The 72089-nt window shown below is 37.0% G+C and overlaps 3 protein-coding genes and 1 non-coding gene across 4 annotated transcripts; 3 read left to right on the top strand and 1 right to left on the bottom strand.

The window, feature by feature from the left end:
• The first annotated feature begins 5092 nt into the window (after positions 1–5092).
• LOC104096758 (protein DGS1, mitochondrial) lies at positions 5093–18609 on the top strand. Its single transcript, XM_009603171.4, has 14 exons — positions 5093–5422; positions 5645–5759; positions 5851–6054; positions 7242–7379; positions 7502–7663; positions 9623–9817; positions 10454–10554; positions 11188–11277; positions 16009–16081; positions 16159–16187; positions 16286–16409; positions 17494–17604; positions 17890–17990; positions 18115–18609. The coding sequence occupies exons 1-14, from the start codon at positions 5190–5192 to the stop codon at positions 18233–18235; spliced, it is 1797 nt and encodes a 598-aa protein (XP_009601466.1). The 5' UTR covers positions 5093–5189; the 3' UTR covers positions 18236–18609.
• Positions 18610–20226: 1617 nt separating this feature from the next.
• On the top strand, positions 20227–20299 carry TRNAA-UGC (transfer RNA alanine (anticodon UGC)). The gene has a single exon. It is a non-coding gene; the product is annotated as a tRNA-Ala (tRNA).
• A 3395-nt stretch (positions 20300–23694) lies between these two features.
• LOC104096757 (G2/mitotic-specific cyclin S13-7-like) lies at positions 23695–27057 on the top strand. The gene is made up of 9 exons (XM_009603170.4): positions 23695–23934; positions 24808–24946; positions 25031–25079; positions 25176–25328; positions 25417–25542; positions 25617–25868; positions 25965–26129; positions 26401–26582; positions 26676–27057. Exons 1-9 carry the CDS (start codon positions 23892–23894, stop codon positions 26842–26844), a joined length of 1278 nt encoding a protein of 425 aa, XP_009601465.1. The 5' UTR covers positions 23695–23891; the 3' UTR covers positions 26845–27057.
• A 1352-nt stretch (positions 27058–28409) lies between these two features.
• LOC104096756 (molybdopterin biosynthesis protein CNX1) lies at positions 28410–42225 on the bottom strand. The gene is made up of 13 exons (XM_009603169.4): positions 41991–42225; positions 41203–41329; positions 40175–40305; positions 39228–39329; positions 39025–39108; positions 36396–36623; positions 35832–36019; positions 35628–35732; positions 34661–34969; positions 31317–31474; positions 31121–31227; positions 30215–30271; positions 28410–28775 (listed from the first exon to the last, which is right to left on the bottom strand). Exons 1-13 carry the CDS (start codon positions 42177–42179, stop codon positions 28557–28559), a joined length of 2004 nt encoding a protein of 667 aa, XP_009601464.1. The 5' UTR covers positions 42180–42225; the 3' UTR covers positions 28410–28556.
• Between the last annotated feature and the right edge of the window lie 29864 nt (positions 42226–72089).

A 72089-nucleotide genomic window follows, 5' to 3' on the forward strand; every position in this document is an offset into this window, starting at 1 on the left:
GATAACAACAATCGCACAAAATAGATTATATGAAAAAAACTAGAGAGAGAGAGAGAGTTTTATTTTATCTAAACTGAAAATGAATAAAAAAAAAAATTCACACGTGTATCTGGAATGTTCTAACCTTATATATACATACATTTAGTATCCAGAATACAAGGACTAAATGTGCAAAGAATAAAATATCACTAATCACTACATACCTTCGAGTCTTCTTTAGTAAGTGGCCTAGAGCTGCAGATGTATTTGGACCAGTGCTAATAAAGGAGAGGGCAAAAGGCTTTGAAGAAACTAAAAAGAATATGAATGAGTAAATAGAAGATAAGTTGTTTTGTCCGAATTCTGTATTCATTTTAAATTTTTTATTGATATATATAAATTATTAATTTAAAAAAAATAAAATATTAAACTCATAAGCGTCAAATCATGGCTTCGCCTAATATCGGTGTTATATCAGATTAATTTATTCTGTTTGTCGATTTGTGAATATATAAACTGATCAACGAATCAAAATTAATTCATCTTAGTTTAGTGTTTCTTTTTCCGCGCGAAGATGAGAAGTAAATAATACGACGCAAAAGGAAATCCTAATAAAGTTAAATATTTGTAAAATATAGTATTTTCCCAGTAATGTTAGTTAAAGTAATTATTTACCTCAAAATATTTATATATCTTAGTGTAGTATTTTTTGGGTTAAGATGATATATTTTAATTTCTATATTCGCCTTTCAAAAATTGAGAGAGATGGAAAATCCTTATGCGAGAAGCAATAAGCTTTCTCATGAGAGAAATTGAGCAGAAATAGATAATTGAGGCAACAAAAGAAAAAGCTTTTACCAACATTGAATTTTTGTAAAATTATTACGTAATTTTTCTGATAATTTTAGTGAAAAACTATATACCTCAAATTATTTACATATCTTGGCCATGATTTTGGAGCACTGTTTTTGAAATTAGTATGTTTTAGATAAGAAGGAAAATGATTGTGCAGGGTACGGGGGTGCATTATTCGGATTAAACCGAAAAATCAAATTGAACCAAATCAAATTTTTAGTTTGGATTTATTTTTTAGTTTGGTTTCATATTGAGAAATTAAAATTTTTAATTTTTTGGTTGGTTTCAGATTTAAGAAAATAAAAGCCGAAAATAGAAAAAATCGATATATATATATAAGTAGAGTGTTAGAGTTAGTGTTAGAGTGTTTTATTACTTTTAGCTTTGCTTACTTACTTGTCTGTTTGTTCTTGGGTGTATAACGCCTCGTTATTCATCTTTAAAATATAACTCCTTATTTCTCGTCTTTACTAAGTAGTATTTTGATTGCGAAGCTTTCATCGAAACTTTCATTGTTTCTTCTGGTTTTAATATTGCGAGCAAGAATTAATTTCATTTAAACTTGGATTCTGATTTAAATTTTATGCTAGACATGTTACTTTAAATGTTGTGTTTTAAAAGTTTTACTCGGGACTAATATTAGAAAATATATTTGTGAGATTTAATATTATTACTTCTCATTCTATATAATATTTATTTTTTTGCCATAAAATTTTAATATTCGGTTATTTTAATTATCTTAAGTGACATAATCGAACAATCGAATAACCAAGCCGAAAGAAATCGATCTAAAAAGAGAAAAGCCGTACCAAACTCAACTTATTTTGGTTCGGATTAGATCACATTTTTTCAAAACCAAAAACCGAATATTGCAAAACCGAACCGAAAAATTGAATGCACACCCCTAGTGTGGGGCTTGGTTTCCTTACATGATTTATAGTTATTTATAAAAAAAATTAATAAATTTTATTATTATAAACTTTTTAAATTATAAAATACACACATAAGTTTCCATCAAACATAATTTCGACGGTATATTCCTTCGTGTTAGTTGGCTTTATATACGAGAGTCTTATGGAAATGTCCAAAATAAGCCCAAACTTATTAATCTCTAGCCAAAATTAGTCAAGTGCATACAAAAATTAAAAACACAGATGAATAAGAATTCTTTCTCTCTAAGAATCATACGCAAAAATCTTCTTTCATATTTTTAAGCGTGATTAGCAACATTAGATGCAAAAAAGATACAAGACGAAAAGAAAATTCCATAGATATGGTAGCAAACAAGTTGATGAAACATAAATAAAAAACGAAAAATAGTCAAATATGCCCCTGAACTGTTAAAATAGAGCAATTATGCCCTCTGTTTGCATTTGGGTACAAAATTATTCTTACCGTTAATAAGTGGTTCACTTTTGACCCTCCCCACTAAGGGTGGACGTTCGGTCGGTTCGGTTCTGTTTGAAGAAATTCGGTTCGGTTATTTGGTTTTCAGTTTTATAAAAGTAGTAACCGAAACCGAACTGAAATAAGTTCAGTTTTCTAATTTCGGTTCGATTTTTGGTTTGAACATTATCATATTGGGCTCTCCCTATGTAATAATTTGACTGACGAATTTGTTGGAGGGTTTTTAAAATTTCGGTAAATTAGACTGAAACCAACCGAAAATTTGTTAGTTTGCTAATAATTCAATTTTTCGATTAACCGAACCAAATAAATTAATAACCGAAAATCGAACCGAAAAACTGAAATTTTTAAAATTTTAAACTGAAACCGACCGAAAAACCCGAATAACCGAAACCGAAATCGAAATAAAAATATTTTCGGTTCGGTCAATTTTTTTGGTTCGGACCAAAATATGCCCACCCCTACTCCCCACTAACAGACTCCACATCCAGAATAATTTTATACCCAAATACAAACGGAGGGCATGATTGCTTTATTTTTAATAGTTCCGGGCATATTTGACCCTTTTTTCGTATAAAATAATACTTTTTTGCTGAGTTGAAAATCCATGTTGGAGAAAAAGTCTTCTCTGTAAAAAAAAAAAGGGGGGGGGGGGAGATAAAGGAATGTCTTGCCATATCTTTTACGTAGTAATTACTACAATGACGAGAAATCTCACCGAAAAATCCCTCCGGCCAGTTGATCACAACCTCCTGCTTCACTTTTTTTATTTATTATTTTCTTATTGGATCAAATTCGTGTGATTCGATTTTTATATTTTTTGAACTCCTAAGTCATAACATGTAAGATAACCAAACAATACCCCCATTAGAGGGACTCGAATACGGGTCTACAATTTTTTTCATTTCGTCTTCCTATTTTTAATTTGCAACCGCATATGACCTTGAATACGTTTCGATATGCGGTTGCAAATTAAAATAGAAAGCCGAAACAAAAAAAAAGTCACCATTAATTACTTGGTACTCTAATAATAAGATTTTGCATTAAGAATTGATATTACAATGTCAAAGGTCATTTTATTACGGATATATCAATGATGAACAATGGCATTATATCCTTTTAGCAGATCCGGATTCGAGTCCCTCTAATGGGGTATTGTTTGGTTTACCTCACATGCTAGGACTTAGGAGTTCAAAAAATATAAAAATCAAATCACACGAATTTGATCTAATAAGAAAATAATAAGTAAAAAACGTGAAGCAGGAGGTTGTGATCAGCTGGCCGGAGGGATTTTTCGGTGAGATTTCTCGTCATTGTAGTAATTACTACGTAAAAGATATGGCAAGATATTCCTTTTCCTCTTTTTATTTTATTTTATTTTATTTATAGAGAAGATTTTTTCTCTAATATGGATTTTCAACTCAGCAAAAAAATATAATTTTATACAGAAAACGGTCAAATATGCCCCTGAACTATTAAAAATAGAGCAATTATGCCCTCAGTTTGTATTTGGGTACAAGATTATCCTTGATGTGAAGTGTGTTAGCGAGGAGAGGCAAAAGTGAACCACTTTATTAACGGCAAGGGCAATTTTATACCCAAATGCAAACGGAGGGCATAATTGCTCTATTTTCAATAGTCCATGAATATATTTGACATTTTTTCGAATAAAAAAATATAGAAATTTTTAAAAATCTAAGCAAAAAGGGACCTTTTTCAATGGGTATGTTTGAAATTTATTGACAACATACATATGAGTCAATATACAAAATTTGAGGAAGATTGAAAGTGATTTGATATCAAATTTTGTAGTTAAAATCGAGTTTAAAAAATTCTTCTATAACACATGTATCACACACAGGAACACGTGGATATATATGTGAAATATATTTGATACACATACGATACATATGTGATATACAATGTAATACACATATCATCTTTTTCATGTTTATATTCTACTTCGAATTTTCAATTCAGACCACCTCAAAACTTCACCAAATTATCCAAGAACCGAGTACAAAATTCTTAAAATGTACCCAACATTTTAAGCAACAACATCCACTCAAAAGAAAGCAAAAATTTGATATTTTTTTGCTACAAATAACTAAATTGGATAATATTTTGTAGTATTTGGTTAATATTAGTAATATTTTATGAATTAGCTAATTTTTATACTAATTGCTTATGGCTGACATAACTAGTAGTTTCTCTTAAAGTAACAACACGTATAATAGGTAACAACCATCCAAACAAGATGTAAGCGAAGGAAAATTATTGTATTTTTCTTTCAACTTTTGTAATTTTATCATTTTTTCATGTTTCAATTACAGACTTTACTCTAATTATTATAATAAATATTCTATACTTTATTTAATTAAATAATTGAGATTTATTCAAAAATCTTATGCTATTTTTGCTTAAATAAAAACCTTATATTGTATATTTCGGAAAAAATCTTACAACTTACTATGAGTTAAAGCATAAATTAATTTTTATAATTGCTTTAATTCTGAATTACTCCATTCCTTCCACTTTATATGATATGATTTAGAGTAGGATGCTCAAAATATGCGAGTTCAAATATAGAATCTTTAAAAAAATTTTAAAATAAAACTTATATATTAAGAAATTATAAAAATATTATAAATTATAATAATTAATAATTTAAAATATTTAAAATAAAAGGTCACGGTACAAAAACGTTTTTTGACTTTTCAAATAGTAAATTTCACATAAAATAAGACAAAGGGAGTAAAAGTTTTGCAACAATATCTACTTTTCTAAAATGAAAAGGTGCTATTTTTCCAATTTCTATCCAAACACTGTTTAAAATTCAGCAACATTTAAAAAGTGTTTTCAGGTATTTTAAATCCAGCTAACTCGACACAAGCTCTCCGTACTCATTTTCCCGATCACCGGCGTTGGTCAACTCAGTGAACTCAGCAATGGATTCTCCGCCGCCGGAAAACGCCGGAATGGGCGTAAAACCTACTACTATCTCCGTCTACACTGACTACCTTTTGAATCGAATTTCCAACTACTTTCCGGCGACTAATTTCGTCAACAGAATTTCCAATTTCTACCGTGGCAGCAGATCAGGCGCCAGTAAACGACGTCGTAAGAAGATTTGTCTCCCGCTTCCTTTCCCTTCCTCCTCTCCTTCCCCTGAATCTTCTACGTAAGTCCTCTCTACTCTCTAAATTTAGCATTTCATATGTGCATTATCCAGGGATAGAATATATAAATATAAATATGCGTGTGTTTTATATGTGCATTATATATATATAAATATGTGTGTGTGTGTGTTGAATTTTTTTAAAAATATATCTTTAGTACTGAAGAATGAGAGAACAATTTGTTCATAAGAAAAGTTTCTAATCTGGGGATCACTAAGATGCAGGGTTGTATGTGAGGCATCTAAAATTGTTGGTACATTGGAGGACATTATGGAGTGCGTCTTTCTAAATTTGCATTATGTCCAGAAGAACTTAGAATATTGGCAATCTAAAGCAGAGGTTAGCTACTTTGTTTGTTTGAAACTATATTCTTATATAATCTTTTTTTCAAACAGAATTCAAGTGAATTGTTATGTATGTACAATTTCAGGGATCAAATGCTCTAAAAGCATACTTCATGATATGTGAGAGAGGACCATCTGCATTTCTCAATGGTACAGCTCAGCTGATACGCGATTGTGTTGGTGAAGGTTCTGGGGTGCAACATACATATTGTTTGGCATCTTCTTATATATCCGAGAGGATAAATTTCTTGATTAGCTTAAGATATCGTTTGGCTACATTTTTGGCACAGGTTAGTCGCTTATCAAGTGAACGATTAATCATATAACATTAATTGGTAGTTTATTCCATCAATCTTTTCTTTGATGCTGTAAGAGTGTTCCCGTTATTAAAGAAAAAGTGTTCCCTTTATTGGTTTTCTCATCCCATACTGGTTTATGTACATTTATTATTGCTATGTAGAAAGGAAATGAAAATCTGAGCCATTTGTTTTGGATACCTTAAGAGTTGCTGAGCTTCTAACCAAGAGGGTATGAACTGAAGCTTTTCAAGTTTAGGGTCCAGTTGGATACTGTAATTCGTCCACAAGATGATCCTTCAATTTTGATTTTCCTCTTTAGTTTACTTGACATTTTGCAGTGCAGTTCTCTATCAGTCCATATCCCAGCCTTCATACCACACTATTTTTTTGCTTTTATAGTTGCAATATATCTATGAGATGATTTCCATAAATTTCTCATAACATTTTCTCCGTTTGTATCTCTTCACTAGGAATTGTCCCTGTAAAAATATGTCACTTTCTGGAATAAACAATATGTTTTTAATCACTTTTATAAGCGTTCTAAGATGGCTATGATTGAGTTTTGTCTTTCTAGTTAAAAGCTCTTTGCTATGTGTACCATAGGTTGGGCACTTCATTTAGCTTAGATGGCACTTTAGTGCAGCACTAAATTGCGGAGACGCGCATCTCAGTGCCCAAGGGCTCTATCTTGAGAGGGCAATAACAAATAATATATAGCGTGTAAAACTAATTTCTGTATTAATTGTTAAGGAAACATTATGGCACATATGTTAGAAATTAAGAATAGGAAACTAGAAATTTGATATAAGAAAAGTAATCACCAGTATGAACCAGAAACTTAAAGGTATGCATCTTTATATATGCATGTTTTAAAACTTACTTCACACTTCACATGAGTTTTACTGAATAATTTTCACTTAATTTGATTGGTCGATATATAGATTACTAGAGAGCGCAGAGTTTTGGTTTTGGCATCATGTCCTATAGCATTCCATAGAGTGGTGTTCCCTTCTTTTTTTGGGTTATCAAGTTAAGATCTTGCTTCTTAGTTGGATGTTCTTGGAAGAAATAATCTCTCTAAGGAGTCGGTTAATGTTGCATAGCTTGATGATTTAAGTATATTTCAATGCTGTATGGTAATAAATCCTCAATTTATATCTTTCCTTGCATATGTATAGGTCTATATGAAGGTTGACAAAGCTGGTGAGGAATTGGTTAAGGATACTGAGAAGTCATTGACATCATTGTTGGTTGAAATGAATGATCTATTTCTTAAGTTGGAGGCATCAATTGGCCATTTCCATGCAATGCGCCAGGTGAGGGAAATTGTGTAATGATAAGGTTTCCCACCTAAAATGTTTGAAAATGACATTTGTTTTGCTAGCTACATGTTTGTCAAATATTGGTATTTGACGTTGTCCATTAATTGATTCTGCAGCAAAGCTCTTCTGTTGATGAAAGCTATTCTTTTCCCTTGATATTCGAGAAACTTCCAGAAGTAAATCAAGAAGGCTCTCGATGGACTGATTGTGAGATTAGAGATGCCACCAATCTGATCTACCAAAATATAGACAGATTGAACACGTATTTGGCTGCCATTGTAAGAGTTCCCTACTGACTTGTAATAAGATAACTTTATCTTTTTTATGTTAAAGCTCTGTTCATCTTTCAATGTTTTAGCATTCGATTTAGTTTCATCATCATCAAATTATCTGGTATGCTGTATAACATACGTGTCATTCCTTGAAATTAGTTGTCAACTAAGATCTGTATAGCTGAAGTACATATATTAGTATGTATGTGGTTGGGATACAACACAAAGTCCTGAAAATTGTAAAATTAGGGATACCATATTAATCTGGAATACATCATTTGTTTTGTGTTCTTAAATCTCCATGGCCTTATTTCTAACCAACATTTTGTACAAAAAACATTCATAAATTTCAACTATGGACAGAAAATTCGAGTACAGATATTCCTCAAACATACAGAAATCAAATTCAAAAACTGTGTATTTAGGTCACTCCATAAGGTTTTTATTTCTAAACTTTTGTTGTTACAAATCACCCCACAACTTTATTTTTCAAAATGTTGAAGTTTCTATCTGGTGCCCCCTTGAAGGATTTATGTATCCCGGTAGAGGGATGCGCATGTCACAAATAAAAAATTCAAGAAAAGTAAAATACATAGTTCGTATGAATATCAGTAGCATCTCCCAAGTATCTGATACGAGCGCACTGAGTGCGTCGCCTAAATATCGGTTTTTCAGTTCCCATACCAATATCATGCAATTGTTTTATTGAATGGCATATCTTGGATAGATAGCCTGTGTAATGATTTTATACTCTGTGAAGATACAAAGCAGATGCATAAATCTGTACAAGAACATGAATGGACGATAGTATCTTATTTTAGAAATCCAACTGATTTGTTACTCTCAAATTAAAATCTATTTTTAATTGCCAAGATTTATCTTAATTATGAGTTATCAAGTTGTAATGAAGTGGATTATATTAGGGTTGCATCTAGTATCTTATTTTAGAAATCCAACTGATTTGTTACTCTCAAATTAAAATCTATTTTTAATTGCCAAGATTTATCTTAATTATGAGTTATCAAGTTGTAATGAAGTGGATTATATTAGGATTGCATCTAGTGGAGGTTGTTTGTCTTAGAAGTTATTATTTAAGTGGATTATGCTTGGTTTGCATCTAGTGAAACTTGTTTGTTTTAGATGTCAGAATTATCTGATTAGGTTGTATTAGGTAACATTGTGGAAGAGAAGTGGCATAACTGATGTTTGCTGCAGTTATCAGGAGGCTATCTTATTGAAGGGGAAAACAAGGGATTTTGCTTCTATTCAATGCAGCTCATTGCTGTCATATGTCTGGAAATTATGATCCTAATATCTTTTTAACTTTAAACGGGTGCTTGGCAGAGTGTGATGTTTAAACTGATATTAGGGCTGTCTCTTGGCTTTCATTAGGAAAGTACTAAGAGGTTTTTGGTCAAAGTTGATAAAAGATGAGGGAAGAAAGTGAAATCAAGAGGTTGAAAATGAGGGTGATGAAGCAAAGCGAGCAACTTAAGGGGACTAGAACTTGATCAGTTATTACCAAAGCAAAAGAAACAAAAGCGAAGAAACACAAATCTGGATTTGCAAAAGAGCTTTGTTATTCTCTTTATCACAGTTTTAAATCTTAATCTGTATCTGGCCGGGTTTAATCTCTTGATGCTTCTCTTTTCTTTTTGTTTCTTTCTTTTGGCTCTTGGGTTGTAATTACACACATACAGGACTCATATTCTCGTATTGTTTTGGATGCTGGGTTTGCTGCTAACTTTAGACAGAAGGAAGTTTAGTGGTTGGCTAGATCAGGACAATTAAGCTGTGGCAATTCATAAATATAATGCTTCCTTAAAGCCTTTTGGTTCCAATAAGTCCCACACAAATGTGTAGGAAAAGCACTATGTTATCATAATATATTTGTAGTTTGACTCTTCCTTTGAGGACCTTTTTTTCAGATTTTTGAGGAATGTTTGTTTGCCATTAATTTTGAAGGTTACAATTCACCGAAAGCCCAGGAGAGTTACTCGTTACTGGATACCATATACCTGTGGGATTGTCGGCATCTCTATTTGTTCATTATGGTTTCTTCGCCATAGCAGTTTAGTAGGAAGCTCTGACATTGACAATTGGATTCGTGAGGCAAAGGACTCAACACGTAGCTTCTGGAATGACCATGTAGAGCAACCGGTAAGCTGTGTGCTTATATCAATCAAGCAACTATGCTACAATGCCAAATTTGTTGTGTTGGCTGTGTAAATCCTTTACATCTATAATGCACATAAATAGGACTAGAACACATATTTCCTGACTGCATAGATATAGGACTTTTTCAAGTTCTAATGAGAGGATAAAATTCTTGATTTATATTTAATATCATATTAATCTCTAACTTTTGGACAATATTGATTGCTTTCTTGTTGATGCCAGGTCAAGATTACTTTGATTTTTTTAATCTTCTTAGATATGTAGATTCTTACATTGTACATGAATATAACACCAGGAGAATATTCACTCCTTGATTTTCTATTTCTGTTTGTCTGATCATACTTTCTAAGAAACACTTCTTTAACTCATGTTCGTCTGTTTTTTTCCATCTTACATTTTAATTCTCATTTATTCTCTGAGAATGAGATAGCACATCTAGGATATTTTAATGATCTTTGCATTCTGATGGACTTTTGAAATGATGAAACTCTTAATCTCTTCTATTTTTTGTCTGTTTTTGCTGACATGAGTAGGTTCAGCAGGTTAGATAAGGCGAGATCTTATATTTGAGTTATGTGTTAGTGGTTTTTTGTGCTAAATATCTCTTGTTTTCACCAGCTTCTCTCTATTAGAGACGATCTTTTCTACACTTTCCGGAAGAGGCAGAAGGGTGCAATGGAACCTGAAGAGGTGCAGTTAACTGCCGACTCTCTACACAGGTTAGTTTAGTCAACTATAACTTTGTTTACATCTTGTGCTCAATATGTAAACTCAGATAGGTCACAAGATACAGTAGTATGCTTTACTAATGAGTTGCTTTTATTATACTTGTACATCCATTTTTTATATATGAAAAAAATATTGACAAGTTACTGGACGTCTATACAATGCATATACTCCTAGGTTTTGGACTGTTTTTGCTGCTCAATACTCTTAGCAATGACACAGAAGTAGTCTTACGGGGAAAAGAAGGTTCTAAGTTGGACAAGCTCTTTTATATATTTTCTTAAGAAACTCTATGTTTTTTTTGATAAGTTCTTAAGAAGCTCTATGTGGTTGTAACTCCTCTGTAATAGATGTTTCTCCAGTTTGTTTTGGCCGAAAAATGCTGTGTTTTCTATTAGCATTTTCTTTCAACATTTTTTTGTAGAATATTATACGTGGTCCTTGTTGAGAAACACCATGCTGCTTTATGGTCTATATGATGCTCTAGCAGTGCTTGTTCTCTTTCACTCTTTTAATAGTTACTGTCTTGTCTTCTTTTCTTATGTGCAGAAAACCAATTTCTCTTAAGCATTTAGTGCTTTGGGATAAACCTGTTACAATAATATTGGTTTGATATTGATTTGCAGAATGTTGCAAGCTTTCACTGAGCAGACAAAGGGTGAGAAGGCTCCACCTAATGCAACGGATCAGCAAATGCTTGAAATAGTAATGATGAGGTGTGGCTTCCTTCTGGTTTTGTTTGTTGCTTATTTAATATGTAGGGATTGAATAATACTACTCATTGTAGAGGATTGTATTTGCCTTCCGTTTTGCACGATATGGTTGCAACCTAATAGATTCATATTTCACCCTTGTTGTTTTTTAGATTTTTAAGAAAATACATGCATGTTTTATTTGATCCTTTCAGATGCTATGAAACACTTGATATGCAGGTCTTGAATTGCTTGTAATCACATGTATCTTTAGTTTCTCTATGTATTTATTTTTTTGGAATGAGGATATACAAGTAAGGAAAGAGATACAGATCAGAATGAGTAACACAATATTTGCGTAGAGAGGAGATTTTAGAGGTTGTGAGCATTTGATTCTTGATATTAGAGCTAGAAGGTTATTATATGGGACAACGAGGATGGTAGACTGTGGATGTGCACGACATGGGGACCTCAAAAATTTCTTAGATATAGCTCTGTTAGGACGGAATGTGGTGCCAATAAGGTATTAAGGCCACTCAGAAGACAGACATAAGTATGAAGCCTACTAGTAATCGCTGATGCATTGTCACGACCCAAAATCCCAAGTGCCGTGATGGTGCCTATCATGATACTAGGCAGGCCGACAACTCACACATACCAGCATCTTGAAATTTAAAATATACGGAAATAAGCTTACGTAAAAGTTTCATAAAAATGAGAGAAAACGTCACAGCTCAATACAGAATTTCCCAAAACCCGGGTGTCACTGACTACATGAGCATCTATACAATAACAAAGTCTGAAAAACACTGTCTAAGAGAGTCGAACAGTACAAATAGAACTAGATGATAAATGAGGAGAGTCAAGGACTGCAGACGCCAAAGCAGCTACCTCGAGGATCTCCGAATTGAATGATAGCTCCGAGTCAGCAACCACCGTACCTAGAAGCACCTGGATCTGCACACGAAGTGCATGGTGTAGCGTGAGTACAACCAACTCAATAAGTAACAAGTCTAACCTTTGGGCTGAAAGCAGTGACGAGCCTCACAGGTACAATCCAATTACAGGAATACAATACAGAAATGTAGGCATGCTTTCAAGTTTAACAGTTAAAGCTCAAACAGGTAAGATATGTCAAGTGTAACTGAAATAAGAAATGATACGTCTCGATATCTACATGTCAGTTATGTATGCCAACTGAAATACAAAACAGCGATGAGATCATATGCATACTCTCAGAGTATCAATCACTCAGTCCTCCCATTCACTCCATCCTCACAATCACTCATTCCTTACAGTCACTCAATCCTCCCAATCGCTCGGCACTCGCACTCGCACTCAGTAGGTACCTGCGCTCACTGTGGGTGTGCAGACTCCAGAGAGGCAGATCCAGCCCAAGCGCTATAATAAATCAATCATGGCATGAATCAATAAAGCCTGCTGCGGCGTGCAACCCGATGCGATAAATATCCCCACAATCAGGCCCTCGGCCTCACTCAGTCACCAATCTATCCAGTCTCTCGGGCTCACAATGTCATGAAAATCAGCCCAAACAATGATGATATGAAGTGTCAATAAATGGCAACAGAGACTGAGATATGATATGCGGATGATAGGTGTGACTGAGTACATAATTGCAAATTAAGCAAGTAATTTAGCAGCAATACGACCTTTGTGGGTCCCAACAGTACCAACATATAGACTAAGCATGATTTCTAACATGAATCGTAGCTTAATTTCTCTAACACATGGAGAATATACGGATAATAACAAGGTTATTCAACTATACAGTTCCACGGAATCGACCGAGTCACAATTCCTACGGTGCACGGCCACACGACTGTCATGTAGCATGTGCGTCACCTCAACATCAACCACATAACACGTAATTCAGGGTTTCATACCCTCATAACCAAGTTTAGAAGTGTTACTTACCTCAAACCGTGCAAATCTCTACTCCAACAAGCCCTTGCCTCGCGAATCGGCCTCTGAATGCCTCGAATCTAGCCACAAACAATTTGATACAATCAACTCGAGCTATAGGAATCAATTCCATATGAAAATGCTAAGTTCTTAATCAAAAGTCAAAAAAAGTCAACTCAAAAGTCAACCCCCGACCCCACGTCTCGGAATCCAATAAAAGTTACATAATCCGAAAGCACATTCAACCACGAGTCCAACCATACCAAATTTCGACACCAAATCGTCACTCAAATTCCCAAATTTAACTCTCCAATCCCTAGCCTAAGACTCCCAAAATTACACCTCAAAAACACACAAACTAGATGGGAAATTCAACGGGCAAACAATTTTATTGAATAAAAATGATCACAAATGACTTACCTCAAGAAACCCCTCGAAATCCCTCTCAAAAATCGCCTTAGTCCGAGCTTGAAATGTCCAAAATGATTAAAAATCACGAAACCCTCGAATTAATATTCTGTCCAGAGGTCTTCGCTTCTGCGTACTATTTTACCCGCACCCGAGGCCCCCGGGACCTCAACCAAACATACCAACAAGTCCTAAAACATTATACGAACTTAGTCAAGGCCTCAAATCACATCAAACAACATCAAAAACACGTATCACACCTCAATTCAAGCCTCACGAAAACTAAGAAATTCCAACTTCTACAATCGATGCCGAAACCTATCAAATCACGTCCAATTGACCTCAAATTTTGCACACAAGTCGTAAATGACACAACGGACCTATTCCAACTCCCATAACCAAAATCCGAGCTCGGTAACCACAAACTCAACTCTCAGTCAAACTTCTCAATTTTCCGAACTTCTAATTTTTTCAACTTTCGTCATTTCAAGCCAAAATCAACTACGGACCTCCAAATCACTATCCGGACACACTCCTAAGTCCTAAGTTCAAAATCACCATACAGAGCTATCGGAACTATCAAAGTTCCATTCCGAAGTCGTTTACACATAAATCAACATCCGGTCAACCTTTTCAACTTAAGCTTCCAACCTTGAGACTAAGTGTCTCAACTCATTCCGAAACATCCCCGGAACCAACCCAACTACCACGGCAAGTCACATAACGACAATTGAGCATAGAATAAGCAATAAATGGGGGAACGGGACTACTACACTCAAAACAACCGGCCGGGTCGTTACACGCATTTGGGTCAATTCGGTAGCTAATTACTCATTAATAACTATTTACTCTAGAGTATACCGACTTCTTTGTTGTATTCATCTACCTGTTTCTTATTGTTTTACCAGTGTATTTTTACATCTAATCATTGTCCTATCATCCGATCTGAGTTATTCCTTTCGTGTACTCACTTGTTTATGCATCTCTGAAGGGAAACACTATTTATATACCTTCTTCCTGTTCCATGTGATGTAATTTGGTTGAGCGTGGAGATAAAACAGTTAACCTGATCTGACTTGAGATACTTTTGATAAATAAAGCATTTTATGCATGTAAAACTGCACCAAGTAGGTGCACGTATGTACAAGCGAAAATTCAATTCCTATTACAAATGGGGGGAGCTGTGGAATTCTGAAAAACTGTGCTTGTCATACACTTTTCAGTATTTACACCGAAAAGCCAGAAAATACAAGCCCTTGTATTTAAGCTTGTGTATTGGTTCTGCCTTTCTTCAAAGCATCTGTGGTTTTGGTCCAGCAAATGCACAAGAGGATGGTAGAGTCAGTAGACCACTGGCTCTTGATGTCTTTCTCCAACGTCCTTCCAGACCATCACCATATAAGCTCCTTAACTGATTTTGGCATTACGCAAACACTCTAAATGGGTTAAGAAATATGTGCCAGATCTGTTTGGTCACTTGACAGTGCAGAAGAAGGCGATTTACATCCTCTGCTTCTTTCTCGCGCAGAGAGCACCTATTACGAATGCTGAAGCCCCTTTTCTGCCTAACTGTTGTATATAAACTGATAATCCGAGAAAGATAATATACTTCCAGTGTCTTGGAGTTCTAGAAACTGGTAACTTTGAATCCAAGGTGCTGACTTGGTTGGCTGATCAATAATCACCCAAATGGTTTCATGTTGCCTCGCAGTCTTCGGCAATCCAGAGAGAAAGTTCATAAGCCAAGGTTTTAGTAGGAAGTAAAGGCAGATAATCTAGATTCTCATTGAGATACTTGAGGCAGATAATCTAGATTCTCATTGAGATACTTGAGGCAGATAATCTAGATTCTCATTGAGATACTTATGTGCATTTCTTTTCCTTATCAAAAAATGCAAATAAGTATTTTTCCCTTATATAAAAAAATACTTATGTGCAACTTTTTATAAAAGTTTTTTATAAAGTACTTTATGGCTTCTTATGTTTCAAGAATTTGTTGTGCTGCTTGCCTGCTCAGCCAATTACAGGTTGTATCGTGCAGATTTAAGAGGTTTTTCAATATGTGGAAACTGCAGGACAAGTTTTTGAATGATTTGAACCTTTTGGTGTGATGGCAGAATGGACCAGCTATTTGCTCATTCTTGTTAACAGACTAGGGTTTCTGATGTAACAGCAGAATCTTTAACTTTCAATAATAATAATCGTAACTGCATCAGTTACAGTTGCAAAATAATTTTGTATACTTTCCTGGTATATGTTGAACGTTTATCAATGCAATAATACAAGTCTATTGCATAGTTTGGATATATGTTAACAGATTACGTTTGAAGCAGATTATTTTTTCTCACATTACTAGCAGTTGGGTCCACAGTACAACAAGGTGTGTGCTTTTATGTCTCTCTGCTAACTGATTTTTCATTTTAGGTACGAAAAGGAACTGATGCATCCAATTCAAAATCTTTTTTCTGGGGAGCTTTCTCGTGCTCTTCTTATCCAGGTAATATACTCCATACTCTTGTAATCAATTCTTTCTGGTTTTGGCATATTTCTAACAATATCTTTTCTGCATTACAGGTTCAGAAGCTGAAGCTTGACATTGAAGAGTGAGTGAGAGCAACTGATATGCTAGTTCTGAAATTCTGAAATTCTGAGAGTTTAAGGCTTTTCTTGTTTTCTTCTCTGATTTTCATACGTTAAACAGGGCTATGCTGGAGCTGGATCAAATTCTTAGGGCCAATGAAATCAACTTTGCTATTTTAGCTGCTTTGCCTGCTTTCTTCCTCTCCCTAGTTGTGATCATGTTGGTGCGTGCTTGGTTTAAACAGGTAAACTGATTTCACTGTGTGATTGTTTTTAGTGCATAGCTAAAGAATTCTCCTAAATACTTGTGATCCTGGTTTTTTCGTTTATGTTTGATTTCTATTCAAGAATTGAGCTCACAATACCGTGATGAATTTTTTATCATACTTAGAAGACCCCCCCAACCAACCAAGAACGTTTATAGGAATACAGAAAATTGACCCTAAGGCAGATCAGTGCAACATCAAAAGTATGAAGCCATTGTCACTTGAGAAACATACAAGGCATATTAATTGTTAGAAGCCCAAAATAATACAGAAGTTGAATTTTTGCAACATAATATTAGTCCATTAAAAATAACTGTAAGAGGGATTAGGATTTTTGTCGCATGAGAGACAAAGAGGAGGAACTGTAGGGAGAGGGGAAGCAGGGAGAGTATTCCAGCACTGCTTAACTGTGCCACTTTTGTATAAGACCTTCTCTTCTACCCACATCCCGTTCACACAGTTCTTGAAGCCTCTGCTTTTGATGATTATCAAGCTATGTCAGTTGGTTCAGCTACTACTCTTTCTTCTGTTGTCCTGTTTGTTGTAAGATTACTGAAGGAAAGGATGGTCATAAATTCAGAGAGTTCTCTACACAGAGTATTGGAGTATAGGAGAGAAATAAGGGAACCTATTTCCAATCTCATCAAAGAAAAAGATAGAGAGGAGTCTTCCAGAGAAAAAGATGGAGTGAAGCAGTTTTCTGATGAGGAAGGCTTGTTATGCAGTTCACAGAAATAGTTTCTATTATATTATAAAAAAATGAATTCTTCGTATTTGTAAGCAATTGTTAGATCCTACTGGATCGGGCACTTCCAATTCCATCTTAAACCTAAAAAATGGACTCTACTGTAATTCAGGATAGCTTCAGCGAATATTCTCTTCATTTCTCTTTTCCCCTTCTAATGCTATTGACATAAGGAAGTGATTATTTTTTGAAACTAAGAAGAAAGGAAATGGAAATTACTGGTTGAGATGTTTGATGGTTAATATGGTTCTCTTATTTTAAGAGTCTTGACGTGCTGTGCAAAATCATATAATGCCATTAATTTTTGAATGAGATCAGGATAAGAGAGCAGAAGGCAGGGGAAGGGTTGCTCGAATTCAACGACGACTGCTAATTGTGGAAATAGAGAGAAAGATTATGCAATTAGAAAGCTGCAAAGATCAAGGACAAGTAAGGCCCTTTGAACTTTATCAGCATCTTTATTTGATCCTTGTACAGTAGTATTTGTGCCTTCGAGAATCTCATATTTCTTTCACTATCATAAAATCCATTTTCATCTAGTAATTTAGAACCCTTTACTCAATCCTGCTCTCCGTAACAGTAATGCGATAAATATCTTTTGGTCTCCAACAAGTTAACTAGGTGCTTGCATGTAATGCTGCCATAGCTTGGAGTTGAGTTCTTGTTTTTGGTTTTACTGTTCCCTGTTTTTTTTATTTTCCCTGAACTCTTCAGGAAAAAGATGCTCAATGCATGTTGGGATTGGCATTATATTATCTGGATCGTTTATACTGTGCTGTGGAAGGACATGCAAGAGCGACTGGTGAATGGATAAGGTTTGTTTCTCTTTGTCCTTTATCTTAAGCCTTGCTTTGTTCAAGGCGTGAGACATTTGTTGATTTTGAAAAGTATATTTTCTGAAATTTTACAACTCTAACATGGCGTTTGCATGTTGTATAGTTTGAGGCAGGATATCATCGATTTGGCGAAGCCAGATATTCAAACTGCGCATAAACTCAGGATTACATCACGGATGGAACGGGTATATGATTGCTTGCTTCCTTTACCAAAACGACAGTAGTTGTGCAGTCTTCGCATTAACTAATTCATTCAAACAACTTTTCCCTGTTGCATAAATGAGGGATGATGCCCCCTTACGCTCTCCACCCTTTTCTTTTGTTTTCTGGGGTGAGATTTTGTCCACAAGCATTATTTGCTGCTCGTTACAGTGTCCTCCACGAGATCTGAAATTGTAGAACTCAAGAGACAACAAGCTCCTAATATATTCCCCAGCAAAGAAAAAGGGAATACATCCGTTGAGGACTTATTTGTGTTTCTGCAGTGACTTCTAAGTTGACATGACTTATAAAAAAGATGCTCCCTATACGGTTTCCTTTGATTGACAATTGCTAACGCCCATATAAAATAGTCAAAATTTTTGGATTGCTTCATGTATGAACCTTCTTCACTTCATCTTACTCCTTTGGAGACATTCTGGAGAAAATTTTCAAGCTTGTTTTGTCCTTGTTGCACTGGCAACTTTCTCAAACAATGCATTATTCGAGGTAGGGTAAATAATTCTGAGAATACTTTCATCCTTTTTAGGTGATTTTGCTCCGCTTTCTTCAAGTTAGGGGCTGATGGCGCCGCGCCCCCAGCTTCTTAAGTTAGGGAATTGTGCTAGACCAATGCTACAAGCTTTTGGATCCAATAGAATCTTCGTAAAATTGATCATTATGAGTGTTACGATTGATGTGGTAGGCAGGTCCAGTCGATTATTGTGAGTGTTATGATTCATTCGGTTGCCAGGTCCAATCGATTCATAGCCTCTCGAGCATGGTCAAATATTAGAGTTGGCAATCATGGCATTGAACCCAAACTCAAAAGCATTATCCTATCTATGAACTAATTGCATATGAATAAACCCAACAATCCTACTTATGCATGAACATGGAAATGCAAGAACAAGGATGTGAAATGTATTTACTTTTCCAAGAGATGCCCCTTCCAAAGCCAACAAGTGTTACCTAAGCTTTAATCTAAAAGTGAAAAGGTTTTTGAACACTGTTATTCATGTGTTTCATTGATGAGAAGATAGTTCTTAATAAAAGTTAAGTAGGAAAATTGTAATTTCGAAAATAGTATATCTATAATATAGGAAAATTTCTTCATATAAAGAAAATGAAGTCGAAGCAATCTTCTTGCATATGTTTTTTGTATACGTTATATGTTGAATTCTATACGAATTTCTGAATGGAACAATTCTTACACATCGGCTAGATTATGGAAAGATGGATGAAGTACTGCCTATTTGAAGGTTGCTGAAACTAATATTGAAGAGGATACATCGCACCCATTGAGGTACAACCTTCTTCGGATTTTGTGTAAATGCGGGATACTTTGTGCATCGAGTTGCCCCAAATATCTTTAAAATAAAATATTAAAAAATTAATCAAACTTAATTGATATAGAAGAAAATCAGAGACTACTCAAGCCGTCTAATTTAGTTACACGCAAGAAATTAACCAAAAGCTCGAAAATTTTCTTTTAAATTAAAACAAAATAACCGATGGGATAACGATTTTTCAATATCCGATTTCAAAATATGAAGTGAATATGTGATGCTCGACTTTATAGAGCATTTAGTGGCTATGGTATCAGATGAAAAGAAAATCCAAACAATCTATTTCCATAATTTTTCACGGTAGCATTATAGCAACAAGATCTTTTACTTCTCAAATCGTCAAGTACTTCTTTCAAATGGTGATGAGGAAGCATAAGAAGTATTCCCTCCTTTTCAATTTATTTGAACCTATCTAGAGTACGAGGGCCAAATATTAATTTTTGGTGTAAAATCGGACATACATTCTTGAAATTTTTTGAAAATAAAATTTATATGTTTAGAAATCACATAAAAATTATTATAAGCTACATAGTTAATAATTCAAAATATTTAAACTACTTGCAAAAAAAATGATCAAAGAAAATCTTGAAACGAGGGGAGTATAAGTTAAAAGTCTATTGTGGAAATAAGAAATAGTAATATAAGAAGTGTATAACGTTCAAAGAAATGGGGATGTAGCTCAAATGGTAGAGCGCTCGCTTTGCATGCGAGAGGCACGGGGTTCGATCCCCCGCATCTCCATTTTTTTACTTTAATGATTTAATATTTGGGCTAAATGAATAAATCTGAATCATTTGTATATTAACAAATAAAAAATTATCTTGTTATATACAATTGGTAACATTCTGCGGAAAAGAGAAGCATCTTCTTCACTTGAATTAAGACATTGTAACTGAAAGCAAGATTTGGAGATGGTATAGAGTTGTTTAACATTAATCTAAGCCTAATATTGAACAGCTACAATCGTACGTTTACAAGAATTATAAGTAGGGGCAGATCTATAGTATTAAGTGTGATTCACACGAATCCAATAATTTTTGCGCATATTCTATATTTGTATTAAAAAATTCACTAAATTTATTCTAATAGTTAGCTCGGAATACTAATTCGTTGATTGATTATTATCGTATATTAACTTGAGATTTCAATAAAAACCCAAAAACTTCAAATTGTAAATATGTCTCATATTATTGGGTACATCATACATGGCTGGGCTAAGCCTCAATTTAAACTAACTAGATTAGACATTTTTTTACCTACACATAAACTACTAGTTCATATATTCGAATTTCCAAGAATATTTTCTTGATTTTTCCCTTAAAAGTAGATCAATATACAATTTCACAACATCTTTTAGGATTTAACTTGTATATGAGAGACAGAATACAACAACAACAATAACAACAACAACACAGTAAAATCACACTAATGGGGTCTTGGGAAGGTAGTGTGTACGCAGACCTTACCCCTACCCCCAAAGGAGTAGAGAGGCTGTTTCCGAAAGACCCTCGGCTCAAGAAAACAAAAAGACAAAAGGACAAAAGGAGACAATATTAGTATCACCACAATAATCATAGGAAAAAAAGGAACACCATGAAATGCAGAAGAAAGATGCAGAGCAAAAGTGATAGCTAGTAAATAGGACATGCACTGAAAAGCGAAGTAGTAAAACACAACATAAAGATGAGAGACAGAATAAAGATACTTTTAACAATATTGGGTTATCTAATAGTCAATGCCATGTAATTTTTTATAATAAGTAATTGATTGATAATCTAAAATAAAATAACTTTTTATAAACAATTAAATAGTTTTAATACTGTAAAACATCTTTATAGAGCACGTATATGAATTGGTAGGGCTAAAGGCTCGTGATATGTATTTATTAATTTAATTGGTATTTTTATTAAATCATTTTTACTAATTATGATATGAATATTTTCTAAACCTAATATCTAGTAATAATTTAATAAACATAGTAAATTTAAATTAATTATAACTTTTAATGTTTTAAAAAAATGCTACTTCTTTTAAGGAAGACCGTTGTTTCAGTTTTTATATACATTAAAAAAAATACTAAGATTTGTGGTAATTATTATAACACCATTGCCCTAATTTTATTCTAAGATTTATGGTAGGGTTGTTCAAAATCGAACCGAAACCGCTAACCGAACCGAAGGCTTATTGACTAACTGGTATCGGATTATCGAGGTAATGGATGGTGAACATATTAAGATTTTATAATTAACGGGTTAACGGTTTGGGGACGGATTACTCAATTTTCTTATCGGGTAAACCGTTAACCCGTTAAGAATTTTTATATTTACACGTTTACCCCTATGTATATAAAGTACTATTGAAACCCTAAATAGCTAAATCCCTAATCTCTATTTTTCTAATTGAGAAGTTGAAAAATCGAAATCTGAATGATTAATACGTGTATGTCTGTATGAGTAGTCTTGATGGTATTAAAAATTTGGTTAATACGTATATGACAATATGAGTAGTCTTGAATACTCTTCAATTCAAAAATATTATTTGGTTAGATCTTAGGTGGTATTAAAATTTTGGTATTGATTTGAATACCAAGATTAAACAATTTTGTTTTATACCAATTAAACAATTTTGATACTATAAAAAATCTTTATAGTGCACGTATATGAACGGGTATGGCTAAAAACTCATTGATATGTAAAAGTGCTTATGTATAAAAGATTGTTTTGTTAATTTAATTGCTATTCTTATTAAACTATTGTTACTAATTGTGATCTGTAAATTGTTTGTTTATTATGTAAGATAATATAATTATGGCCAATATTTTGGCTAATGAAATCCATCTCACATAAGCATAAACATCTTTGCAAAGTGTAGATTTTGTTGGCAATATTCTTTGGGACCCAAAAATATTGCATTATGTGGTGGACATCATTTGCACAAGTTGTATCTCTTCTTTTACACCTAAGAGGCCAAGACTTTTTTGCCTATAAAAGGGAAAGCCATTAGTTCATTTTAGACACACCAACAAGACTTGTCTTCAATTCTTGTTTCTTCCTTTCTTCCTTTCTTCCTTTATTAAGAGTGTTTTGTATGAGAATTAGTGTTGGGAAGCACTTGTGTGAATCCTTTCTTTGGAATGATCTTGTGAGATTATTCTCTTAGGATATTTGGGATTAATTAGAGTGTTTACTCTAATTTTGTACTCTCTTTTGTACTCTTATTTTTATAGTAAACTGCTCATCTCCGCTTGTGGACGTAGGTGACTTTGACCGAACCACGTTAAATTTGAGTCTTCTTTATCTACTTTAATTGTCGTTGTTATCAACTTTTATTGTTTTTGTTATTGCCATTATACCGTTGTTTGGCTATATTCTGCTATACTATTATTTGGCTATATTCTGCAATACCCGGGTTCCCGATCCTAAGAGATAATTTTAAAATCAAATACCTAATAATAATTTAATGAAATTATTACTCACTTCTAGTCCGAATAAATATTATTTTCAATGTTTTTTTCCTTAAAAAAAATAACTAGGACCATAAGAGAACCATTTCTAAATAATTACCTACTTTTCGCAAAGGAACTTTATAAATAATTATAAGATTATTTTTACTAATTATGATCTGTAAATTGTTTGTTTATTATATATGAATAATTTTAAAATCAAATACTCAAAATAATTTTATAAAAAATAGTAGTAAATGTAATTATTGCTCACTTATAGTCAAAATAAATATTACTTTCAATGTTTTCAAAAAAGCGCTACTTCTTTTAAGGAAGACTGTTATTTCAGTTAATATATACATAAAAAAAAATAAAAAAGCAAAAATTATAAATGCTGAAAAAAGAGAACCATTTCTAAATAATTACGTACTTTTCCAAAAGGAAATTTATAAATGGCTGAAATTTATTTACCAAACGGTAACATCCAATATCTTCTCCCATAAGCTCACTACCGTCTAACGGCTAGTTAAAAAAAGCCTTTAAACTAATATCAACCGTCCGATCATTTCCCATCTAACGCTCCTGATTCAAAACGCCAAAGAATATGACCGTTAAAGTCAAAAGCGCTCCTTTTCGCCCAATTTTGCCCCATATAAAAACCCTAATAGTATCACCAAAATTCTCTCTCACTCACAAATATCTGAAGAAAAACTCAAAAGAAAGAAAATTTTACGAAGAAGAAGAAGAAGAGAAATAGTGGCGACTCAGGATAGTGAAAGAGGAGGAGAGGCGGGTAACGGTCGTCTCCAATCGTTTATTTCGTCGATATTTGCGAGTATAGGTGGTGTTTTTAGTCAGTATAATAATCAAGAACAAGAAGAAGATCTTCAAATGGATAACAATAGTGTTGGTGTTCCTCACAATTTACCCAGAGGTTAGAATCAATTTCTGCTTTTTTTTTTAACTGAATTTTAATTAAATTTCCTTTTCTGACAAGGTAAAAATATATCCTTTTGTGTATGCTTTTAACCGAATCTCATTTGGTTTTTATTTTTTCTTATCTGACAGAAAATATTTTTTTGTGTGTGTGCTTATAGTGGATTTCTTGAAATTTTTTTGGTATTGTTTTCCTATTTTTGACTGAATTTTAATTGCAGTTCATTTGGGGTTTATTCTTTTCTGACAAAAGAAAATGATCTTCTAAAGTGTGTGCTTATTGTGGGTATCTAGGAATATTTAGTATTGTTAGTTTCAACTGAATCTCTGCTATTTTTTCAAGCTTGATGTAAGTTTTGATTTTTTTTTTATTTTGTGCTTACAATGTTTTTTTCTTTTTGGAATTATTTAGTATTGTTACATTCTTTTTTTTCCTTCCAATTTTTGACTGAATTTCAATTGAATCTCATTTGGATATTTCCTTTTTTAGACAAAAAAAAACCTACAAGTAATTGTTTTGTGTGTTTGTGCTTGTAGTGGGTTTCTTGAAATACTGTGTATTGTTATATTATTTGTTTTAATTAAGTGTCAACTGAATCTCTATGTTTGGGTGTGGGGGTGGGGGGGTGGGGGGTGGGGGTATGCTGAATTTATCTTTTGTTGTGTGTGCTTATAGTGGGGTATATTTTCCAGTGCTGGAAAAGATATAGAGAGTGGATTGAAAATTAGTTTATGGAACTTTCTGCTAATGAGAATCAATTACATAGCTGCTGACCTTAACTGATATGGAATTGAGGCTTAATTGGTTGACTAATTTGAAATATTGAAATTCTTTATCCTTTGTCTCATGAGAATTCTATTGCATCTGTAGGAGAAATGGGAGGAAAACAGAAAAATGCACAAGCCGATGGAAGAAATAGGCGTGCTCTCGGAGACATTGGCAACCTTGTGCCTGCTCCTGCTGCAGAAGGAAAGCCTAAAGCAGCTCAGATTTCTCGCCCTGTGACTAGGTAAATAGGCGTAATAGTAGTTGTTTTTGTATTGTCTTTGGTTTCAAATATCTGTCTTTCTGCAACTCCTATCTTTTTTTTCAGGAGCTTTTGTGCACAGTTGCTAGCTAATGCACAAGAAGAGAAGAACAAGGTGGAAATTTGCCTAAACAATTGAATTGTAAATGGTTTTATGAAACTTGCAAGATTCTTGAAATGGTGGATATAATTTATTTTTATTATTTTGTAGAAACCACTAGCAGAAGTTGTCAATAAAGATGTACCAGCCAAGAAGAAGGCATCAGATAAGGAAATGAAGACTGTTGGGGGAAGTCCATTGAGCAAAAGAAAAGCAAAGAAGTCTGGAAAGACTCTCACTTCTACTCTCACTGCTAGAAGCAAGGTTATATACATTTACATTTTCTCTCTTTAGATCAATAGTACTCTGTGTAGTAGTATCAAGATTTTGATAAAATTGGTTTCTTTCTCAGGCTGCTTGTGGACTTTCCAATAGACCAAAGTATGAGATTGAGGACATCGATGTCGCTGATGCTGATAATCATTTGGCTGCTGTAGAGTATGTTGAGGATATCTACAACTTCTACAAGCTCACTGAGGTATATTTGTGAATCTCATTCTCTTGTTCTATTTCTGTTTAGAATCTCATATGCTCTATGATTGTATGATCCAGGGTGAAAGTCGAGTGGATGACGACTACATGAACTTTCAACCAGACCTGAATCATAAGATGAGAGCCATTTTAGTGGACTGGTTAATAGAAGTTCACAGGAAATTTGAGCTTATGCCTGAGAGCCTTTACCTTACAATTACCATACTGGACCGTTTCCTCTCGCTGAAGACGGTTCCAAGGAAGGAACTTCAGTTAGTTGGCATTAGCTCAATGCTAATTGCTTGCAAGTATGAAGAGATTTGGGCACCAGAGGTATACATATATGTCCTTTCAGATTTGCCCTTTATATCTATTATTAGTCTGTTGTGTGCATATGTAAATCAGATTTTATTTTCTTGATTTTTGCAGGTGAATGATTTCATTCATATATCAGACAATGCATATGCCAGAGAGCAAATACTTCAGATGGAGAAAGCAATTCTTGGGAAGTTGGAATGGTATTTGACAGTTCCAACACCATATGTTTTTCTGGTTAGGTACATTAAAGCTGCAACACCATCTGATAATCAGGAGGTACTTTACTAATTCCATCTTTTGACATGAATTCTTGTTTGGGATAATTACCTTATTGGGCCCCGCCCTCCATAAATAATAGCCGGCAAATCTATATGTTTCGTATATATACATATAATATATAAAATATACATACTATATACATATTATGTACATATTATTATATACATATTATGACATACATATTATGTACGTAATGGACACATATGTTTTGACATGAATTCTTGTTTTATCTCAAGTTGGCTAATAATATTTCTGTTGCTTGTTGTAGATGGAGAACATGACATTCTTTTTTGCTGAACTTGGTCTTATGAACTACAAGATCACAATATCATACCGCCCATCAATGCTAGCAGCATCGTCCGTTTATGCTGCTCGTAGCACTCTCAACAAAACTCCACTATGGACTCAAACTCTGCAGCACCATACTGGCTACTCAGAAGATCAGTTGATGTAATTTTCCTCAAGAACGAACTCATTTCAGTTTTAGTATCTTAGGTTGATATTATGTTTCTAGTCTCATGTGTTTTACTTTTTGTGTAACAGGGAATGTGCAAAGATATTGGTTAGTTATCACTTGGATGCTGCAGAAAGTAAGCTGAAAGCAATTTACAGGAAGTTTTCGAGTCCAGATAGAGGTGCTGTTGCATTCTTCCCACCAGCAAGAAATCTCCTACCTACTACTACTACTGATGCTGCTTCCTCCTCTTCTTGAAGAATTTTATTTTTTAGTTTGGGAAGCTTTTTGGGATCATTTTACTGCTGTGATCTCTCTAGCTTAGACTAAGTAGTGGTGTGATAGTGTGATTTGATTTTGGAGTGTGAAACTTTTGTATGGTTGATGATGATTTTACCTACTAGTGAAGTCATGTAAATCCAGAATATATATTTTTTTGTGAATATAACTAGTTCATTCTTTTTTTCTGAATGTGTCGATACTCCATTTACTTTCTTTATATTAATTCTGTTCAGTCATTGTTTCTAGGGGGGTGTCCATTTACTTTCTGTATATTAATTCTGTTCAGTCATTGTTTCTAGGGGGGTGTCTGTTCAGTCACTGTGTCAATACTCCATTTACTTTCTTTTTTCTGAATGATACATTTGTTATGAATAGATGTAACAAAAATCTGTTACATAAGAATTTGTCAGTTCCGTTTGCATATATAGAAGAAATTGTCAGTTCGTCAATTGGAAACTTCATCGGATGCATATATAGAAGAAAAGGAAGGGTTTGAACTTCTATTCCATATGCAAGAAAAAAAGACGGAGAGACATAAAGAACAAAGAACTCTATTATTTATGAACATATCCCAAAAAACAAAGATTAGCAATTTTCAATAGAACTTATTTTTGACAAGAGTGGGTGTGGCTCTAGTGGTGAGCACCCTCCACTTCCAACCAAATGTCACAAGTTTGAGTACCCCCAAGGAGTTCTTGGAAGGAGGGAGCCGGGGTTATATCGGAAACAGTCTCTCCACCCCACGTAGGGGTGCGTAGCATACCTTCCCCAGACCTCGTTAGTGGTATTATACTGGGTTGTTGTTGTTGCAGAGCTTCAATTCTCCCCTACTTAATAATATACGTTCGTTTCAGTTAGACTCGTGTTGGAGATATATAAGTGTTATAAAAGAAATATACGTTCGTTTCAGTCGTTGTTCGATGGCAACTTCTTGGGTTTTTCTCTGTTATTCTGTTCTGGGCGGCATGGTCTAATATAAGTCAACTGACTCACATGAAACATAGAGTTAGTTTGCATCGGTCACTTGAGACAACGGCCATGGCTAGCACCCATGGAAGTATATATATCTTGAATCCAAGACAAAGGAGTTTTCAGAATTTCATTTTTTTTTTATCATAATGCCAACAAGAATTTGGTTCTTTTTACGAACAAGATGTCGACAAATCTGCGAATCTAGAAATTCATTTTGGCCAATTCAACCTTCTCGAACTGTTTGTTTTTAAAAGCCAAAAAGAATTGTGCCAAAATAACAAATGCTAAAAAGAACAAAAGTCCTTGGACACGCAATGGATCTTGAAGTACCATTTCTCCATCACCCTGACCAAATCCGCCTACATTAGGATTACTCGTTAATGGTTGATCAAATTTGATAGATTCGCCTTCGGAAACAAGAAGTTCTGGTCCAGGAGGGATAATACCAACCACTTGACGTCCATCCGACGCATCCCTTATGGTTATCTCATATCCACCTTTTTCTTTTCGTGGCAGTAAACAAAGAAATAGATCAAAGATTTTCTCGTAACTTGTCAGAAAACAGAAAATTCCAACAAGGAATATTATGTGACGCTATTAATTTTCCTTCTCTGGTGCATATTGTCCAAGTAGGAAGTAAACTTTGCCAAGTATATACAAAGATACTTCAGTAACCTATTAACAACATAACTCATTGGAAAATTCAGAGTCATATTTTAGTGGGAACACGAACAACCATGTTCTTGGACACCACTCGAAGCCAACTTGTAACTGCGTTCCCAAGTATCTGTTGGAGCAGCTTGCGCGTGAGGAACGTGACGAGGATGTTTCTCTCTTTTGTCACCCCTTACCTGTTTCAGCGCATGCTTAAGGGAAGGCAGCAAAGCTTCCATGCATTCTGCAACTGCATTTGGATTGCCTGGCATATTGATGATCTGAGAACATTGTGAAACATACACACAGGCAAAATTTCAGGTTCAGAATTTGACATAAATTTATAAGAGGGTCAAATAACATGGAACAGCAGTCAGAAGAGCACAATAGCCGTCCACCAAATCGCTTAAACTAAAAATAGCCGGCAGATGTATAATATACGTATAATTCATGTATAACTGTAGAACATGTGTATAGTCTATGTACACCGGAGAGCAAAAGTAAACAGTGAATTTGACCGACTATTTGCGTAAAAATCCCAAATTTAAGAGGGTCAATCACTTCGATTTTGTACATGTACCCTTTCAACATAATGAAGGTCGCACTTGGCTCTAAGAAAGAAAAGAGTGGCTGTACTTCACAGATTGAACAGCTTCCCTATTTCTAATAGAGAAGACAAGAGTTTCCCAATGCCTAACTAAATCTGAATCCTCTACTTGGCTATCCAGTAGCTAGGTCTACTTATGATTGCCACTGGTTCGGATAAGTCGAGTGATTTAAGAACATGAGACAAAAAAGTGGTAGGAAGGAGATTGGGAAAGCAGAAGCAGGAATATGACGTTGATTACTAGAAAGAAAACAACAGCAACTATGCCTAAATCGCAAGCTAGTCGGAGCCGGCAACCTAGGAAGAGAACCTGCAAAATATCCCTTTTCTCTAAATATGTCAAGCCATCTTTTATGGATCACATATAAAGAAATCCATCAAAACTCAACACCCACTTTAAGTATTCCCTTTCTAGTAAAGTTTGAAACATGTGTAAATCTTAGGAGATTTTACCATAGCAGCAGAAGTAGCTATTTTCTGGAAATTTTGCTAATTCCATGAGCAATCAATTGTCAACTGCCAGCTAATTAGCTACCTTCTGCAGTTAACTAGGTGATTCGGAGGAATTTTAGATGACAAAACAAACAAGTCGCTAGGCGCAATGGATTTAAAATTACATTGAAGATCTTCATGATTCTTTTTCCCATTTTTTTCAATTATGGAAGTGTAATAGAAGATCAGCCTGTTGCCGCAGGCAAAACATTGTATACCTAAAACATAAATGTACAGGAAAACCAACGGACAAGCAAACAATAGAAATAATCATTGGATTAGGGAGAGAAAATGTATGATTGATGGCAATACCAACCATAGTTCTAAAACTCAACACTCGGATTCGACTTGCTAAAGAAGTTCATTATTCAACAAAATGAAAGACTAAGCATAGTTTTAAAACTCAACACTCAGATTCGAGTTGTTAAGGAAAGGAGTTCAGTAAATTGGAAGACTAAGAATGCAAATACAGAACCAGAAATGCCTTACCTTTGTGTTACTCAAGGAAACAATTTTAGGTTAAGCTTATCAACCATATGAGGGAACTTTGGGCTAACTTGTGTTGGTGTGTTTTGTGGTGCATGATAATAAAGATGCATTAGTTTGGACTTGTGGCCTTACCAATGTTGATCCTCTTATTCCAGCTGCTGCACGTGAGAGCATTGCAGAAGGCGTTACCTGTGTGAAGTCAGATGCATCATGAAATTAGAAGAAATTCAAATATTTTTCTAGGTCAGGGAAAAAATTTATAGCTGCCTTGCGTAAGCATGCGAAATGTTCAACCATCGGAGAAGGGCTAACAGAGATATATAGAAATCCTGAGGAAGATTAAATATCTGATGTTATCTAACGAAGGTCACGTCATTAGTTGTTTGATAATACACATCCCTCGTTGCTTTTATACAAGAAGGCCACCAGAAAGGCAGACAGAAAAATTCACTTGCTTAACTTGAATTCTCTACGTTCATTTTTATACTTGAGGAAAAGAGTCAACTTCAAAGCTTGAGATACTTTTCGTGGTGGGTGGGGTGCAGTTTGGGATACAGCTCTTTTTGGGCTAGAACAGAGTCAGCTTCAAAGCTTGCTCCTTCTCCCTTTTATTTCATTTATATACTTTTTTGGATAACAGTTGTGTCTGGGCCAGCTTACAGACACCTCGACTATCCACCGGATAACTCTGTCTATCAAAGTTAGGCAGACAGGAAAAATTCAACTAAGTACTTGGTCTGTTGTTGTCTCCCTACAACGTCATAGAATGTCTTCTTATCCTAATCTTTTACTTGTAAAGTAAATTATCTTCTTTTCAGAAGTGGTAACAAACGACAAAGATCTTGTGACATGAGCATGTGGTTGTGCACCTAGTTCTATCTTTTCGTTGTTTTTCAACACCCCCATAGTTTCGGCAATGAACTAGGTGAAGATTATACAGACAAGGGTGTATAAACTATCTGCCAAATTTTACCACATTTAATACATATGCAATTGAATAAAATGCCCATGGAATAACAGTGATGAGAACTTTGATACCTTCAAACTTTCTCGCATCATAACATAGAGAAGACCAGGTGTTTCTTTCTGTATCATACTTTTGGTAGCTTCAGGGGTAACATCCCTTGGCGTACAGCCGGTCCCACCTGACTCATCCAGTAAGAGTAATTTATAAAAAAATATTATCAGCTAGGCAAAGAAATGGGACCATGACCATAATAACTTAGGAGCATACCAAGGGTAAGAATAAGATCCACTTTGTCAACGTCACTCCACTTCTGCAACATGTCTTTGATCTTTTGCTCATCATCTGGCACAACAGCTGTTGCAACTATACTTGTCCCTCCAAGCCTTTCTGACAATGAATTGACGACAGAAACTGCCCTTGGACCACTGCGAGATCATATAGCATAAAGAAACTCAAACCAGTTGATAATCAAGGAAGGGGAGCCTTTCTAATGGGTTCTAACATATTACGGGAGCAAGAAAATATCAAGCAGCCATGTAAATTTATCCAAGGTGAAAACTGTGAAGAGTCCCATATCGGTGCTTAAAGGGATGAGTGGTCTCCTTAGGCTTGGGCAATCCTCACCTCTTGAGCTAGCTTTTGGGTTGAGGTAGGCCCAAGATCTATTTCTTTACATGGTATCAGAGTTGCACTCATCCCAATTCTCGTTTCCCGATGTCGGGCCCCCATATTAAATTCCCACGCTCCAGATGTCCATCCCTGGGCGTGAGGGGTGTCGTGTGTTAAGAGTCCTACATCGGCGCTTTAAGGGATGAATGATCCCCTTAGTATGGCTTGAGCAATCCTCACCTCTTGAGCTAGCTTTTGGGATTGAGCTAGGCCCAAGATCCATTTCTTTAACAAAAAATAATGTTAATGCATAGAAAGGAATCAGCCTATGGAAGGGGACCTTGGCGCAATGATAAGAGTTGCCTCCGTGTTACCAAGAGGAAGTCAGGGGTTCAAGCCGCAGAAACAACCTCTAGTAGAAATGTAAGGTAAGGCTGCGTACAAAAGACTCAATATGCTTTGGCCCTTCCTCGGACCCCGTGCATATAGCCGGAGTTTAGTGCACCGAGTTGCCCTTTTTTAAAAGTAATCAGCTTATGATGAACCCAAAATAGAATATCTACGCATTTGACAAAATGTTCACTTGCAAATGAGACATTTTAAGTGGAAAGAAAAGAAATACCATCAGATCAAATCAATTGCAGTATTGTCAAAGGCGCGCTTAAGCCCTGAAGCGAGGCTCAAAACATGTTGAGCGTTTCGCCTCGCTTTGTGGGCGCTTTAGTATCGCATAAGCGCGTTTTAATGCCGCATCAATGCTTCAAGGCATATTTTTCCTTGCCAGTGAGTGTAATCCTGAAAAATGTGACATTAAACAATTGATATTTCACTTTATCGTAATTTTTTAAAATTTCTTGTCCATATCTTTGTTATTCATGCTTATAATTATTAGTCTTGGACTACATATACATATTTTTACTTTTTCTCTAGTTGCGCCTTTTTTAATTTAAGTCCACACTTTATTTGCGCTTTGCGGTTAAAGCCCCAACGAACCTTTGAGCTTTTTTGCGCTTTTCGTTTTTGATAACATTGGCTTAAAGCACGCTTAAGCCCTGAAGCGAGACTCAAGGCTCTAAGGCATACGTTTCCTTGCCAATGAGCGTAATTCTAAAGAGGCGACACTAAACAATTGATATTTCACCTTGTCATAAATTTTTTTCAATTTCTTTGTCCATATATTTGATATTCATGCTTATAAATATTAGTCTTGGACTACACATACATATTTGTCATTTTTCTCTATTTGTGCCTTTCTTCATTAAAGCCCACGCTTTATTTGCGCTTTGCGCTTAAAGCCCCAACAGACCTTAGAGCTTTTTTGCGCTTTTCGCCTTTGATAACACTGATCAATTGTACAGTAGTAGTTCTTTTATCTCTGTGAAAACCAAGGAAAAAAATAGAAGCAGAGCTAGTTCTTCTGGGGAGAAAGGCTTGTCAAAGTGCACATGCCTACCGCGAAGTTTCAACTTCTCAAACAAGGCTACCACAAGGAATCCTCCCAGTTGTTTTATCATTTAGGATCGCAAACCTTGCCTCTTCTGGAAGCTAGAGTGATGGGTTCCTAATTAACGATACACGAGCCATTCAAACACCAAGTAATACTGTACTAGCAAGTAGCTTAATATTTGTAGCAAAGAGTCTGTGTACTCACATGGTTCACTTTTACATGGAGCAATATCAGATTTGCCTTTTTCCTTTTGCATAACTAAAGTGACCCTTTTGGAATCACGAACCAAAAAGGTGTATCTTGATGCAACTTCAGTCTTTATATAAAGAGGTAGGGGAAGGGAGACACTCAAACACCAAGTAATAAAGTAACTTAATATTTGTAGCAAAGAGTCTGAGTATTCACATGTTTCACTTTTGCATGGAGCAATATTAGCTTTGCCAATTTTCCCTTTGTATCACTAAAGTGACACTTTTGGACTCACGAACCAAAAAGGTGTATCTTGATGCAACTTCTCTTTTTATGTAAAAGAGGTGGGGGAAGGGAGCCATTCAAACACCGAACACTAGGAAGTAGTTAATTTTTGTAGCAAAGAGTCTGAGTACTCACACGTTTCACTTTTACATGGAGCAATATCAGATTTGCCGCTTTTCCTTTTGCATCACTAAAGTGACCCTTTTGGAACCACGAACCAAAAAGGTGTATCCTGATGCAAGTTCTCTCTTTATATAAAAGAGGTGGGAGAAGGGAGACATTCAAACACCAAGTAATAGGAAGTAGCTTAATATTTGTAGAAGAGTCTGAGTACACACGTGTTTCACTTTTACATGGAGCAATATCAGATTTGCAACTTTTCCTTTTGCATCACTAAAGTGACCCTTCTGGAATCACGAACCAAAAAGGTGTATCCTGATGCATCTCTTTCAATTTTAAACTAACTGACGTGGCAGTTGCTCCAATATGTCTCCGGACAAAGAGTGGTAAACCCAAGACATAGAGTGGTTAGAGTAGTCATTTACGGACAAAGAGAGGTAAAACTCAAAAGATAAGTAGTTAGAGTAGTCATTTATAGTGGCCGTGGAAGCAAATGAAGTAACTTTTACCAAGAGATAGATGTAGGTCATTTATAGTGGCTATGGAGGCAAATGAAAATAAGAGTTTCATTCTTAACAATGGTTTCCAATGACTATAAGGTTTGAAGTACTTCCTCTTTTCTTGCAAATAGTTAGACATACCGTCTTTCCTGAGTAACTTTCAGTTTAACAAGCTTAAATCTTACGATATGCATGTCATTAACAAATTACAAGCTAACAGAAATTTGCATGCCAAAATGGCAGTAATGAACTCTTTCTCTCTCAACTGTTTGCATGAATGCAGAATAATAAGGAAATAGAGGATTAGAAAAATAAGCAGAAGGAAGAAAGGAGAAAAGATAAGCGCGCATATAGTAAGATATTATGAAATATTGAAATATATGGAACATAAGTTCGCAACAAAGGAGCAACTTGATACAATGGCAAATATAGAAGAGAAGCAGCTCCCTACTATAAATTACCTGCGATCAGGTCCCAATCCTGCGGCAACAGTATCACTTACTGTAAGAATAGCTACCCTAAATTCAGAATCTTCACAACTGCCAGTATTTGCAGCTGCTGGCTTATGTTCTTGTTGGATGCTACTTAAGTCTGGCAATTGCAAATTCCTGCTCCCTGGCGAATTGCTTATATCAGAAATCAAAATTGCAGGCACTAAAGCACCAGCCGGTAATGAAGCTTCTGAAGCCGGAAGCTCTAACAAAGCATTGGCTGACTTCATACTGAGAAGCCGACTGCTAATTTGATGACCTGTACTCTCAGCCATGAACCTGTAAATCATAAACGGGAAAAAGAATCATTTGATGCCATTCGCTGCAACAGTCTGCTAATAAAGCATGAACGAGGTATTGGACATCTTAACCTTGAACCCTCTTCCCTCCTTCCCCCATAAAAAATATCAACCGATATATCAATAGCCTGCTCTACTTGGGGTTCAACTAAAATGAATTTTTTAGGATTTGAACCAAACAACCCCTTGGGATTTTACAGGGGAAACAATGAAGAAGCAAAAATGTACAATCTTGTGATCTATGAACCGGTTAAAAGCACGAACATGTGTTACAAATAGGTCAAATTTGGAATTTTTGAAATATTGTACATCCAAAGACTACAAAGCAAAGTGAAAAGAATAGCATTCACATCAAATGATTTTTATCACTGAAAAGATCGTATATTAAGCACTTCACAATTTGCAATATGTGATACATCCGACAAAGAAAAAACAAGAAGGGAGCTACTATAGGCTAAAACCCAGGAAAACCAGCATCTATGACACCAGTAAGTGCATTTGGAAAATGATATTTTGATGAATGCATTTGAAAATCAATATGAACTACTAAGCTCTCAAAATTTACTCTTCAAAGATTATAGTTGGATGAAACTGCATGTTCTGAAAGAAAGAGAAACAAAAGAAAATAAGACGCTTACCCTTGGGAACCCGACCCATCATTCAACTGCCAGGAGATAACAGCTCGATGGTATTCCGGACGGAAAGGATATGTCTTAATTGAATGCTTTACACGAGCTTGCACTCTAAAATTATCAGAAACAGATACTCCTTTAGTGAAATTGGACAACCATAAATCAGCCAAACGTTGAATAGAAAAAGGATTGAGGGGCACTCTTGGCAACCTTGGAAGATGAGGGTTTCCCCACCCAGAGATGTGTCGAACGGCTGGAACCACAAAGAGATGGAAACAGACCAAACAGCTCACAGGATTTCCAGGTAGTCCAAATGCAAGAATCTTACCGGAAGTCCCATCGGATGATCTGGGAACGATCTCAGCAAATGTGATAGGCTTTCCTGGTTTCATGAGAACCTGGATTTGCAAAGAATGCCAATAAAGTAATTATTTCCCTGATTTCATAGATACAAGACATGTGTATATACAAACAAGAAACACTGATGTATATCTGTGTATATACATACAATATACATATCATATACATAATCAGTGTATATGTGTTGTATATTTGGGCTACAGCCTGTAAGTATATTGGGCCGCCGGGCCAAAAGTGAAAAAAGCCTAAAATAATTATTTCCTTGATTTCATAGATACAAGACATGTAGATACAAGCAAGAAACCCTGATGTATAGCACAAGCTCCCAGCTCAATCCCATAAGCGTACACAGTGAGCATTACTCTTTGAAAATACAAGTTTCCAAAATCTGTAAACAGAAATTGCCAGCATTACCTTCTGAAATAAGATTCTCCCTTTCTTTTGAAGTAAAGGCTTCACAAAATCCCGGTCTCCCATGGAAACACCTCCAGAGCAGACAAGGATGTCAATTCCAGAAGCAAATGCATTGTCTAGTGTCGTCTCAATCTCCTGCTCATCATCACGAGCTATACCGAGATCGAGAACTTTGCATTGCTGCTGTGTTGCAGCAGTTAGGATCATCGCACGGTTGGAGTCCCTAATCTGCTTGTGATAGATAGAAATTAAGTAAAACACGCCAGAGACGAATATCTTTGCAAATAATCTAGTCCAATTACAAGTACTATAGTAACCATGCAATGAACAGGAAGGAATCATGTATAAGATACCTGAGCATAACAAGAAAGAAAGGAAGACAGAATCCTCAACATTTAGTTGACGAAATCTCATCAATATACGAATAATAGAAAAAGGAAATTTAATGAAGAATTTCCATGAAAGAAGAGCTGCACGCTAGCGAAAGAATAACACCCAATCCGACAAGTACCATTAGGTTATGGATGCACAAGTGAAGGTTCTATAATTGATATTCCTCAATATTTAGTTGACGAAGTCTCACCATGGTTTTGTTGATTGTAAGAGAGGAGGTTCAAAAGATAAAGGTCTTCGAAGAATAATATCACAAATTGGTTGCAATATTTGTTGATATATCAACAAATTAATATAATGCAAGAAGAGGTCCTATGGTATATGCTATTTGCTGGAATATTGTGCTTGATAGGAAGGTGTGGAGGTCGAGCATTAAGGTTGCAGGTTAGGAGGTAGTTGAGCATTTCTCTACTTTGTACCGGGTGGGAGGCTAATCTGATAGGGTTTTGTCTTAGACTGCTAGTGGTTAGTATTGTATTCACACTATTCTTCCGTTTTTCATAGCACCGGGGTCCAGGCCTTACTTATAGGTTATTGTTGTTGCTTTTCATCTATTTTCTGGTTCATATGATGTTGTTTTATTTTTATGGTTTCTGTTGCTAGTACTGATATAGTGTCTCCTTTCGTCTTCTTGAGCCGAGCGTCTATCGGAAACAACCTCTGTACTCCCTCGGGGTAGAGGTAAGGTCTGCGTACACACTACCCTCCCTAGACCTCACTTGTGGGATTTTACTGGGTTGTTGTTGTTGCTGAGAATATTGTGCATGTGAAGAAATAGACCTTTGGTCTAACTGTTGAGGGGAGGATTACCCAAGACATATTACGAGACTACAACCCACTCTCTCAATCAATGTGGGACTTAACACCCCCCCACCCGCACCCCCAAGACTGGGCAATTGGAGCATGGATAACATAACATGGGGCATAACATATAGAAACCCAACAACAGGGATAGCTTGGGTCTAGCTCCAATACTATGTGTAGAAATGGACATTGGCCCTAACTGAATCTCAAAACCTAGCTCTTGAGGGGAGGATTGTCCAATATCATACAAGGAGACCACAACACATTCCCTCAATTAATGTCGGACTTAATAGTGCTAACTGACGAAACCAGCGGGGCATCAATCAAAAGCTTGTATTTTGGAGAAGCACTCAAGACAATAAGGGTTTTAGGATAAGTAGAAGTAAAGCTAAATATATGCACTGCAAGTTTAGTTAGCATAAGAAGAGCAACGTTGAGGTAAATTAAATGGGATTTCGCTGCCTGAATGCAAACAATTTAGATATTTAGACTCAACGTTCCAGAATAATAATATTATAATGAGATGTTACAAATATAACTAAAATAGGATCGTTGAAATGGAGAAGTATTAGCATTTATGAAGGATGCTAACATTTGGCAACGATTTGCTACAAATTTCAAGATCGGATAAAGTTATTTCTCATGTGTAGTAGATAATATGCAACCTATGAGTCTCACCCACATTTGTTTATCAATGTTTTTTGGAAAGAGAAATATGGAGGTATAATTTTCAATTATAAGAGAATCATGAGTTATTCTCCATAGTTTGAGTACTTTTTAACTAACACTTGTTGCTTTGGGCTTAGTAGAGAAGAAAACCTTTTTTATGGAAGTGTGCTATGCTAGGTACTGTCTGGTGTATTTGGCTTGGGAGAAAACTGCACTGTCCCACCAAAACAGTTTTCTAACCATCAGGACCTTCACATGTAGTTGTGGGAAATCCATGTATCAAAACTGCTTTTGTTTTTTATTCACCAAAAGCTCATAGGCTAGACCTATTCAACCACCCACAGAGGGCCTTTCTCAGAGAGGTGCTACTTGACAAAAGTACTTTTCAATTTAAACATAAGTTCTAATAGTTTCTGGTAGAAATACTCTACCAAAAATAGTGTCTGATGGAATCCCATAAGTACTATGATCAATGTTAATTTTAGCGTAAAAAATCCTTTTAGAGAAAATAGATATTTAAATTAAGATCCTTTTTTTATAACCGTTGTGTCCAAGCCAGCTTGCCCGCACCTCGACTAATTACACGTGATACTGCCTCCCATCAACATCGGGTACCAGGTAACTCTATCCACCAAAGTTAAAATGCTTCTTTTTAAGTCACAAAATAATGCAGATACAAGTGTCATTATCATGGAAACTATGTCGCCACCGTGAGCATCAGATATTTTTTTCTAAAAAGGAACGTCAAAGTAGCTTCCACAACCTGACCACGATCTAACCTCCCAACTGTTGGTTCTACAAGCTCATCCCCTGTTGATAGGACAGCAACTGTCGGACTAGGGTAAACCTGTATATCAGCAATCCAAAATACAACATTATTGCATAAGAAGCAACATCGAAAAGAGGAAGAAATAGGCAGAAATCTGGGGTTATAGCATTGAAACTGCAAGGAAATAAAAGAAATACCTTCACTGTGACAACACCCACTGTGGCAAGTAGACCAATTTCTGCAGCACCTAATCGCTCTCCAGATTTCAATACAATACCACCCTGTGCAATGTCAGATCCCTGGAAAAGATAATGTTAAATCAGTTAAAAAGTCCGACTGAGCATAAATGGTGGTAGTAAAAAATGAGTTAAGTAATTAAAAGCAATTGTTCCATTTTCAAGGTCAATAGCCTCCTTCTCAACAAGAGGACCCAAATAATAAAATTTAAGCAGCTATAGGGAGAACACTTTTTAAAACACACTTTTATCAAGAGAGAAAAAAATGTCTCTTAAATGTGCAGCATTCGTAAAGAAATATACAATTTATGGCTCCCAGGGGTCTAAAGAATTTTATGAAGATGCATCAAACCTGACTTGACTCAAAATTAGTGGGTCGTCGTATTCGAGCAAAAGATAACAAGTTAACATGCATTACTATGCTGAAAGCTATCGCTTGTCCAGACGAGCAAAAACACCAAAATGCCTATTAAGCTCACTTCTCCATCAAATGGGACTACCCCAGGGTGGCACAAATTGCCGATAGCCGCACCAAGCAGCAGTAGTGCCGAAACAAAGTTCAGTCAGCTTAATGATTCATTAGGTCAGAGGGTGCAGCTCATTGCCAAACATTTTATGTACTCGGCTCCAGTTAATATAACTAGTCACTTCAAAATATAAAAACACTTATTAAAATATGTGGATCATTGTTCCGAAGATATTCATGCAAATATCGAGATTTGATTTTCAGAAAATGAAAAACAATTAAAAGGTTGTTTCCAAAAGCAAATTTTCCAGCTTCAAGCAGACATTATTTTCCAGAAAACAAAATAACACTAAAAACAAGCCAACAATAAAACTGCTTTGCAATTCGAACTCCATTCTACCTACGCAGAAGACATACCTAAGGTAAAGCATCAAGTTCTTACCACTGGACGAATATCGACTCCAGGGCTAGTTTGCTTCAATATTTTCACTCGCTTTGTTTCCGCTGAAGCAACTGAAATTGATTCAGTGTCCTCTACTTGCACAACCGCATCAGCACCATCAGGCACTGGACCTAGATAGGGGGACAACATGGAGAAATCAATTGACACACAAAACAGTACTAGTTGGATGACCATTTGTCGAAAATTAACAGAGCCGCCTAGCTTCTAAACCCATTACAATATAAAATACTTCCACTGAACTGGACCAGCTTGCTCATTATCTTCAAGCGGCTTGTGAGCTACACGCTCAAGTTGCAACAGGTTAATAGTACATTAAGGGGTTGTTTGGTTCGCGGATAACTTATTACTTAGATTATAAATACGAAGATTGTAATACATGGATTAATAATTCATGTATTATTTAGTGCATATGCATTTCTTGGTGGATGTTTGGTTCATAGTATCACAAATGGGATATATGGTGTATAATCTAAAACATGTGTGTGGTTTTAAACTGGATAAAGTCTTGTTTTCAATTATAACCTTGGAAATGGCCGAAGGTATAAAGAAAGGGCTTTGGAAGAATGGCAATTTTGTCATTTGAATATTTTATCCATGTATAGCTCATCATTGTATTGTTGTCGCACCCTGAAGCTCAAAGCAGAGCCTCACTTTCACTGAGGATATCACGTTCTAGGACTTCAAATTTTCATGCCTAATAAGAGTAGAGCTTTTCTAGAAAACGCCAAGGCCAATTTGACCTACCTCAACTTCATCCCTAGAGATTCAATAAATTGAAGTTTAGTTTGAACACGACATCAAACAAGTGGTCACACCCGCATCCACCACCAGCACAGTATTTGATACGGGTAGATGTCACACGTCAATTTTTCCCTATAGGGATGTCTCTTCTTATTTTTAGATATAATTCTAAATATCTTGCCAAGATCAACAAGAGCAAATATATCGTCTAGGCATAAAGATAAAGATTTTAACGATATCGATGGAAACACAGTGAACAAACAAACCTCCGGTAGTTACATATGCAACAGTCCCAGAGGTAACCGTCACACCAAGTCCATCATTTCCTGCTCTTGATTCAGCAATTACAGGATATTCTCCAGGTCCATCAGCGGCAACAACGGCATACCCGTCCTGCAACAGATCCGCCCAAAAAGGAAGTTAACCATCACCTCATGAGCTAGCTTTTTCAAGGACGAGTTAGGCTCAAAGTCCATTTTCTTTACCAATCCCAACTACTTAACACGAGGCCTGGTCTATTGAATGATTGATTGATTGAATATGGTAGAGGGAAGCCCACTTAGACAGAAGTAGCCAAAGGCCACCAGATTGGACCTCGTGATACTGTCACTCAAACAGTGGCTCTTAACCATCAGGCTGTCCCTATACGGACAACTATTCTGCCTTCGCCACCTATCCCACCCCCCCCCCTCTCCCACCACCACCACAGTCTAAGCAACCCAACCTGGGAATAGTGCCAGAAAGAAAGCATTGAACCAATAAAGACAGCAACTTTCACACAGAGTGCATAATTCCAAGAGTCAATTTAAGCCCCAAAAAAGGTCAGTCAACATTAACAAGTAAAACACACACACACACACACAACACACAAGCATGTATATATAGCATAATTCCAAGCTTCAGTTTTTAAGCATCAAAAATAGTCAATTAATATTAACATGTACGACACACACACAAAAAAAAAACATATCTATACCCTTGACATGTACAGAAAATATACAAAAAAGTAGCAATACCCAATTGATAAAACAGTACATAAATGCGAAAAAAATACCTTAATAGAAGCAGGGTACGGAGGAAGAGGGTCAGGGGCAGTAATATCCTCGGCCAAGATTTTGCCTAAAGCCTCGTGTATAGGCAAAGCTACAGGTGGCAGCCGCTGAGCTACACTTAGAACTATGTCAAGTGCTTCTTCAACAGGTATCATCTTGTTTGAGATTTGGGTTCCTCCATTTTCGCCCATTCTTTTGCTTTTTTTGGCTCTTCAGTTCTACCAATGAGTCAATGAACTAGTAGTAGAATGGAGGGGTATATGAATATTTCCAATACTTGGACCAACGAAGAAATAAGTAAATCAATAGATAAAATGTGAAAAGTGACATAAGAGTTAGTAAATTACATGCTTTACCTATTTACTTTAACTAGTAAAAATAAAATTTTGATGGACGAGAAAAATAAAGTTTTTTACTTTTTATTATTGTTAATGTTTGGACATGATTTGATTAACATTTGAAAAATTAAAAAATTTGAGTTGAAGTTGAAAAGGGATATTGGAAAATAAAGTTGAAGTTTCGGAACGAAAATTTAAAAATAAAAATAAAAAATTCTCAAACTTTTTCTTCAATTTGTACATTTCAACTTTGAAGTTTAAATATTGGTCATTTGATAAACCATTTGTTATTTAAAATAATCGTCAAATATTATTTGTTCCGTAAAGTTAAAATAAATCCTAAAACTATATGTAGAATATACATAATACATAGTTGACCCATGAACTTGTCCCATAATTTTATTTAGACAACTAAGCAAAAAATATGTGAATATGCATATTTTCAAAAGCTAAATAAAACCTAAAACTAACTTAGGATATGCATAATATATAGATGCATATTGAACTTGTCACGTAATTTTGTTTATATAACTAATTTAGGAGACCGCCTTATTAAACACATTTTATTTGTCGAAAATTTACATATTGAATACATATTTTATAATTTTTTAATGTTATTGTTGCAAATAAGGATAATAAGAAAAAGGTATGTTTACATTTTTGGCTCTGATACCATTTAAATTCATATCTCTGTATTATACTATATATTAGAAAAGTTGTGTTTTCAACCTGTATGCTTAAAGTCTTTTTTGTAACACCCCAAAATTTTACTAATATTTACATTCTAGATTGGGCATCTTTATAATGAAGAGATATTTTACTTCGTACTTCCTAAAGGTGAAATCGACAATATATGAAAATTCCTTACTTTAGGTTGTATTAATATTGACAAAGAAATTCCATGGTGTTGCTATGTGTAACACTTAATATTATTTTGATAAATTATTATTAAATACATTATATAATTAAAATTTTGGGTTGCCACCCTTTTGTATTTATCTAAAGATATTTAGTAGATTGGGCAGTCACATTTTTTATATTTATCTAAAGTTGACTTGTTTTTCCATAACCTCCTCTCATATTTCATTCTTTCAAGACAAAAAAAATCTCTGCCCTCTCTACTTCTTATTACCTGAAAAACTTTATAAAAATCATCATAAATTTCCACTAAACCAATCAGCAAAACTCGTTCTTGGTGAAGCTCAAGTTGCTCCTCTCTTTTGTGGTAAGTTACTAAATTCATTTTTACACTAGACATCTATTAGTGTTTTCTTCATATCTTTTTGTATAGAGCTCCATTTTAAGTGATCCAAGACTTTATGGAAAGCTATTTCATAGATCTATAACTCTTATTCAGGAACCAAAATTTAGTGTTTCCTGTATTTACCCGAAAAGGGATCATAAAATGCAGGACAGGTGTTGCCCAGATTTTCAGTTTTAAAAATACTCCATGTACTACTGTTAGTAATTTTAGCATAACTTTTTGTAAGAAACTGATATTGGGGTGATTCAAGATGTTAGAAAATGCTAAGACATATATCTACAACTGTAATGAAGACCATACAGTCTAGTTTGTCCTTTTTCATCTTCAAAACTGAGTCACAACACAAGACAGTGATACTGTCCAGAATTTTTGTTTCAAAAATTTTGGGTAATTTTTACCAATATCATGTTTAGTTTGACATGTTAAATCACTGAACTTATATAGATATTTGATTATGTATTTAACGTATATATACCCTTGTAAAATTTAAGGAGAAATGTTTGAAGAAGTGGACGGATTTGGTTTGTCTATGGCGTAGACGATTCAAACGTTCTCAAGTTGTGGTTGAACTGTTTTGTGGTAAAACACCAAGGTTTGTGTATAAATTTTGTACTCTTTTTACTTGCTGAAATATTTTGAAATAACATATTTTTTTTTCTTGTCTTCAATTTATATCGTTGTATTCGTGTTATATCAAGTATTGTAAGATATTCGCTAAATCGCCCACTCGTACGGATTGCTTGATCGTTTTACATTCTTATTGGGACTTTATCCTTCTTGTGGCAGTGACTTTGTCACTCATCTTGGCATGCCTCTTGATTCGGATCTTTTGCCATCTTGACTTTGGATTTGTAGTTCGTCTTAAAATTATGGAATTTGTTTGTGTTAAGTACGAACTAGAAAGCCATTTTTAATATGGTTCTTGATTCTCTTGACTATTGGGTTTTGACCCTACATGATTTGGGGATTCAGTCCATCTTGATATCTGACTATGCTTAGTGTGATGGCATGACGTACATATTGGGCGAAAAATAAATATTTGGCAAACTCTCTCAGATTGATAGTATACGTTTTCTCGACTTTTGAACATTGTTATTGATATTTGGAAACACTTTAAGGTTTGATATTTGATACTTTTGATATATTTGTTCACTTGTTTTAAATTATGTTAAATTTGAGCTACCTATGACTGAAAAGAGAATTTAATGGCTCTCAAAGTTTATACGACACTAAGTTTTATGCTTAGCGGTAGTTGTTTTCTATCGTAGATAATGTACGGGATGAAATTTAAAGATGGCCTTATGAAGTAGTCTTTTTGGGAGCAGTTATGGAGATCACATTTGCATATGCACTATGGTTTTGTATAGTTTTGGGACATGTACATGATATATATGTCACACTTATATATGTTATTTGGAGGCTTGTTGGATCTTAAGACCAAAATCTTGTAACTTTAATTTGGTAACTTATTTTATTATTTTAGGGTATATTAATAACTAAAGTCTTGTAATATTCTGAATTTACACTTTGTCTTATAAATATGTACAGAGGAGAAAACTAGTTTTTCTTTTTATACCCGATAGTTTGAAATTTATGTACAATACAAACTTGTAGTGATTTTGAATGAAAGTATAATTTTGTTAGGAAGTTGCTTTAACGTGTTGATTATTCAAGAAGGGTTATCTCGTCTTATATTGATATTTTGACATTGTATTTTATTTTTAAAAAAAGAATAAAAAATTATGAAGAATATTTTCAAAAATAAAAATATTGCACTTTGGACCTCATCGCATGGGCCTATTTTTGCTACTAAATTATTCTGAATATTTTTTTAATTAATATCTTCTTAATGTCGTAAGTAGTAAATTATATTTGTTTCGTAAGTAGCACCTTTCCATTCTAGAGGGGTTGCTACACTTTTTTATAAAGTTTGAGGGCATTTAAGTTATTTCATATCAACTCTTACAAATATATCATATACGTGACTTTTTTCGCTACAAATACTACGTGTAACTTTGAAATGACTCCAGGTGTAGGTTTTCCTCCAATTTGTTTATATAATAAACTTACAAAGTTTAGATTGCTTCTCAGATTTTCTTCGTCTTCCTTAAATTCCTTCTACTTGCAGGTACATTTCAAACAAATTTGGCCATGTTTTTCGCTATGCATCTGATATAGAAACAATCCCTTCCTCTTTAACTTCAATTTTGTTGTTTTGTATTTGTTTCTCCTTCTTTTGTTATTTCAATTAGTTTCAGCCCACATGCAATTTTTTTTAAGATCAATAGTAAAAGCACTACACAATGGAGCTTTACCTCAAATTCGTGAAAATAAACTGAATTAAAAAGACAGATTTTGTATATATTCCAGAAGATTCGAATAATTTTTGAGTTAGAGTTTTGATGGACTAAATTGGGGGAGTTTTATTTTTTTTCCCTGAAGATGAATTGAAATTAAGAGCTCAGGGAGAAACTATGAATGTTTTGAAATCATAAGGAATCATTTGCGCTAGTTGAATATATTGCGAGAGATTGTATCTTTGTATTTTAACAATATTATAGTAGTCACTATAACTAGTCACACTCTTTATGCAAAAGAATTGAGTATTTATTTGTCTTGCGAGTATTATGTGATCACGCCCAACTATGCCTTATAAAAAGGACAAGCGATCGTCACAAATATATTCCGACTAATAAGTCCGGAGTCGAATCCCACAGGGAACTAACCTATCAACCACAGCTGCTAGACCTGCACAAATTCACGCAATCAATCTTCAAAAATATTTGAATAATAATTTGGATGTTTATTAACTAAACATTACGTAATAAAAATGCACTAACAAATGACTAACTACGGACGGTTTGTAAACAAGAATTGAAAAGATCTAAGGTTGTGATTTCCCTTATTGTCAGAATCTTTTCTGCTATATTTTTTATAAATTTGCCTAAGTCTTCTCTATCGATCATGAGCGCTCTGAGTGTCATAATTCTCTCCCGAGTAATTATCACAATTTACTAGACATATTCTCCCGAATTACGCTAGCTGGCATTAAGTACGGCTCACTCAGATCGCACCAAGGTTTCTTTATCCCTAATCCCACCTTTAAACCCTTCGTATTGATCCCTCATATACGTTAAGAGTGATGTTGTTCAACAACTACCTAAATATGCACTATCTCCCGAGTAATACATACTAAATAGGCACAACTAATTGAGGGCCCTTCAATCAACCACATGAATAATATAGTTGAACAAATAGAGAAAATACAACAGCAAATTTATATTAACGTAACAAGAAAATCATCCTTCAATAGGTTCCATCAAAACCCTAGATTAGGAATTTAGATACTCATACTCATAGTAACAATATCTCAAATATTTTGCATAATTAAAGTACAGAGTAAAGATGAAAGGATGTAGAAATCGATAATTCTAACTCCCAACGGGTGATTCCACAAGCTATTCTTGTCTCCGGTTGCAAAAGTACTCCAAAGTGGCATTTTTAGGTCTATTTGTATGTTTAGGAAAAGACCTAAACGTGTTGGCAAAGTCCTAGTCAAACCCGGAGACGAAATAAGGTTTCAAAACTCGGATTGTGCGCGCTGAGACCTGGCCTCGCGAGGCCTAACGCCTGGTGGACCTCGCCCCAAGCCTGGCGTCGCCAGGTATAAAGCTTGGTCAATCTCGCTTCTGCCTCGCCTCGCCAGGTCTATCACCTGGCCTTAGCCTGGCGTCGCCAGGTATAAGGCCTACTCTAGGCTTGGCTTCGCCAGGTATAACGCCTGGTGTAGGCCTGGCTTCGCCAGCTTCTCCTTTTAAACTGCTCCCGAGCACGCTTTTGACTTTTAAGTATCCCTTTTTCTCTACTTTCATCTCTAATTTACCTATACATAAAATGGCCTTCATTACGAGCAAATAAAGTGTAATTTATCATTAAAGCATATAAAATGCAAGGCGAATAGTGTGCTAAACCATGAATTATAGCCACACATCAATACCCTCACTTATACATTGCCTGTCCTCGAGCAATCAGACCACACTTACAGACACAACCTCACTAAGCAATTCCCTTAACTCCTTGCACCAAGAATATTTAAAATAGTCTAAGCACCACGGTGTAACATCCTCGCCTCAAGATTTGACTCACATACCATGACTTATTCACAAATCACTTACTTACTCTAACATGGAGGTCAATGACATTACCTTTCCTTTATGAATCATGTGCCCTCACCCAACAAAGAGCTCAGTTCCACACACGATGAATTTTAAGAATGTAGGAACTCAAGATAGGAAAAATTCACTCGCTCTCAGAAATAACATTCATATGCCATAAGTGATGCACCATAGGCTTGCCCGTAGTATAATACTCTATTAATCGAGCTTATTCAGTCTAAGATCAAATAGAACTTTGATTGGTTATAATGTAGGTTGCGGGTCGGGTAGGATATATTTGGATATGTGAGTGACTACACCTCCCTAAGCACTTTAATACATATACTTTAACATTCAAGCCCATACTTATGTCAAACCAAAACTCCACCTTCACATCAATGTATATTACCCCATACTTCTTTAAGCACAATTACATTAAGAGTCACCACTTATCAAAGAATATTCTTTTTCACAGCACTACAACTATTTTTTTTTCTTTTTTTAATTCAAGCGATTCTTACTTTTTCAAAACAGTGCACCTTTCTCCTTATTTCATTAGTTCCACTCAAAAGCCAAACCAACCACCCCACACTTTAACTTTTACAATGTTCATAACAATTCAAGTACTCATTAGAGGTGAAAAGGTTCAAATAGATGGTTAATTCAAACAATTGGGTAAGGCTTGAAGTGTGGTTGCCAAATAAATAGGATTACAGGCTCAAAGGGGTTAACTATGATACATAACTATTAGGTGGGTAAACTATAAATATCTGGCTTAACAAAGAAACACCAATATCACTTCTCAGACTGAACAAGACTACTATTTCGCTTTGCACACATACATGGCAAGTTTTAGACATCAAATGCAATGCACAAAATACATACAAAACTCACACACATATGGCACATAACTCACTCAGGATTAGTTTCATCGCGACACTCCAGTCAAAGCAGTTAAGCAAAATTGGGAATCTACGATTTAAGGTACTTATGCTAGAGTCAAAAATCGAGCCTAAGTGTCACGACCATAGTACTAACTATTCTCAAGGCATAACAAAGCTAAGAGATATTGCTACAATTAAATGCATAGCTTTGTGGTTCCTACTCCTAAAAATTAAAACTAACTACATCCGATTCAAATAAAAGCCCTTGGAAAAGAACCGCAGACCAAAGAAAAACCAAGGCAAAATTACTACACTACCTAAAAAATCTTTCTTTTTTTGTGTTTTTCTCTAGACTTACTTCCCTCAAGAAAACTGTCTAGAAGATCCATCACCGGGAAGAGTCCAGTTATTCCTTCTTTTTTTTAACTAAACAAATAACAAAAACAAATCACTAAACCAAATTCTTAAAACAAATAACTAAAACAATTATCTAACAAAAGCGACACTTACTAAAACAACAAAACAACAACTACAAGTAATTTCTACAAGTCCCCACCCCTCACTTAGATCATGCATTGTCCTCAGTGCATGCACAAATTGACAAAACAAGACAAATGAGTAGGGTTCAAGGAAAATCCCTGATCAAATTGCGTCCTCCTCCTCTGAGGCTCTCCACTCTTTATCATGTGCTTCCTCCTCCTCATCTGACTGCTCCGGCTCGGCCTCGGACTGCTCAGGAGTGTTGACATCCTTATCGTCGGGGAGTCTATAGCCATCACCTATCCCAACCAGCTGTTGGGCATGAGCATTGAGCGAGTACCGCTGCTCCAATAAGGTCATCTCCTTAGATGTGGCTGGCCGACTCCCTATCCTCAACTGCAAATCCATCATCCCATGGAGATGGGCCATAAAACTATCATCCCGAGCATTGCGCTCGGTACCTGTCAAAGATGTCATGGCAGTTTCTTCTTTCAGCCGGAGACTAGTGATGTCCGTTTGTCGTAGAGGCTGTTTGATGGTGTGGTCAAACTCTGGCTCCTGCTCAACCTCCTCGTGTCTTAAGTACCGAGTTAGAAAATTGGCAAATGGCATTCGATCGACTTTTTTACTCGTTCTGACTAAAGACATCTGGTAGCGGATCAAATGACCCACATTTACCCTTTGACTCGTCATAAGGAAGTAGAGCACATAGGTTCTCTCACGGCTAATAAGCGTGTCATGATTGCACGGCAGGAGTCGTGCATTTATCAGTTTAAGCCACACTTGAGTCTCCGCCCTCATCTTTTTCTTAGGGAACCTCTTGTGACGATTAGTTTTCTTATCCTAGACCCATGTTGCCGTAGAATCGACACCACAAAACGTGTGCCTCAGCTCTCTATATGTAGGCCGGCGAATGAAGTGGTCCAATGGCTCTACATGAACATCCGGAGCACCTAAAAAGTTACATATAGTCGTGGCTGAAAAATCTATCAATCGCCCACAAATCGACACCAGCTGTTCAGTACTCTGCGGATCAAACCCTGCATAGAATTCTTGGACTAAGTTGAGATTAATGTTCTCTTTGTTCTTGAATACAAACCCCATATCTCGAATGCCCCTCCAAATTGCCCGATACTTTGCTTTCAAGCTGCGTTCGTGGATAGCTGCTTCTGGGTGTACATGTTTAGGCCTATAACGCCTGTACCAATCCTTAGTGTGTGGTGGTATGTTGTTGATGCCAAACTCTCGTTGGCCTTGTGGTTGTTGACGCATGGCTGCTATAACTGCCACAACTTGCACTCCACTTAGATTGGAGGTAGCTTCTCCCTCTTTTCTCTTCTTTGGGGGAGGTGCGAAGGTCGCATTTGCTCTAGCCGGCGTAGTGGAAGTAGCCTTTCCTTTGCATGTGTCTTTTCTCGGAGTCATCTTTGTTCCTACACAAGTAATCATTAATCAGTTAAAACTATAATACACATTACACACATAGTGTTGCCCAACATTCTGAGGTTACTCAGACTTTACCTCGTATTTTCTTAACATTAGCATCAAACAACAACCCATGGGCTACCCGTGAGCCACCCCACACTTAAGATTTTAACGTGGTGCGCGACTACACAACACTAGTCTATTAATCCCGGAGACTCGGGCTCCGATGGGGACAAGGAATGCGATTGAGGCATTATAGCAAATACTTAGCATGCAACTAGTGCCATGGGAGTGCTTATAGGGGTGAGGGATTGCCTCACCCTCCCAAATTGGCTTGGGAGTTTCTTACTACCACTTATTTACACAATAACAACACCATCCTATGGGATTCATAGGGTTGGGACACAGAAACACAATATTACAATAAAGAACAACCCCAAATATTTGTGGATAATATCATACCTTCATCAAACTCGAAATGAGAAAGAAAGAAGATGAAAAATCATACCTTAGATGTTGTAAGATGTGGGCTTTGCCTTTGAACTGTTGTTTCCAGTAATTAGAGGAGGAAAAAAAACTTGCTTGACTTCAATGGGGTTGGGATGGGGATGGATGGCAGTGTACGTGTGTGAGTGTTTTGTGAGGAGTGTAGTGATTTAGGTTAAGGTTTTATTCTATATTAGTTTGGGCGTTTAAGTTAGAGTTCAAGAAGGGAGGGGTTAAAAGAAATAAGGGACAAAAATTAAAATAAGTTGAAGAAAAATACTTACCTGGCCTTATCCCATACGGCACCAGGCTTAGAGCCTGGTGCATCTGGCCTTAGCCCAGGTGACGCCAGACATAGCGCTTGATGCACATGGCATTAGACCAGGCGACGCCAGGCATAGCGCCTGATGTACCTGGCCTTAGACCCGGCGACGCCAGGCATAACGCCAGGTGTGCCTAGCTTTACCCCTCGCGACGCGAGCTATTGCGCCTGGTTTCCTTCATGTGATGCTTAAAGCTCTGCTCGTCTCGCCCAAAATCACCTGCAAACTTGTTAGTACCTTAAAACAAAAAGAAAAATTCTAACTACACTAAAAATCAACTACGAATTGGGTTGCCTCCCAACGAGCGCCTCAGTTAACGTCGCGAGTCGCGACACGACGAATACAACATTACAACGTTACAATGGGTTGCCTCCCATGAAGCGCCTGATTTAACGTCGCGTCACGACGTGGATAATTGCACTTAAGACTCGCTTAATCTTGGTGGCTCGAGCAAATGAGTCACTGACACTACTTTCGCATCTTTCATGCCCAAATAATGTTTTAACCTGTGCCCATTGACCCTAAACGTGTGAGAGTTATTTGCTACAGCAATATCTACGGCTCCGGTCGGGTAAATCTCTACCACACTAAATGGTCCTGACCATCTTGACTTTAATTTACCCGAAAATAACCTCAATCTTGAGTTGTATAGCAATACCATATCTCCGAGTTTAAAACTCCGCTCAAGAATATTTTTATCATGCATCATTTTCATTCTCTCCTTGTATAATCTTGTGCTCTCAAAATCATTGTAACAAAATTCATCAAGCTCGTGTAACTCTGTGACTCTACTTGTACCCACAACTTCTTTATCAAGATTAAGCTGCCTCAATGCCCACAAAGCTCTATGCTCCAACTCCATTGGTAAGTGACATGCCTTCCCAAACACCAATTTATATGGCGATATGCCAATTGGAGTTTTGAAAGCGGTACGGTAGGCCCAGAGTGCATCATTTAGTTTTCTCGCCCAATCCGTTCTTGTAGCATTCACAATCTTTGTTAAACGCTCTTTATCTCTCTGTTCGAAACTTCCACTTGCCCACTCGTTTGTGGATAGTATAGAGTGGCGACCTTGTGGCGTACATCATACTTTTCTAACAACTTTGCGAAGGCTCGATTACAGAAGTGAGTGTCTCTGTTACTGATTATTGCCCTTGGAGTGCCAAATCGGGTGAATATATTCTTTCTCAAAAAGCCAATTACCCCCTTTGCATCATTTGTAGGGAGTGCTACAACTTCCACCCATTTGGACATGTAGTCCACAGCTACGAGTATGTACTTGTTGCCATATGAGCTGATGAAAGGCCCCATGAAATCGATTCCCCATACATCAAACACTTCTAACTCCTAAATTGGGTTCATAGGCATCTCATATCGGCGGGAAATATTCCCGGTTCGTTGGCATTCATTACAACCTTTCACCCATAAGTGTGCATCTTTGAACAATGTCGGCCAGTAGAAGCCCGGCTCCAAGACTTTCGCAGCTGTCCTTACTCCCCCGAAATGGCCACCATATGGTGACGCGAGACACGCTTGCAAAATAGAAGATTGGTCCATCTCGGGGATACACCTCCGGATCATATTATCAATACAAATCCTGAACAAATAAGGCTCATTCCAATAATATATGCGACAGTCGCGAAAGAACTTTTTCCTTTGAACAGAAGAAAGGTCATATGGGACAATACCGCTTGCCAGGTAGTTTGTAATATCTGCATACCATGGCGCTACCTCAGGACTCGTGGCTAGTAGTTGTTCATCTGGGAAGGTCTCCACAATCTCTTCCACTTCAACCTTTTTCTTGGCTCCTTCCAGCCTGGATAAGTGATCATCCACTTGGTTCTCCGTTCCCTTTCGGTCACGGATTTCCAAGTCAAATTCTTGCAGTAGTAGCACCCATTGAATCAGGCGTGGCTTTGAATCCTTCTTATTAATTAAGTACCTGAGAGCATCATGGTCAGTATAAACAATTATCTTAGAGCCTATCAGGTATGACCTTAATTTGTCAAATGCGAACACCACTGCTAGCATCTCCTTCTCGGCCACCGTGTAATTTAGTTGGGCACCACTCAAAGTTCTACTAGCATAATATATTTGATGCATGACTTTGTATTTGCGCTGTCCAAGCACTGCTCCCACAGCATAGTCGCTTGCATCACACATCAGCTCAAACGGTTGCTCCCAGTCAGGTGCAACTATGATGGGTGTTGTCACCAGCCTCTTCTTCAATTCTTCAAAAGCTACCCTGCAATCATCAGAAAACACAAAATGGTGATCTTTTTCAAGCAATTTACACAAGGGGTTAGCAATTTTGGACAAATCCTTTATAAATCTTCTATAGAAGCCGGCGTGGCCCAGGAAACTTCTTATTGCTTTGATGTACGCCGGTGGTGGAAGCTTTTCGATCACATCAACTTTGGCACGATCTACCTCAATGCCCTTACTCGGCACTAGGTGCCCCAAGACTATACCCTCATGTACCATGAAATGGTACTTTTTCCAGTTGAGTACCAGATTCGTCTCAACACATCTTTTCAGCACTCTTTTCAAATTCCTTAGACAATCATCGAATGAGTCTCCCACCACCGAGAAATCATCCATAAAGACCTTCATGATGTTCTCAATCATATCAGTGAAGATGGCCATCATGCACCTTTGAAATGTGGCAGGTGCATTACATAGACCGAATAACATCCTCCGAAAGGCGTAGATGCCATATGGACAAGTGAATGATATTTTCTCTCTATCTTCCGGGGCAATGGAGATTTGATTATACCCCGAGAATCCATCTAGAAAGCAAAAGTGGGACTTCCCTGCCAATCTATCTAGCATTTGATCAATGAACGGGAAGGGAAAATGGTCTTTTAGGGTGGCTTTGTTCAATCTTCTGTAGTCCATACAAATTCGCCATCCCGTGAATGTTCTTGTTGATATCAACTCATTGTTATCATTTTGCACTACAGTCATCCCACCTTTCATAGGCACACATTGGACTGGGCTGATCCAGTTGCTGTCTGAGATGGGGAAGATGATTCTCGCATCTAACCACTTTATCACCTCCTTTTTTACAACTTCTTTCATGTTGGGGTTCATCCTTCTTTGATGTTCTCTGGAAGGGTTGTGTCCATCTTCCAGTAGAATCTTATGCATACAGAAGGCCGGGCTGATACCCTTAATGTCTCAATGGTCCAACCAATTGCAGTTTTGCACTCACTCAATACCTGCCAAAGTTGTTCTTTCTGCACATCTAACAAACCAGATGAGATAATAACAGGTAAAGGTGAGCTAGGTCCTAAGAAAGCATACCTGAGGTGAGGTGGTAGCGGCTTTAGCTCCAACTTTGGTGGCTCTTCTATCGATGGCTTAGCTGGAGGAATTTTTCTTTCTTCTAAGTGCAAAGGCTCAAATTCGAGCTCTCTTTTCCAAAAACCTTGGCCTTCAAGAGCAAGTACCCATTCCGCTAAATCCTCTTCATTTACTTCATCTAAGTTCATGAGACAAGCTTCTAGAGGGTCTTTAGCGTTCAAGTTTTCATCTTGCTCCTCTAAAATTACATCCACGACTTCTATTAGAGAGCAGTTAGCAAATTCATTTGGTCGCCACATAGATTTCTGCACGTTGAATGTTATTTCTTCATCATTTAGTCTCATTTTGAGCTCTCCATTCTCATAGTCGATTAAAGCTCTCCCAGTGGCCAAGAATGGTCTTCCCAAAATTATGGGAATCTCCTCGTCAACCCGGCAGTCTAGAATGACAAAATCTGCTGGGAACACAAACTTCCCAACCTGTACTAATACATCATCAAGGATATCAGAGGGCCTCTTCACTGTCCTGTCGACCAGCTGTAGTAACATGGACGTGGGTCTAGCTCTTCCAATGCCTAACCTTTTATAGATAGCCAAGGGCATCAAGTTTATGCTTGCCCCAAAATCACAAAGTGCCTTAGCAAATGCATAGTTGCCAATTGTGCATGGGATTGTGAAACTCCCTGGATCAGATAACTTCTCAGTTCTGGGTCTCGTCACAACAACACTACATGTCTAAGTTAGTGTAACTGTGGCCAAGTCTTGAAAGTTGAACTTACGAGACATCAGGTCCTTAATCATTTTTGCATAACCAGGCATTTCCTTTAAGGCGTCAATCAATGGAATATTAACCTGAATTTGTTTCAACATCTCCAAGAATTTCTTATACTGCTCATCTTTTTTATATTTGGCCAATCTCTGGGGGGGAAAGGTGCTAGAGACCGCTTCTTTCCTGTGATTTGATTTTGAACTTGCTCAGGCACTGCTTCTACTGACGTTTCTTATGTTACCTCAGTCTCCTTCGCAACCTCTTTTTCTTTGCTTGTGCTCTCTTATGCATGTTGTACCGTCACCTATGTCAACCTTGTTGAATCATCTATCTCAATTGGTACTAGCACAAGTGTTTCAGTAGGTCGAATTTCACGAGCCATCTATTGCTCCAGATCTAGGTCTCTACCATTTCGTAGACTTACTGCCATAAGCTGTTCCGGGCCCTGTTCTTTTGGATTGACTTGTGTGTCTGCAGGTAACGTCCATTGGGGACGATTGTTTAAAGCCATAGAAATCTGTCCTAATTGAATCTCAATATCCTTTATCACTGATTCATGTGAGTCTACTCTCTGTTGCATATTTCCCGTGGACCCAATCAGCTGTTGCAGCATTCCCTGAAGTTCAGTGAAACCATCATCTTGTCTTATAATCTGTTGTTGATTGGATTTTCTATTCCGTCATCCATGTCTTGTTCGATTTGTTCAGTCAAGTTTTGTTGCTATTTGCTTTTCTTGTTTGCACGATTTAGTGCCTTGAAAACTTTCTCAGGATCTGATGACGCTTCGAGCAGTTCACCAGTTCTTGAGGAGTTCATAGGCATGCATTTGTAACACCCAAGACTACAAACGTTAGAATTTCAATGTATTTGATTTAGAATGAAGAAAATTGGCTACACTAAGAATTCTAGCACTTCTTTTTGCTGGAATCAATAACACCGTTAAGTCCCCGATAATGACGCCAAAATTTGATCACGCCCAACTATGCCTTATAAAAAGGACAAGCGGTCGTCGCAAATATATTCCGGCTAATAAGTCTGGAGTCAAATCTCACAGGGAATTAACCTATCAACCACAGTTGCTAGACCCGCATAAATTCATGCAATCAATTTTTAGAAATATTTGAATAATAATTTGGATGTTTATTAACTAAATATTACATAATGAAAATGTGCTAACAAATGACTAACTACGAACGGTTTGTAAACAAGAATTGGAAAGATCTAAGGTTATGATTTCCCCTATTGTCGGAATCTTTTCCGCTATGTTTTTTATATCAGTGAAGATGGAATGACTAACCATGAAATGGCACTTTTTCCAGTTGAGTACCAGATTCGTCTCAACACATCTTTTCAGCACTCTTTTCAAATTCCTTAGACAATCATCGAATGAGTCTCCCACCACCGAGAAATCATCCATAAAGACCTTCATGATGTTCTCAATCATATCAGTGAAGATGGCCATCATGCACCTTTGAAATGTGGCAGGTGCATTGCATAGACCGAACAACATCCTCCGAAAGGCGTAGATGCCATATGGACAAGTGAATGATGTTTTCTCTCTATCTTCCGGGGCAATGGAGATTTGATTATACCCCGAGAATCCATCTAGAAAGCAAAAGTGGAACTTCCCTGCCAATCTATCTAGCATTTGATCAATGAACGGGAAGGGAAAATGGTCTTTTAGGGTGGCTTTGTTCAATCTTCTGTAGTCCAGACAAATTCGCCATCCCGTGAATGTTCTTGTTGATATCAACTCATTGTTATCATTTTGCACTACAGTCATCCCACCTTTCATAGGCACACATTGGACTGGGCTGATCCAGTTGCTGTCGGAGATGGGGAAGATGATTCTCGCATCTAACCACTTTATCACCTCCTTTTTTACAACTTCCTTCATGTTGGGGTTCAGCCTTATTTGATATTCTCTGGAAGGGTTGTGTCCATCTTCCAGTAGAATCTTATGCATACAGAAGGCCGGGCTGATACCCTTAATGTCTCGATGGTCCAACCAATTGCAGTTTTGCACTCACTCAATAAACCAGATGAGATAATAACAGGTAAAGGTGAGCTAGGTCCTAAGAAAGCATACCTGAGGTGAGGTGGTAGCGGCTTTAGCTCCAACTTTGGTGGCTCTTCTATCGATGGCTTAGCTGGAGGAATTTTTCTTTCTTCTAAGTGCAAAGGCTCAAATTCGAGCTCTCTTTTCCAAAAACCTTGGCCTTCAAGAGCAAGTACCCATTCCGCCAAATCCTCTTCATTTACTTCATCTATCTCAATTGGTACTAGCACAAGTGTTTCAGTAGGTCGAATTTCACGAGCCATCTATTGCTCCAGATCTAGGTCTCTACCATTTCGTAGACTCACTGCCATAAGCTGTTTCGGGCCCTGTTCTTTTGGATTGACTTGTGTGTCTGCAGGTAACGTCCATTGGGGACGATTGTTTAAAGCCATAGAAATCTGTCCTAATTGAATCTCAATATCCTTTATCGCTGATTCATGTGAGTCTACTCTCTGTTGCATTTTTCCCGTGGACCCAATCAGCTGTTGCAGCATTCCCTTAAGTTCAGTGAAACCATCATCTTGTCTTATAATCTGTTGTTGATTGGATTTTCTATTCCGTCATCCATGTCTGGTTCGATTTGTTCAGTCAAGTTTTGTTGCTGTTTGCTTTTCTTGTTTGCACGCTTTAGTGTCTTGAAAACTTTCTCAGGATCTGATAACGCTTCGAGCAGTTCACCAGTTCTTGAGGAGTTCCTAGGCATGCATTTGTAACACCCAAGACTACAAACGTTAGAATTTCAATGTATTTGATTTAGAATGAAGAAAATTGACTACACTAAGAATTCTAGCACTTCTTTTTGCTGGAATCAATAACACCGTTAAGTCCCCGACAACGATGCCAAAATTTGATCACGCCTAACTATGCCTTATAAAAAGGACAAGCGGTCGTTGCAAATATATTCCGGTTAATAAGTCCGGAGTCAAATCCCACAGGGAATTAACCTATCAACCACAGTTGCTAGACCCGCACAAATTCATGCAATCAATTTTTAGAAATATTTGAATAATAATTTGAATGTTTATTAACTAAATATTACGTAATGAAAATGTGCTAACAAATGACTAACTACGAACGGTTTGTAAACAAGAATTGGAAATATCTAAGGTTGTGATTTTCCCTATTGTCGGAATCTTTTTCGCTATGTTTTTTATAAATTAGCCTAAGTCTTCTCTACCGATCATGAGCGCTCTGAGTGTCGTAACTCTCTCTCGAGTAATTACCACAATTTACTAGATATATTCTCCCGAATTATGCTAGTTGGCATTAAGTACGGCTCACTCAGATCGCACCAAGGTTTTGTTATCCCTAATCCCACCTTTAAACCATTCGTATTGATCCCTCATATACGTTAGGAGTGATGTTGTTTAACAACTACCTAAATATGCACTATCTCCCGAGTAATACATACTAAATAGGCACAGCTAATTGAGGGCCCTTCAATCAACCATATGAATAATATAGTTGAACAGATAGAGAAAATACTACGGCAAATTTATATTAACGTAACAAGAAAATCATCCTTCAATAGGTTCCATCAAAATCCTAGATTAGGAATTTAGCTACTCATACTCATAGTAACAATATACCAAATATTTTGCATAATTAAAGTACAAAGTAAAGATGAAAGAATGTAGAAATCGATGATTCTAACTCCCAACGGGTGATTCCACAAGCTATTCTTGCCTCCGATTGCAAAAGTACTCCAAAGTGGAATTTTTAGGTCTATTTATATGTGTAGGAAAAGACATAAACGTGTTGGCAAAGTCCTAGTCAAATCCGGAGATGAAATAAGTCTTCAACGAAATAAGTCTTCAAAACTCGCACTGTGCGTGCTCAGACCTGGCCTCGCGAGGCCTAATGCATGGTGGACCTCGCCCTAGGCCTGGCGTTGCCAGGTATAAAGCCTGGTCAATCTCGCTTCTGCCTCACCTCGCCAGGTCTATCACCTGGCCTTAGCCTGGCGTCGCTAGGTATAAGGCCTGCTCTAGGCCTGGTTTCGCCAGGTATAATGCCTGGTGTAGGCCTGGCTTCACCAGCTTCTCCTTTTGAACTACTCCCGAGCACGCTTTCGACTTTTAAGTATCCCTTTTTCTCTACTTTCATCTCCAATTTACCTACACATAAAATGGCCTTCATTACGAGCAAATAAAGTATAATTTATCATTAAAGCGTATAAAATGCAAGGCGAATAGTGTGCTAAACTATGAATTATAGCCACACATCATTATGCCTTGAGATATCACAGCTATTGAATAACGAATAGCTGTCAGTTTGTGTTAATGAGCCTAAAAAGATATAGAATAACTGTTATTTTACTTGGAGAAGCTAAGTTAATTCAAATATGTAGTGGTATGTACTTATCAAAACAGATTTTTACATGCACATGATATGTGGAGGAGTGGATCTGTATATAGCAAAAGATTGACAAGAATAGAAATGCTTTTCACAAAAAATTGAAATGACAGGTTGAATATGCCGAGAACTGACTCCCTCTTTACTTTCTAGAGTCTCCTATCACGCAAAAAAGGATGAAATAGTCAAGGTAATGGAGTTTGTTAGTGTGTCGAAAATTGAGTTGAGAAAGACTGTGATAGAGACCTAAGAAAAGAGATGAAGAAGGAAATAAAGCCACGTATAATAGTGTTACTACATCTTTAGACACGTAACTACATGCTTAATAAAGTTTGGAAGACTTTCGTTCATCTTCTTCAGTTCTCTGCCTCTGTTTCTTTAGTGATTTTTTCCCATAACTTTTGGGTTTTGTTCATAAATTTTAATTTTGCAACTCGATGGTTGGTGTGTATTAAATCGAGTGATAAAACTGCATTTTTAAACTCGACGCATGCTGAGTTTTGGATTTTTTTTATTTTCTCAGTTCTTTGCATACGTCTTGATTTTGCAATTTTCTGGCTGAAGGTTTTTATTTATGAAATTATTTGTGAGGCGCTTTCTATATCCCTAAGTGGTAAAGACAGTATAATCAAATTGGTTGTTACTTAATCATCACATGTATGACTACTTCTAACTCTTATGATGTTCTAGCTTTACACCTTTCTCCTCTATTTTGGTTGGAGTTATCTATTAATGACACTATTTTTCCCGATTTATTATCTTTGTTATTGCCGTTCTTGCGATCCGTTGTGATGGTTGTGTATTTGTGTTATTCAGTAATGTTTCAATCAAAAAGTACCCTTTCTGACCAACTTCTTACTTTAAAGCTTTTGATACCATCATCAATATGTTGCCACTAAAACTACAAAGAAAGCAATATGTTTTTCATTTAAATCAAAAGGAAGTGAAAATTAACCTTAATCTTTTTACCATTCCAAGAAAGCAAGTTTCGTTTGTTATTGTTTAAATGTTCCTATTGATTTTAATGTTCAATTGGTATTTTCTTACTGATTAATCTTATTCGTATCATCAGTTTTGCGATAATTCTTTGAACGTTCACACAATAGGAAGTTAACGCTTTAATTGATATTTTAGACTCGATAGCCTTTAAAAATGTCAAAATGTAGTGTTGACTTTAATGACTTAAATGGAAGAGGACCTTTCTCAACTGAAGTTTAAAGTGGACCAAATAATGGCAAATAGTAATTCTAGGTTATGCAATTTTTGTTTTGTTGGTTTTAAAAGTTATCTTACAGTTTTATGTTTAAGCTTCTCTCCTTCATTTTTTCCCCTCTGGTTAATAGATTTTGTTCGATTTCTAGATTTCTCCATTTGCCCTTTGCTTTTTGGCCTCTGTTGTGCACGTCACAATTTGTTCTCTTTATTATTGCAGTTCTTGCGATCCATTGTTGTTGTTGTTGTTGTCTACTTCTGTTATTCAGTAGCGTTTTAACCAGAAGGTAAATTTTATAAACTGAAGCCACTTCTTGTTGTTGTTTCTGAATACAGTTAAGTTCACTTTTGCCACTGCTTTCTGGATGCTCTTATAGTCGGAAATATGTCGTTGTGACACAAGGTGGGTTTTTTCAAAATCCTTGATACCAACCGGTATAAAGTGAGTACAAAGAATAATAAGGGAATTTTCTGTGTATTGAGTGAAAGAATTCTTTGTACAACTCGCATATATATATATATATATATATATATATATATATATATATATATATATATATATATATTTGCAAAATGAATGTAATCTATTTCTAACTAACTATGACACTTGTCCTTATTTTACTAGCTTCCTAATAACCAACTATGGATAAGTATCAAATAAGCTAAATTATTTACAGCTGGAAATTCTATATACAACATCTGATATGTTCTAGCAGGCCCAAGAGAAAGCTGAGCCCAAAGTGTTGAATGCTTTAGGCCCAAGTGATCATAAAACGGGTGCAACCCAATAGATCAAAGATAAAGACCAAAAACTTAGGTGTTCAGACAAAAGCTAAACCCTTCGATATGTCCGATATTTTGGTCTTCTTAGTGTCGTCTTCCTCAATCTTTTCTCTTCTATGTGAAACACCATAACCATCTGATAAATTTGAAGACCTAATCCTTACATCCCCCCTCAAGTTGGAGGGAGGTGAAGCAACCCCCAACATGCCCAAAATCGATCGATGAACAGGGCCAGAAAGGGGTTTGGTGAAGACATCGGCGATATGTGAAATTAAAGGCACAAAAGACAGAGCTATAAGCCCGGCGAGGTACTGCTGCCTAACAAAGTAACAATCAAGATCAACGTGTTTATTGCGTTCGTGAAACACGAGGGTTTTGGAAATATGGATTACCGCTTGACTATCGGAATGAAGAGGACCCGGAATAGAGGGGTAAATGGACATATCGACAAGCAAACGAAGAAGCCAAGTCAGTTCTGCTAGAACTCTACTCATTGAACGGTATTCTGCCTCAGCATAAGACAAAGACACCAAAGACTGCTTCTTTGATTTCCATGATATCGGAGAAGAACCAAGAGTGATGTAATAACCACTGATGAAGCGGAGTGTTTGGGCATCTACCCCAATCGGAGTCACAAAAAGCAAGTAAATTGAGGGAAGAGCTAGAGGACAATAGAATGCCCAAACCCGAATCCACGAGAAGATAACACAGGCAATGTAAAGCAACATCAAAATTGTCATGACCTAAAATCCATAATAGGTCGTGATGGCGCCTAACACCGCTGTCAGGCAAGCCAACCATAATTAATTAACTTAATTACTCCTTTTAATATTTGAAATCACGATTTCCTTCAATTTAATAATAAAAGAAGAACATTACGGAGTAAATAAAAATATTTTCATAATTTCAGTACCAAACAGCCAATAATCACCCCAAAACCCGGTGTCATAAGTGCATGAGCATCAACAAAAAAATATAATAAAAATACAACATCTGTCTAGAATACAAATTAGACAGGAGAAACGTAAATAATTCTGATGGAGACTCTGCAGGCTGCGGATCGTAACATGAAATGCAGCTCACGGTAAGTCCTCGCAACATTCGTGCCTCTGCGCCCAAAAGACCATCTGGTATATATGCACCTGCAAAAAATGTACAGCAAGTGTAGTATGAGTACGTAAATTAACGCGTACCCAGTAAGTATCGACACTTACTAGAGGTCCAGTTAAATAAATAATATGATAATTCATACAATTGTAAAGTACACAGCAATAGGGGAGAAATCTGAAGTTTCTTAATGTTTCAATTATTTCCTTTTTATCAAAAGTTTATCGATCATGTATCCTACCTCGATATCTCAGAGTAAATGCCAAGTGTCAATAACAATCAGATAAGAAATACCATAAAATACCTGGTGTCAGTGAAAAGTTTATCTCGTGAATATTCGGACTAATAGCGGTATAACGCACGATTCTGCCGAGGTCGTTCGGCCCGATCCGGAGTAGTATGTATACTACCGAGGGTCGAACGATAGGAACCAGAGATGCACCTCTATATACTGCCGAGGCGTTCGGCCCGCTCCACAAAAAAGGAAGGAAGTTTCCGAAGATACATGCTTACAATAAAGTACATGAACACAATAATAAGTACATCTCTTTACATTTATCGAATACCTTAGCAACAACTCAGGGTATTAAAGCTTGACCTGATACTTTTATTTCTAAATCAATTTCAGTTATAACTTTAATTAAATAAGCCAGCAGAACAAGTTCAAATAATTCAATTATTACAGGATAAGGTCCTAAGTTACCCGAACATAGACATGCTTTAGCTACGTACGGACTCTCGTCACCTCGTACGTACATAGTGCCCACAAATAGTTGCACATAACAATAAGTATCACCTAGGGGTGGTTTCCCCCTCACAGGGTTAGACATGAGACTTACCTCGCTCCGAAGTTCCATAACCGGCTCTAAAGCCCTCTAACAACTCAAACTGATGCATGTATCTCCAAAAGTAGTCAATTAATGTGCAAACCAATAAAAATATACTCTAATACTCATAACAAATCAATTTAGACAAATTTCCAACTCCGCTCGAAAAGACAACAAAGCAACCCTCGGGCCCACGTGCCCGGATTTCAAAATATTTTGAAGGTAAACATTACCCATGACATTACGAACTCAAATATATGATTTATTCTCAATTTCATGCCCAAATTCGTGATCAAAATCCAAGAATACCAATTTCTAAGTTTTTCTTCAAAATCCCAGATTTCTACTAATTTCTATGTTTAAATACATATATAAACCATGTATTTAACCCAAAATGAGAAAAAGTCACTTACCCCATAATAGAGGATGAACATGGCACTCCTAACCAGCTCCCATGGACAAAATGAAGTGAAATTGAACCCAACTCTCGTTTTAAAGAAAACACTGCCCAACCACGATTTCCGCTTCTCGGTTCATCAGCCGCTCCTGCGGCTCCGCACCTAAAATTACATCGCAGGTGCGATTCAAGCTCGACCCAACAGCCGCTGCATCTGTGCCTCCGCTTCTGCGATCCCCAAGCGCATCTGCGCTCGCGCACCTGCGCGTTTGTGCCCGCTTCTGCGACCCCAAGCCTTTTGGCCAATTTCTCTTCTGCGCTTGCCTTGCCGCTTCTGCGGCTTCGCACCTGCGGCCCTTTTTTCCGCAGGTGCGATTACACGAGAACTCAGGCCCTTCATCAACACAATAAAACTCCAAGTTGATCTGTTGACCACCCGAAACCACCCCGAGGCCATCCGGACCTTAACCAAATATACCAACACGTCCCAAAACACATTACGAACTTAGTCGAGGCCTCAAATCGTGCCAAACAACATCGAAACTATGAATCACCCTTCAATTCAAACTTAATGAACTTTGAAATTTCAAACTTCTACAATCGATGCCGAAACCTATCAAATCATGTTCGATTGACCTCAAATTTTGCACATAAGTCATAACTGACATTACGAACCTACTCCATCTTCCGGAATCAGAATCCGACCCGATATCAAAAAGTCCACTCCCGGTCAAACTTCTCAAAAACCTTCAAAGTTCCAACTTTCGCCAAATGACCCTAAAATGACCTACGAACCTCCAAATCCACATCCGGACTCGCTTCCAATACCAGAATCACCATACGGAGCTATTCCTAGACTCAGAATCCCAAACGGACATCGATAGCATTGAAATGCACTCCAACCCAAATGTTTGAAATCCTTCCAAAATATCAACTTCCACAATAGGCGCTAAAACCTTCCCGGTCATCCAAAACCCGATCAGGATATATGCCCAAGTCCAAAATCATCATACGAACCAATTGGAACCTTCAAATTCTGATTCTGAGGTTGTCTACTCAAAATCCCACTTTAGTCAATTCCTCCAACTTAAGGCTTCCGAAATTAGAATTTTCTTTCCAAATCAATTTCGAACTTCCCGAAATTAAATTCCGACCACGCGTACAAGTCATAATACCTGAGGTGAAGCTGCTCAGGGTCTCAAACCGCCGAATGGCACGCTAGGGCTCAAAATGATCAGTCGGGTGGTTACATTCTCTCCCACTTAAACATACGTTCGTCCTCAAACATGCTAAGAATTACTCAGGAGTTTGTTTGAAATCATTGTTTGACACCTCGTGCACCTACACATGCTACCACAACCCAGTTGAGCACATTTGCTCGAGCAAACCTGAAAATCCTCCCTTTTATCTAGTCAAATAAGCCTTAGAGCCAAATTCCAACATCTGAAATTCTCTACCAGGTATGTTTCCAACATACGAACATCGTATTAATCACTACACGATGCACTAATACATGTTTGCATACCTTCGCGGAATCCACACCATGCACCGCATAATTTACATGACCATAATAACATCCCCTGTTAACAACAGCCGAAAACCCACGAATCCAATGCTCACAACACACCTCATGACCCATATAAGTCTTGTTTTAACTCTTGCAATACTGCCACGATGGAGGAGATGTGTAGGAATTCATAACCAACTGCCGAGTCAACAAATTATTGAGTCTCTCCTCCGGACAAGAACTATTACTTCATTATGAACCAAATAATGATATTTGCTTTTTAATATGCTTCATATAAATCTGATCGCACTGATCTCAGGTCCAATAATCTCGTCTCACCCAGTACAAGCTGCTCAAGCAATAAGCCACCTCAGATATTTCCAAAAGTCTCATATGATGCCACAATGTGCCAACAAGCTACAACCCCGAATGTGATACATAAGGAAACGAACTTTGGAAAGAACTACTCAACCCACGTAGCTAATTTAAACAACCGAAAAGATGTCATGAACCTTTCTCAGAAAATGAGAAGCAAATCACACAATAATAGATATGGGAAACTGTACTCAATATCACATTGTTGCGGCATGCAACCCGATCCACACATGATACCATTGCGGTGTGCAACCCGATCCAACCATGATACCAGTGGTTGCGTGCCACCCGATCTAAACAACGTATCCGTGGCGGTGTGCCACCCGATCCAACCATATACCCGTGGCGGCGTGCCACCCGATCCACACATAATAATCAAAAGAAAATACACATCGAGCCATAACACTTATACTCACGAAATGCCCGAATATCAACTATAAGCACGCCAAGTGCATAATACAAATCATGGGGAGACGGGTAGCGTCATACGCTATAAAACTCAAGCACAACTAAGGTGCAATAAATGACCTGCATCTCGAGAGCCATCCTGCTCATATAACACCACAAACTATATGGGATCTCAATACTAGTGTGAGTAATCAAACCGCCTCACAACCCACATGGCACAATAGAGTCTACACGGAAGGGCCGACAATAGAAATAGCATCCAGGGCCCGAATACCCCTCCGAAAATAGTGCTATGCTGAAATGAACACATCCGGCATGATATAGAGCCCGTATTCACATTTAGATCCATCCACAGACCTCAAGTCGATTCCGATTGTACCGCATTGGGCTAATGACCTTTCAAGGATCCACAACAACCCTTTTTCACATGACACACAAGAACAGCCGCCAAATCCGGAACAAACTTCCATAATTCACAACCAACTGAATAGAGTGTCTTTCAGGCCTAAACTCTCACATTAGCGATAATACCAAATCTCCATACTTGGTTTCAAATCTTTAATCAATCAAGTGACTACATGTCACACTTATCAATCTTCCCGTGAGATACGCTCCGACGACCTTTCGCACCAGGTAACCAACCTACACATCCATACCACCGGCCACACTAATGTTGTAAAGCAAATTAAAAAGCCGCAAATCAGTACACAAAGCCTCTTACACAGGACACCAATCTCAGGTGACGCCCAAGACAATACCAGCTTACTCTAACCATCTGAATCATTTTCTTGCTCATCCGAGCTTGTGATATTCTCGCCAACACCAAACGGCAACCTTGATCCTCAACTTCCAATTCCCATGCCGCTCACTGTGCCTAGCATGCCAATACGCGACAGTACAAGAATTTCACCATAACTCCTGAACCACTAATAGAATAAACACTTTATCATAAAGAAACTTTTTACTTAGCTCATCTCAGAAGAACCATTGCAACACGTGACTGAATTCCCATAACCGCAAAAATACAAATCCTCAAGTAGTGGTCTAAACCACCATAACTCTTCTAGGATCCATATACACATAACAGGCCATAATACTCGAATGCCTCCAAATAAAATCAGTTACGGCGGCCATCAAGCCTCGCACGCACCGCCACAAACCACATGTAGAACTTAGCAAACTGAAGGAACTGATCATTGCCACCATTATGCCAATTCAACCATTGCTAACCGATCTGACTTCTTCTAATTTACTCTGGACTTGCCTTAGGAATAATAATAGTTCCATTAAAAACATCATGAACCCAAATCCGCACTCACTCTGAGTGACCTTATTCCACGAGACCACGTTATCTCAAAACCCACGAACTATCTCATACCCTCCTTATGCGCATATTCACATCTTCAACTGGTATACCCATTCTGAAAATCCCTCTATGAATCCGAAGTTATTTTCTCCCATTCCTCAAATGCCACACCGCAGACCGGCGATAATGTAGAACACTCCAAGCTACCTTTCATAATCCACTGCAAAAGCTCAAATAATTAACCATACTACTGGCTCGAAATCCTTAGGCACCGCACTTTAATTTTGAACCTACTAGGACCATTATTGAGAGTCACCCACTTTGACTTGTCCCCGAATATAATCAAACTCCAAGGCCCTGCTAGCACATGAACACCCGCTCAAAGAAGCAACCAGCTGAATTTCTCTCCTTATACATCACATCCACACGAATTATAGAATCTGGGTCTTCCCAAAACCTGAACATGAACCGATAAGGTCAAAGATAGCACACATTCCTCAAATCCTTTGCTCAAATTACCACTGATGTTTTCTTTCCTTAGTCGTAATAACCTATCAATACACCGATAACCAGAAACCGCTCAAGTTGACAACTACGCAATCCAATCATAGATGGTGGGGCTCTCCCACTTAGCTTGAAGCTACAATTACATAACTCTGGGACCCGCCAAGGTTCTTCATTCCCCATTGACATCGGCTAAAAGTCCAACAACGCATTCCAAACTCGAAGTCATGTTGCATCCAAATAAAATCCACGGTCCTAGTCACTGCCCATCACGATTCCCAAATTGCTCTAAGCTTCCCTCAAGGCATGTGGTTATCCTACCACAGAACCCATATGCTACTCTGCCACTCTCCCACTTTAGTAAAACCCTCTCCCTTAGGCAACTCCTCGACTTCTACTTTTCACACTTGACCTCTTGACAATTCAACCACCGTAAAACACCTACCACATGTCCTTCCTCGCCCTTCGCTGCCCAATTGTTGCTCCAAACCCGCATCCATCTCTATAACATCCGAACACATGAGTCAACACCAACTCTAAACCTCTTAGAAGATCATTTTTCTTGATCCATCAATACTAGAAGTACCAATTCGATTCCAAAATCGCTACACTTCTTTATCTCTGACAACCGCATCTCAGGCACCATTTCACAATACCCTGCCCCACAGGCAAATTGAAAAAGGCCATAACGTCGGCGAACCTTAACGCATTCAATCAAGGGCGACGACACAACATCACGGATGAAAATTCCACCACACTCAAAATACCAAATCTTGTCACTCCATCAACCCAAACCTGAGCATTCTCTGTCTGATTGCCTTTCCTCCGCCGGAAATAAAATACTAAATCTTTGAATCATGCACTGAGTAAAACCACCTTTCAAGTTATTCACTGCCTCGACGCATAGGCAAACGTCCTACAATTACACAAATACTGTGCGATAGCAACACACGAATTATCATAACAATCAATGCCAAATCCCAAAACCTTAGATAATACTGATACTGAGCTGAAACGACAGAACGACCTTCCGCAAGGCAACGACTCTAGCCCAATCAAATACGCAAGGAGAAATATTTTGCACCACATCTATAGTACCATTACAGTTCCTCAATTCTCAATTTATAACAAGCGCTTCACGTCGCATAAGATTGAATAAGAAGGAGATGAAGGCATAAGCCTCAAAGGAATCAAATCGCACGATGAGGAATCAAGAAGGGAAGTGCTCCTAACAGCCCTGTAGCCTATCGAAGATAAGTACAGATGTCTTCGTACCAATCCGCAACACTCTACTAGACTTGCTCATGACTCGTGAGACCTAAATGAACCTAGTGCTCTGATACCATATTGTCATGATCCAAAATCCATAATAGGTCGTGATGGCGCCTAACACCGTTGTCAGGCAAGCCAATCATAATTAATTAACTTAATTACTCCTTTTAATATTTGAAATCACGATTTCCTTCAATATAATAATAAAAAAAGAACTTTACGGAGTAAATAAAAATATTTTCATAATTTCAATACCAAACAACCCATAATCACCCCAAAATCGGGTGTCACAAGTGCATGGGCATCAACTAGAAAATATAATAAAAATGCAACATCAGTCTGAAATACAAATTAGACAGGAGAAACGTAAATAATTTTGATGAAGACTCTGCAGGCTACGGATCGTAACATGAAATGCAACTCACGGTAAGTCCTCGCAACATCTGCGCCCAAAAGACCACCGGGTATATATGCACCTGCACAAAATATGCAGCAAGTGTAGTATGAGTACGTAAATCAACACGTACCCAGTAAGTATTTAGCCTAACCTCGGAGGAGTAGTGACGAGGGGTCTACATCGACACTTACTAGAGTTCCGGTTAAATAAGTAATACGATAATTCATACAATTGTAAAGTACACAACAATAGGGGAGAAATCTGAAGTTTCATAATGTTTCAATTATTTCCTTTTTATCAAAAATTTAACGATCATGTATCCTACTTCGATATATCAGAGTAAATGCCAAGTGTCAATACCAATCAGATAAGAAATACCATAAAATACCTGGCGTCAGTGAAAAGTTTATATCATGAATATTCGGACTACTAGAAGTATAATGCACGATTCTGCCAAGGTCGTTTGGCCCGATCCAGAGTAGTGTGTACATTGCCGAGGGTCAAACGACAGGAACCAGAGATGCACATCTATATACTGCCAAGGCGTTCGGCCCGCTCCACAAGAAAGGAAGGAAGTTTCCGAATCACAAGATACGCGCTTATAATAAAGTACATGAGCACAATAATAAGTACATCTCTTTACATTTATCGAATACCTTAGCAACAACTCAGGGTATTAAAGCTTGACCTGATACTTTTATTTCTAAATCAATTTCAGTTATAACTTTAATTAAATAAGCCAGCAGAACAAGTTCAAATAATTTAATTATTATAGGATAATGTCCTAAGTCTACCCGGACATAGACATGCTTTAGCTACGTACAGACTCTCGTAACCTCGTACGCACGTAGCGCCCATAACTAGTTGCACATAACAATAAGTATCACTTAGGAGGTGGTTTCCCCCTCACAAGGTTAGACATGAGACTTACCTCGCTCCGAAGTTCCATAACCGACTCCAAAACTCTCTAATACCTCAAACCAATTCTCGTCGCTCCAAAACTAGTCAAATAATGTGCAAACCAATACAAATATACTCTAATACTCATAACAAATTAATTTAGACAAATTCCCAACTCCGCTCGAAAAGACGATAAAGCAACCCTCAGGCCCACGTGCCCGAATTTCAAAATTTTTTGAAGGTAAACATTACCCATGACATTACGAACTCAAATATACGATTTATTCTCAATTTCATGCCCAAATTCGTGATCAAAATCCAAGAATACCAATTTCTAGGTTTTTCTTCAAAATCCCAGATTTCTACTAATTTCTATGTTTTAATCTATATATAAACCATGTATTTAACCCAAAATGAGAAGAAGTCACTTACCCCATAATAGAGGATGAACATGACACTCCAAACCGGCTCCCATGGATAAAATGAAGTGAGATTGAACCCAACTCTCATTTTAAAGAAAACACTGCCCAACCACGATTTCCGCTTCTGCGGTTCATCAGCCGCTCCTGCGGCTCCGCACCTGCGAAAATTCCATCGTAGGTGCGGTTCAACCTCGGCCCAACATCCTCTGCATATGCGCTTTCGCTTCTGGGTTACTCAAGTGCATTTCTGCGCGTGCACCTGCGCGTTTGTGCCCGCTTCTACGACCCCAAGCCTTTTGGCCAACTTCTCTTCTGCGCTTACCTTGCCGCTTCTGCGGCGTTGCACCTGTGGCCCTTTTTTTGCAGGTGCGATTACACCAGAACTCAGGCCCTTCAACAACACAACAAAACTCCATGTTGATCCGCTGACCACCCGAAACCACCCCGAGGCCCTCCGGGCCTTAATAAAATATACCAACACATCCCAAAACACATTACGAACTTAGTCGAGGCCTCAAATTGTGCCAAACAACATCGAAACTATGAATCACCCTTCAATTCAAACTTAATGAACTTTGAAATTTCAAACTTCTACAATCGATGCCGAAACCTATCAAATCACGTCCGATTGACCTCAAATTTTGCACACAAGTCATAATTGACATTACGGACCTACTCCAACTTTTGGAATCGAAATCCGACCCCGATATCAAAAAGTCCACTCCCGATCAAACTTCTCAAAAACCTTCAAAGTTCCAACTTTCGCTAAATGACCCGAAATGACTTATGAACCTCCAAATCCACATCCGGACATGCTCCTAATACGAGAATCATCATACGGA

This window comes from Nicotiana tomentosiformis, chromosome 1 (assembly GCF_000390325.3).
Source record: "Nicotiana tomentosiformis chromosome 1, ASM39032v3, whole genome shotgun sequence".
NCBI classification, from domain to species: domain Eukaryota; kingdom Viridiplantae; phylum Streptophyta; class Magnoliopsida; order Solanales; family Solanaceae; genus Nicotiana; species Nicotiana tomentosiformis.

What these genes read in the sequence shown, in the direction of transcription:
- LOC104096756 (XM_009603169.4), bottom strand. Translation starts at nt 42,179, where the DNA reads ATGGGCGAAAATGGAGGAACCCAAATCTCAAACAAGATGATACCTGTT. An exon ending in GGAGGTTAGATCGTGGTCAG is followed by an intron (nt 36,624 to 39,024) that starts GTTGTGGAAGCT and finishes TATCACAAGCAG; the next exon opens with ATTAGGGACTCCAACCGTGC. An exon ending in GAATAAGAGGATCAACATTG is followed by an intron (nt 28,776 to 30,214) that starts GTAAGGCCACAA and finishes CAATGTTCTCAG; the next exon opens with ATCATCAATATGCCAGGCAA.
- LOC104096757 (XM_009603170.4), top strand. Translation starts at nt 23,892, where the DNA reads ATGGATAACAATAGTGTTGGTGTTCCTCACAATTTACCCAGAG. An exon ending in ACTTCTACAAGCTCACTGAG is followed by an intron (nt 25,543 to 25,616) that starts GTATATTTGTGA and finishes TGTATGATCCAG; the next exon opens with GGTGAAAGTCGAGTGGATGA. An exon ending in TACTCAGAAGATCAGTTGAT is followed by an intron (nt 26,583 to 26,675) that starts GTAATTTTCCTC and finishes TTTGTGTAACAG; the next exon opens with GGAATGTGCAAAGATATTGG.
- LOC104096758 (XM_009603171.4), top strand. Translation starts at nt 5,190, where the DNA reads ATGGATTCTCCGCCGCCGGAAAACGCCGGAATGGGCGTAAAACCTACT. An exon ending in ACACGTATTTGGCTGCCATT is followed by an intron (nt 7,664 to 9,622) that starts GTAAGAGTTCCC and finishes TTAATTTTGAAG; the next exon opens with GTTACAATTCACCGAAAGCC. An exon ending in CTGAAGCTTGACATTGAAGA is followed by an intron (nt 16,188 to 16,285) that starts GTGAGTGAGAGC and finishes TACGTTAAACAG; the next exon opens with GGCTATGCTGGAGCTGGATC.